This window comes from Bombina bombina, chromosome 4 (genome assembly GCF_027579735.1).
Source record: "Bombina bombina isolate aBomBom1 chromosome 4, aBomBom1.pri, whole genome shotgun sequence".
In the NCBI taxonomy this organism is placed as follows: domain Eukaryota; kingdom Metazoa; phylum Chordata; class Amphibia; order Anura; family Bombinatoridae; genus Bombina; species Bombina bombina.
This window is the reverse complement of record NC_069502.1, coordinates 115805473-115877561: the sequence shown is the minus strand read 5'-3', so window position 1 is coordinate 115877561 and position 72089 is coordinate 115805473. Positions and strand designations below refer to the sequence as shown.

Sequence of the window (72089 nt, the reverse complement as noted above, 5' to 3'; positions counted from 1 at the left end):
GTCAAAAATCCTTAGTCGCTTGTAAGTAGAACTTTAAAGCACGGACTACGTCTAAATGATGTAACAGACGTTCTTCTTAGAAGGATTAGGACCACAAGGAAGGAACAACAATCTCTTGATTAATATTCTTGTTAAAAACAACTTTAGGAATAAAACCAGGTCTTGTACGTAACACCACCTTATCCGAATGGAAAAATAAGGTAAGGAGAATCATATTGTATTCTACTCCTTGAGCAGAATAAAAAGCAACCAAAAATAAAACTTTCCAAGATAATAACTTAATATCAATGGAATGCATAGGTTCAAACAGAACCCCTTGAAGAACTCTAAGAACTAAATTTAAACTCCAAGGAGGAGCAACAGACCTGATTCTAGTCAGAGCCTGACAAAAGATTGCACATCTGGAACATCTACCAGACGCTTATGTAACAAAATAGACAAAGCAGAGATCTGTCCCTTTAAGGAACTTGCTGATAACCCTTTCTCCAATCCTTCTTGGACAAAAGACAAAATCCTGGGAATCCTAACCCTACTCCATGAGTAGCTCTTAGATTCACGCCAACAAAGATATTTACACCATATCTTATAGTAAATTTTCCTAGTGACAAACTTACGTGCTTGAATTAAAGTATCTATAACTGAATCAGAAAACTTTGCTTAGATAAAATTAAGCGTTCAATCTCCAAGCAGTCAGCTGCAGAGAAACTAGAATCGGGCGATGGAAGGGACCTTGAATGAGAAGGTCCTTCCTCAATGGAAGCTTCCACGGTGGCAGAGATGACATGTCCACAAGATCGGCATACCAAATCCTGCGAGTCCACGCAGGAGCAATGAGGATTACTGATGCCCTCTCCTGCTGAATTCGAGCAAGCACCTGGGGAAGGAAAGCAAACGGGGGGAATATATATGCTGGGCTCAAATACCAAGGAACTGTCGAAGCAGCTATCAGTTCGGCCTGGGGGTCCCTGGACCTGTATCTCGGAAGCTTGGCATTCTGACGAGACGCCACAAGATCCAACTCCGGCCGACCCCATATAAGAATCAGGTTGGAAAATATTTCCGGATGAAGTTCCCACTTTGCCGGATGAAAGGTCTGCCTGCTCAGAAAATCCGCTTCCCAGTTTTCCACCCCTGGAATGTGGATCGTCGACAGATGGCAAGAGCGAGGCTCCGCCCACTGAATTATTTTGGCTACCTCGGTCAACGCTAAATAACTCCTTGTTCCTCCCTGAGGAATGATGTAAGCCACTGTCGTTATGTTGTCCAATTAGAATCTGATGAAGAGGGCTGAGGACAACTGAGGCCAGGCTAGAAGCGCATGGAATCTCGCCCTCAGCTCTAGAATGTTGATGGGAAAGAGAGACTATGCCTGAGTCCATACACCCTGAGCCCTCAAAGAGCCCCAGACTGCCCCCCATCCCAAAAGGCTGATATCCGTTGTCACAATCACCCATGAAGGTCTGCGAAAGCATGTCCCCTGGGATAGATGATCCAGAGACAACCACCATAGAAGAGAATCCCTCCTCTCCTGATCTAGGGTTATTCAAGGAGATAAATCTGTATAATGTCCATTCCACTGCCTGAGCATGCTCAGTTGCAGAGGCCTGAGGAGAAACCGAGCAAACGGAATGATGTCCATTGCCGCTACCATCAATCCAATTACCTCCCAAAGTTCCCAAGAAGGGTACCCTTGACTGTGGGTTTAACAAACTCTTTTCCAAATTTACCTTCCACCCGTGAGTTCTCAGGAAGGATAGCACAATGTCGGTATGGGACATTGCCAGTTGATAAGATGACACCTGGATTAGAATATCGTCCAGATAAGGCGCCACTGCAATGCCCCGCGGTTGTAGAATCTCCAGCAAAGACCCCAGAACCTTTGTGAAAATTCTGAGTGTCGTGGACAAACTGAAAGGAAGAGCCACGAACAGAAAGCGTTTGTCCAGAAAGGCAAACCTTAGGAACTTGCGATGATTTCTGTGGATAGGAACATGAAGATATGCATCCTTTAAATCCACTGTAGTCATAAATTGACCCTCCAGACCAAAGGAAGAATGGTACGAATAGTCTCCCTCTTGCGATGGAACTATGAGAAACTTGTTTAGACTCTTAAGGTCTAATATAGGTCTGAAGGTTCCCTCCTCTCTTATTTTGGAAACCACAAACAGATTTGAATAAAAAACCCTGCTCCTGTTGCTGTACTGGAATGGGAACAATTACTCCCAGGGAGGAGAGGTCTCTTACACAATGCAAGAACGCCTCTCCTATGAACTGAACTGCAGATAATCCTGAAAAACAGAAACCTGCCTTTGGGAGAAAAACTCCTTGAATTCTGACTTGTTTCCCTGGGACACTATTGTCTATTGTCCAGGGTTCCTGAACATCTCGAACCAAAGCATGAGCGAAGACGGAATATTGCCCTCTACAAGATCCGGTCCCGGATCGGGGGCATGTCCTCCACACCGTGTCTGATTCAACAGCAGACCACTTTTTATTTTATTATAATATTGTAAATTCTTTTAACTCAAAAAGAATTAGTTTTGTCAAGCCAGAGCCCAACAAGGTCTTCCCCTTGCAAGGAATCGCTAAAAAGCTTAGACTTAGAGCCTACATCTGTAGAACAAGGCTCTAACCATAAGGCTTGATGAGCTGGAACAGAAAAACCTGAAACCTATAATTTCAGTTTGAAAAGTAGAAGGGAAAAATTCTAAATAAAGGAATTAGCCAACTCAAAGGCTTTTATCCTAACCTGGTTCTTTATCCAGGGAAGATTCCGATTTAGTAGTATCAGAAAACGCATCAGACCATACGCCGTCGCACTAGTGACGGTAGCAAAAAAACACAGCTGGTTGCCATTATAAACCCTGATGTATGATCCAGAGGACCTCCGAACCCAACTATCCTCTAAAGGAATCATAGCTCTCTTAGCTAGGCTGGAAACTACTCCTTCCACTAGAGAAAGTGAGCCCAGCCTCCTTAGCTAAATCGACCATGGAAAAACCTCCTTTTGATGAAAGGGAATGCGGTTCTACCATTCTTAAGAACTTACTGGACGCCCTAGATAACACCTGTAGTGTCGAAGTTGCCCAGGGTAGCTAAAACCTCCTAAGTAACAAATGGAGGTAAACAAGCTAAAAAACAAACTCAGGATCAAATAAAGAGATTATTCCATCTGAGCCTGAGAATTACCCTTGCCTGCCAACAAGGTCTTCCTCAGTATCAGAAAATCCCGAAGAATCTTCCTCTACGTCAACAGGGAAGAAATAGCAGGGATATCAACTATTAAATCAATTATCCTGATTGAAATTAACTCCTCTAGTAATGTTTTCTACCACGTAGGAAAAACTATGATGTATGAAATGTTAGAGGAAGCGCAGGGCACTGTATATGGGCCATAATTTTTGTGGGACACTATAGGAGAAATTTGTGGCATAGGTTGACCACAGTCAACAGACTCCCATAGTAGTAGAAGGTCAGAAAAGAAACATTTTTTTTTTTTTTTTAAATTAACACAAACATTACTGTCTCTTTAAAATTAAAAAGTAACTCATTTTTGTGTGATCTTATTCCATCCTAAGACATAAAGGATGGATTAAACAAACAAACAGTAAAATTCCTTTAATAAAGATTAACAGATAACTCTGTTACTGTCTCTTTAAATGTACAAATCAACCAATTTTCAGTGTACTTGATCCAATCTACAACCCAAAGGATGGATTAAACAAATAAACAGTGAAATCATGTCAAATAAAATAAACATAGAAAAACGTTATTGTCTCTTTAAATATTAAACAGTAACTTTTTATTCTTGTGTGCAGAAAGTGCTTAGACTGTGACACAAACGTATAGACACCGGCAGAAACCTCAGATAAAACAAGCTGAGGCGCCCTCCAGATACTTTGTATGCTTGTAACGTCATGTACCTATAACTACATGACAGATATCAAAATAACAGATTGTAAACCGATCCGGAGCGCAGCTGTAGTGCTATCCGGACCCCCTAGGACAAGACACAGAGAGTTAATCTAGCCCGGAATCAGCCTCAGAAACTGCTCTATGCGATACAACTGAAGAGCAAGTGCGGTCTAAGTCGGCCCCAAGCTCCGCCCTTCGTGAGCGTGACACTCCCATCTTAGAGACTGCATAGATATCGATGCAATATGCAGCTGAAAAGTAAGGCGCCAAAATGAAACCCCGCCCTTCGTGGGCAGAACATACAAACTCTCCCGGTCGCCATCATTATGATAAAGATAGGTTACCGGGAGATTGCACTGAAACCTTGAGTCTGGGACAAAATGTAATACCGGAGCAAGGTATAAAAAACGCATGACATATATATTCTTGGTTATAGAACAAAAATATAAAGACAATACACCAAAGGTTTTATCCCCCACTGTAATAGGGCATATCCCTCATGGAATCCAGCCCGATTCAAGTGTCCCCAAAAGCCAGTCTCCTTAGCCCCAGTAATAAAACTGCAATAAAACGTGTTGTCAGAGAATCCTCCTAATTCTTATATAGGATATATATGTCCCAACAAACAGAGCAATATGTCACAGTAGGAGCCCTTATCAATATTATAACCCCTAGTCGTGACTCTCTGCCACCGCATCTCCATAATCTGTGAATGTTATGTGAAAGCTGAGTGGTACATAGTAATGAGGGAAGCCCTGACAATAAAGGTCCATTACCCCACTATGAGATTAGGTAATATATACAGCCGTTTCTGAGGTAATAAATGTCCGAGAAAAATAAAGAGCTGCACATACCTCTATGCTGAGCGACAGCATGACCGGTCCCACAGGATCAAGAGGTCTTCTCCCTCCTGCAGTTCTGTGGAGACATACAGGGTCTTAGTTAATATCTGCTAAGACCATCATCTGAAGGGCAGCACTTAGTATGGGAGGCGCAGTGAGAATGTAATCCCACCCGTTCCCATTGCTTTAAAGCCACCTGTAGCTCTACTCTAGAGGCTGACAAGGAATACGGCTACACCCTATAACAAAATAGCACTCACTGGTACCATTTTAAAAACAACAAACTCTTGATTGAAGAATCTAAACTAGCACCTCACTTTACCTCTTCCTATCACTAACACAGGCAAAGAGAATGACTGGAGTGGGAGGGAAGGGATGAGCTATATATAGAGCTCATCTGTGGTGCTCTTTGCCTCCTCCTGTTGACCAGGAGGCGTAATCCCACAAATAAGGATGAAATCCATGGATCCATCGTGTCTTTAAAAAGAAATGGCAGAGGCTTTCTGACCTTTCCTGGAACCAGAAAAAATAACAAATAGACTAGAAGTCTTTCTAAAAATCATTAGAAGCCTCAACATAATATTTCAAAGCTCTTACCATATCCAAAGAATTTAAAGACCTTTCATGAGTATTCTTAGGATTAGGAAGGAACAACAATTTCCCTATTAATGTTGTTAGAATTCAGAACTTTAGGCACAAATAATAAACGAAGTCCGCAAAACAGCTTTATCTTGATGGAAAATCAGATAAGGAGACTCACAAGAGAGAGCAGATAATTCAGAAACTCTTCTAGCAGAAGTGATAGCCAAAAGAAATAACACTTTCCAATTTAATATCCAGAGAATGCATAGGCTCAAAAGGAGAAGCCTGTAAAATCTTCAATACCAAATTGAGACTCCAAGGAGGAGAAATAGATTTAATAACAGGTTTTATAAGAGTCAAAGCCTGAACAAAACAGTGAATATCAGAAGCTTAGCAATCTTTCTATGAAATAAGACCAAAAGTGCAGAGATTTGTCCTTTCAAAGTATTTACAGACAAACCTTTATCCAAACCATCCTGAAGAAACTGTAAAATCCTAGGAATTCTAAATGAATGTCAAGAATAATCATGAGTGGAACACCATGAAATATAGGTTTTCCAAACCCTATGATAAATCTTCCTTGAAACAGACTTACGAGCCTATATCATAGTGTTAATTACTGAGTCAGAGAAACCTCTATGACTAAGTACTAAGCGTTCAATTTCCATGGCTTTAAATTTAGAGATTTGAGATCCTGATAGAAAAACGGTCCTTGAGACAAAAGGTCTGGCCTTAAAGGAAGTGACAAAGGCTGGCAACTGGACATCCAGACAAGATCAGCATACCAAAACCTGTGAGGCCATGCACGTGCTATAAGAAACACATAAGATTGTTTCATTATGAACTTGGAGATCACCCATGGAAGAAGAACCAGAGGCGGAAAAATGTAAGCAGGTTGGTAAAACCAAGGAACTGCTAAAACTTCCATTATCACCGCCTGAGGATCCTTGGACCTGGAAAGGTATCTGGGAAGCTTCTTGTTTAGACGAGAGGCCATCAGATCTATTTCTGGAAGACCCCCACATCTGTACAAGATGAAAAAACACATCTAGGCGGAGAGACTACTCCCCCGGATGTAAAGTCTGATGGCTGAGATAATCCGCTTCCCAATTGTCTACACCTGGGATATGAATTGCAGAAATCTGACAAGAGTTGGATTCCGCCCAAGAAAGTATCCAAGATACTTCTTTCATTGCTGAAGGACTGCGAGTCCCTCCTTGATAATTGACATATGCCACTGTTGTGATATTGTCTGTCTGAAAACAAATGTAAAGTTCTCTCTTCAATAACGGCCAAGCCTGAAGAGCTCTGAAAATAGCACGGAGTTCTAAAATAATGATTGGTAACCTCACCTCTAGAGGATACCAAACCCCTTGTGCTATCAGAAACCCCCAGACAGCTCCCCAACCTGTAAGGCTTGCATCTGTTGAGATCACAGTCCAGGAAGGACGAACAAAGGAGGCCCCTTGAACAATAAGGTGATGGTCCAACCACCAAGTCAGAGAGAGTTGAGTATTGGGATTTAAGTATATCAGTTGTGATATCTGAGAATAATCCATGCACCATTGGTGCAAAATGCAAAGCTGTAGAGGCCTTATATGAAAATGAGCAAAGGGGATCGAGTCCAATGCTGCAGTCATGAGACCTAAAACTTCCATGCACAAAGCCACTGAAGGGAATGATAGAGACTGAAGGTTTAGACAAGCTAAACCCAACTTCATACGTCTCTTGTCTGTCAAAGAGTCATGGACACTGAATCTATCTGGAAACCTAAAATTGTGTCCCTTTTCTGAGGAATCAAGAAACTTTTGTAAATTGATCCTGCAACCATGTCTTTGAAGAAAACACACTAGTTGTTTCGTGTGAGATTCTGCTAAATGAAAAGATTGAGCTAGTACCAAGATATCGTCCAAATAAGGAAACACTGCAATACCCTGCTCTCTTTCAGATAGAAGGGCACCAAGAACCTTTGAGAAGATTATTGGAGCTGTTGCTAGGCCAAATGGAAGAGAGACAAATTGGTAATGCTTGTGTAGAAAAGAGAATCTCAGAAAATGATAGTGGTCTGGATGAATTGGAATGTGAAGATAAGCGTCCTGTAAGTCTATTGTTCACATGAAATGACCTTGCTGAACAAAAGGCAGAATAGTCCTTATAGTCACCATCTTGAAACACACTTCCGAAAAGCCTGAGCCTTCACAGGTTTTGTTGGAACATGAGAAATAAAGAATCTTCTCATGGGAGGTCTAATGCAGGAGGGTCTAATTGAATTTTAGTTGACTGTCCTGGTTTCTGACAAATATCACTATACAATAAAGCACTTATGATTACTCACCTTGAATTGCTGCTGTTTCCAGCCCAACATCCCCAGGCAAATTCCTTTCTCTCTGATACACTTCCTTTGCGCTTTCAGTTTTTGTTTGATCTGCTATGTTCTCCAGTGAAGCTGCAAAAGAAGTAAATGGTATCACAAATAAAAGTAAATCTCTTGGAAAACTGTTGGGGCTATGGCTGCAGGGCAATTAGATTTTAGTTGACTGTTATGCTAGATTTGATAGATCACCTTGAATTTCTGGTGTTTCTAGACCAATATCATCTGGCAAATTAATTTCTCTCTGGTACACTTCATATTTACTGTCCATTACTACTTGCTCTACTACGTATTCTGGTGAAGCAACAGAAATAAATGTCATCACAAATAACAGTCTACAGTAAATCACTTGGAAAACTGTTGGGGCTATGGCTGTAGGATGATATAATGAGATTTTAGTTGATTCTTATAGTAGCTGTGATTCCTAACCTTTGATTTCCTGGTGTTTCCAGAACGTCAACAGGCAAATTTATTTTTACTGTCAGTTTTTGCTTGATCTGGCTATGTACTCTTGGGAAGCTGTAAATGTCATCACAAATTTCTATACAGTAAATCACTTGGAAATTGATTATGGCGGTTGGAAGATCTAATGCTATTTTAGATGACTGTCATGGTTGCTGTGATAGCTCACCTTGAATTGCTGATTTTTCCAGACCAACATTATCTAGCAAATTAATTTCTCTCTGGTACATTTCCTCTAAGCTGCCCATGCTACTTGGTCTGCTACGTACACTGGTGACGCTGCAACAAAATAAATCATCACAAATAACAGTGTACAATAAATCACTTGGAAAAACTATTGGGGCTATGGCTGCAGAATGATCTAATAGAAATGTAGTTGACTGTCATGGTTTCTAACAAATATCACTGTACAATGAAGCACTTGTTAAAATGTTTGCGATATGACTGCAGGAGGCTCTATGAGAATTCCACTTGACTGTAATGGTTGCTGTGATTGCTAACCTTGAATTACTGTTGTTTCCAAACCAACATCCTCAGGGACATTTATTTCTCCTGGTACACTTCCTTTTTGCTGTCAGATTTTCCTTGATCTGTTATGTTCTCTGGTGAAGCTCGCAAAATAAATAAATGGTATCACAAATAAAAGTTTAAAGTAAATCACCTTAGAAAACTGTTGGGGCTATGGCTGCGGAACGATCTCTTAAGATTTGATTCTCATGGTAGCTGTGATTCCTACCTTCAATTTCTGATGTTTCCAAACCAAAAGTCAACAGGCAAATTAATTTCACTGTCAGATTTTGCTTGATCTGCTATGTACTCTGGTAAAGCTGCAACAGAAGTAAATGGCATCACAGATTTCTGTGCAGTAAATAATTTGGAAAACTGTTAGGCTTATAGCTGCAGATCATCTAGTAAGATTTTAAATGGCTCGTGCTGCACTAGCTCACCTTGAATTTCTGATGTTTCCAGACCAACATCATCTGGCAAACAAATTTCTCTCTGGTACACTTCCTCTGCATTGTCCATTGCTGCTTGATGTTCTATGTACTCTTGTGAAGCTGCAACAAAAGTAAATGCCATCACAAATAACAATATAAATTAAATTACTTGGAAAACTGTTTGGGCTATGGCTGCAGGGGGATCTAATAAGATTATTGTTGGTTCTCATGATATCTAACCTTGAGTTTCTGATGTTTCCAGACCAACATCATCTGGCAAATTAATTTCATTTTTGCATTCATCCTCTGTGATGTCCATCAATGATTTGTTTGTTATGTACTCTGGTGACGCTGCAACACAATAAATGGTATCACAAATATCCTTGTACAGTAAATCATTTGGAAAACTGTTGGGGTTATGGCTGCAGAACAATCTAATACGATTATAGTTGATTCTCATGACAGCTGTGATTTCTAACCTTGAATTTCAGATGTTTCCAGATAAAAGTCATCAGGCAAATTAATTTCACTGTCAGTTTTTGCTTGATCTGCAACATACTCTGAGGAAGCTGTAACACAAGTAAATGTCACAAATTTCTGTACAGTAAATAATTTGGATATTGGTTGAGGTTATGGTGGTAGGAAGGTCTAATGCAACTTTAGATGACGGTCATGATTGCTGTGATAGCTCACCTTGAATTTCTGATTTTCCCAGGCCAACATCATTTGGCAAATTAATTTCATTTTTGCATGCATCCTCTGTGATGTCTATCAATGATTTGTTTGTTATGTACTCTGGTGACGCTGCAACACAATAAATGGTATCACAAATATTCTTGTACAGTAAATCATTTGGAAAACTGTTGGGGCTATGGCTGCAGAACGATCTAATACAATTATAATTGATTCTCATGGTAGCTGTGATTGCTAACCTTGAATTTCTGATGTTTCCAGACCAACGTCATCAGGTAAATTAAATTCACTGTCAGTTTTTGATTGATCTGCAAAGTACTCTAGGGAAGATGTAACAGAAGTAAATGTTATCACAAATTTCTGTACAGTTAATCACTTGGAAATTGTTGGGGTTATGGTGGTAGGAAGATCTAATGCGATTTAGATGACTGTCATAGTTGCTGTGATAACTCACCTTGAATTTCTGATTTTTCCAGACCAACGTCATCAGGCAAATTAATTTCTCTCTGGTACAATTCCTCTACGCTGCCCATTGCTACTTGGTCCGCTATGTACTCTGGCAACAAAAATAAATAAAATATCACAAATAACAGTGTACAATAAAACGGCAGTTTAAGAAAGATTGTCTCGGGTTTGAGCTTCCGGTAGGCGGAGTTGCTTAGTGGAGACAAACGCATGGATTGTTTGCCGCAGCTCCACACAGAGTGGAACACTCAGGAACCCCCTGTAACTTCTTGGCAGCAAAATCATCTGGCAGACTACGAAAAGCCCAGCCGCTGCCTGAATTTAAAAACATGGGAAAGAGAGAGGTTATCATTCTTGCCCCGGAGGCAAAGTAATAATGAATGGCATGAAGTCCTGGTGCCGTTTTTCCTTGATAAACGGCCGACGGTGAAAGTGCTGCATACAAAGAATCAGCTGTAAGTCCGGTCAAAGGGAAAACAACTGATAGGGGAACGGTTTGTGAATAATTTTGGCCACAGGAGGCCACCGTATCTCAGTCTGGGTTGCAGCTAGTTCCTTAGTTGAGCTGGGATCGTACAGATCAGTGCTCTGGGCGGCTTGGGGTGACTGCGTGTCAGAAAGAGGCTCTGGTGCTTCGTGAAAGGAAGCAGGGCTCTGGAAATACAGAAACTGCAGATGTGAGGTAAAAAAGGCTACACTTAAATTTCTGAGGAGGGTGTGTGATAACCGAATGGACAGAACTTAATAATGTGAGTTGGGAACTTTATACCATACACTAGAGGTGAGAGCTCTGAATCCAGATCTAAAAAAAAAAAAAAAAAGACTCTTATAAAGTGTGCTGCTAGCTAATCATAAAAAACGGATGCCTTTCTGGACTACCTGCTGGGTTTGGGCACTAACAGCAAGTTGTGGGGAACATTGTGATATATACCCTTTCCTACACTTATGTGTTTTTTTCTGTGATAGGCCAAACAACAATTATATATATCTTTTAGACTGCTGGAGTACAAATTGCCTGCAAGATAAAAAGGAGTTCAGCCGGCTAAATCCATCTTACTTATGGTGCCTGAATGAAACAGGCAGATACTAATCTGTGGGATACTAGCTAACTGGACTACACAGTATTCTTTTCTTTCTGGAGATACTCGGTCTGGGGGACAAAAAAGAAGAGGAAAAACCCTATGTGCTTATCTGAGGTTGGGGACTGCTACACTTAAAGCAACAATAAAACATACTGTGGACCTATACTAGGGCTCAACTGAACCTATTCTTAAAATATTAACACCTAGATTACGAGTCCTGCGTTAGCCTTAAAAAGCAGCGTTGAGGGGTCCCAACGCTGCTTTTTAAACGCCCGCTGGTATTACGAGTCAGGCAGGAAAGGGTCTACCGCTCACTTTTTTCCGCAATTTTAGCTTACCGCAAATCCACTTACGTCAATTGCGTATCCTATCTTTTTAATGGGATTTGCCTAACGCCGGTATTACGATGGCCTGAAAAAGTGAGCGGTAGACCCTCTCCTGTCCAGACTCCTACCACATTTAACAGTCAGTAGTTAAGAGTTTCATGGGCTAACGCCGTAGCATAAAGCTCTTAACTAAAGTGCTAAAAAGTACACTAACACCCATAAACTACCTATTAACCCCTAAACCAAGCCCCCCCCACATCGCAAACACTATAATAAAATTATTTAAACCCCTAATCTGCCGACCGGACATCGCCGTCACTTTAATAAATGTATTAACCCCTAAACCGCCCGCACTCCCGCCTCGCAAACACTAGTTAAATTTTATTAACCCCTAATCTGCTGTCCCTAACATCGCCGACACCTACCTACATTTATTAACCCCTAATCTGCCGCCCCCAACGTCGCCGCTACTAAATTTATCAACCCCTAAATCTAAATCTAACCCTAACCCCCCCCGCTAACTTAAATATAATTTAATTAAAACGAAATTAAATTACTACTATTAAATAAATTAATCCTATTTAAAACTAAATACTTACCTATAAAATAAACCCTAAGCTAGCTACAATATAACTAATAGTTACATTGTAGCCATCTTAGGGTTTATTTTTATTTTACAGGCAACTTTGTATTTATTTTAACTAGGTACAATAGTTATTAAATAGTTATTAACTATTTAATAACTACCTAGCTAAAATAAGTACAAAAGTACCTGTAAAATAAACCCTAACCTAAGTTACAATTAGACCTAACACTACACTATAATTAAACTAATTACCTAAACTACCTACAATTAATTACAATTAATTGCGGTATCTTCTATCTTCATCCTTCCGGAGCGGGTCCATCTTCAAGACATCCGACGGCAGACGACTGAATGACCGGTCCTTTAAGTGACGTCATCCAAGATGGCATCCCTTGAATTCCGATTGGCTGATACAATCAGCCAATAGGATTCAAGTTCAATCTGATTGGCTGATCCCATCAGCCAATAGGATTCAGCTTGCATTCTATTGGCTGTTCCAATCAGCCAATAGAATGCGAGGTCAATCCTATTGGCTGATTGCATCAGCCAATAGGATTTTTCCTACCTTAATTCCGATTGGCTGATAGGATTATATCAGCCAATCAGAATTCAAGGGACGCCATCTTGGATGATGTCACTTAAAGGACCAGTCATTCAGTCGTCGGATGAAGAGGATGCTCCGCGTCGGATGACTTGAAGATGGACCCGCTCCGCTCCGCTCCGGAAGGATGAAGATAGAAGATGCCGCCTGGATGAAGCCTTCTGCCGGTCTGGATGTCCTCTTCTGGCCGGATAGGATGAAGACTTCGGACCCTCTGGAGGACCACTTGTGCCCGGCTGGGTGAAGACGGCTCAAGGTAGAGTGATCTTCAAGGGGGTAGTGTTAGGTTTTTTTTAAGGGGGGATTGGGTGGGTTTTAGAGTAGGGTTGGGTGTGTGGGTGGTGGGTTTTAATGTTGGGGGGGGGTATTGTATTTTTTTTACAGGTAAAAGAGCTGATTACTTTGGGGCAATGCCCCGTAAAAGGCCCTTTTAAGGGCTATTTATAATTTAGTATAGGGTAGGGAATTTTATTATTTTGGGGGGCTTTTTTATTTTATTAGGGGGATTAGATTACGTGTAATTAGTTTAATATTCTTGTAATTCTTTTTTTATTTTCTGTAATTTAGTGTTTGTTTTTTTTCGTAATTTAGTTTAATTTAATTGCAATTAATTGTAGGTAGTTTAATTATAGTGTAGTGTTAGGTGTAATTGTAACTTAGGTTAAGGTTTATTTTACAGGTACTTTTGTACTTATTTTATAGTTTTAATAACCATTTAATAACTATTCTACCTAGTTAAAATAAATACAAAGTTGCCTGTCAAATAAAAATAAAACCTAAGCTAGATACAATGTAACTATTAGTTATATTGTAGCTAGCTTAGGGTTTATTTTATAGGTAAGTATTTCATTTTAAATAGGAATTATTGATTTAATTGTAGTAAATTTATTTAGATGTATTTAAATTATATTTAAGTTAGGGGGGGGGGGTTAGGGTTTAGACTTAGGTTTAGGGGTTAATAAATTTATTATAGTGGCGGCGGCAGATTAAGGGTTAATAAATTTAATATAGTTGCGGCAACGGGGGGGGCAGATTAGGGGTTAATAACTATAATGTAGGTGTCGGCGATGTTCGGGGCAGTAGATTATGGGTTCATAAGTATAATGTAGGTGGTGGCGGTGTCCGGAGCGGCAGATTAGGGGTTAATAATTATAATGTAGGTGTCAGCAATAGCGGTGGAGGCAGATTAGGGGTTAATAAGTGTAAGATTAGGGGTGTTTAGACTCGGGGTTCATGCTAGGGTGTTAGGTGCAGACATAAAAGGAAATTTATGCTTACCTGATAAATTGATTTCTTTTACGATATGCCGAGTCCACGGGTTTCATCCTTACTTGTGGGATTTATCCTCCTGCTAACAGGAAGTGTTAAAGAGCACCACAGCAGAGCTGTTACATAGCTCCTCCCCTAACTGCTCCCCCCAGTCATTCGACCGAAGGTATAGGAATAGAAAGTTAAAGCTAAAAGGTGCAGAGGTGACTGAAGTTTTAAAAAATAAAATAAATCCTGTCTTAAAATGACAGGGCGGGCCGTGGACTCGGCATATTGTAAAAGAAATCAATTTATCAAGTAAGCATAAATGTCCTTTTCTTTTACAAGATATGCTGAGTCCATGGGTTTCATCCTTACTTGTGGGATACCAATACCAAAGCTTTAGGACACGGATGAAAGGGAGGGACAAGAGAAGAACCTAAACGGAAGGCACCAATGCTTGAAGAACCTTTCTCCCAAAAATAGCCTCAGAAGAAGCAAAAGTATCAAATTTTTAAAATTTGGAAAAAGTATGAAGGGAGGACCAAGTCGCAGCCTTACAAAACTGTTCAACAGAAGCATCGTTTTTGAAAGCCCATGTGGAAGCCACAGCTCTAGTGGAATGAGCCGTAATTTTTTCAGGAGGCTGCTGTCCAGCAGTCTCAAATGCCAGGCGGATGATGCTTTTCAGCCCCTACGCTTTCCAGAATAAACAACAAAAAGAGAGGATGTTTGTCTGAAATCCTTGGTCGCTTGTAAGTAAAACTTCAAAGCACGGACCACATCCAAGTTATGTAATAGACGTTTCTTCTTAGAAGAAGGATTAGGACACAAGGAAGGAACAACAATTTCCTGATTAATATTCTTATTTGAAACAACCTTAGGAAGGAATCCAGGTTTAGTACGCAAAAACACCTTATCAGAATGGAATATAAGATAAGGCGAATCACATTGCAAAGCAGAAAGCTCAGAAACTCTTCGAGCAGAAGAGATAGCAACTAAAAATAAAATCTTCCAAGATAACAGCTTAATATCTATGGAATGCATGGGTTCAAACGGAACCCCTTGTAGAACATTAAGAACTAAATTCAGACTCCATGGTGGAGCAACAGGTTTAAACACAGGCTTGATTCTGATTAAAGCCTGACAAAAAGACTGAACGTCTGGGACATCCGCCAGACGCTTGTGTAATAAAATTGACAAAGCAGAAATTTGTCCTTTTAAAGAACTAGCAGATAATCCCTTCTCCAATCCTTCTTGGAGAAAGGACAAGATCCTAGGAATCCTAATCTTACTCCATGAGTAACCCTTGGATTCACACCAATAAAGATATTTACACCATATCTTATGGTAAATCTTTCTAGTGACAGGCTTGCGAGCCTGAATCAGAGTATCAATGACCGACTCAGAGAATCCCCGCTTAGATAAGATCAAGCATTCAATCTCCAGGCAGTCAGCTGCAGAGAATTTAGATTTGGATGTTGGAACGGACCTTGAATGAGAAAGTCCTGTCTCAAATGCAGTTTCCACGGTGGCAGAGACAACATGTCTACTAGATCCGCATACCTAGTCCTGCGTGGCCACGCAGGTGCTATTAGAATTACTGAAACTCTCTCCTGTTTGATTCTTGCAATCACACGAGGCAGGAGAGGAAATGGTGGAAACACATAAGCCAGGTTGAATGACCAAGGTACTGCTAGAGCATCTATCAGTACAGCCTGGGGATCCCTTGACCTGGACCCGTAGCGTGGAAGTTTGGCATTCTGTCAAGATGCCATCAGATCCAATTCCGGTGTGCCCCATTGATGAATTAACGATGCAAACACCTCCGGATGGAGTTCCCACTCCCCCGGATGAAAAGTCTGACGACTTAGAAAATCCGCCTCCCAGTTCTCTACTCCTGGGATATAGATTGCTGATAGATGGCAAGAGTGAATCTCTGCCCATTGGATTATCTTTGATACCTCTATCATCGCAAGAGAACTTCTTGTTCCCCCCTGATGATTGATATATGCTACAGTCGTGACATTGTCTGACTGGAATCTTATGAACTTGGTCAGTGCCAACTGAGGCCACGCCTGAAGCGCATTGAATATTGCTCTCAGTTCCAGAATATTGATTGGCAACTGAGACTCCGTCGGAGTCCAAGTTCCCTGAGCCTTCAGGGAATTCCAGAGTGCACCCCAGCCCCAAGAGGCTGGCGTCCGTTGTCACTATAACCCATGATGGTCTGCGGAAGCACATTCCCTGGGACAGATGATCCTGTGACAACCACCAAAGAAGAGAGTCTCTGGTCTCTTGATCCAGATTTATCTGAGGAGATAAATTTGCATAATCCCCATTCCACTCTCTGAGCATGCACAGTTGCAGTGGCCTGAGATGAAAGCGAGCAAACGGAACGATGTCCATCGCTGCTACCATTAATCCAATGACCTCCATACACAGCGCCACTGATGGCCGAGGAATGAACTGAAGAGCTCGGCAAGTATTTGATTTCCTGACCTTCGCCAGAAATATTTTCATGTCTACCGAGTCTATCAGAGTTCCCAAGAATGGAACTCTTGTTTGTGGAACAAGTGAACTCTTTTCTATATTCACTTTCTAACCGTGAGTTCTTAGAAATGACAACACGATGTCTATGTGAGATTTGGTCAGATGATAAGTTGACGCCTGAACCAAAATATCGTCCAGAGAACCGCTAGAAGGGACCCTAGCACCTTTGTGAAGATTCTGGGAGTTGTGGCCAACCCGAAGGGAAGGGCCACAAACTGATAATGCTTGTCCAGAAGGCAAACCTTAGAAAATGATGATGATCCTTGTGGATAGGAATGTGAAGGTACGCATCCTTTAGGTCCACGGTGGTCATGTATTGACCCTCCTGGATCATTGGTAAGATTGTTCGTATAGTCTCCATCTTGAACGATGGGACCCTGAGAAATTTGTTTAGACACTTTAAATCCAAAATAGGTCTGAAAGTTCCCTCTTTTTTGGGAACCACGAAAAGGTTTGAGTAAAACCCCTGTCCCTGTTTTGGAACTGGACAAATTACTCTCATGGAATAGAGGTCTTTTACACAGTGTAAGAATGCCTCTCTTTTTGTCTGGTCTACAGACAAACGTGAAAGATGAAATCTCCCTCTTGGGGGAAATTTTTTGAATTCCAGTTGATACCCCTAGGTCACAATTTCTAATGCCCAGGGATACTGCACATCCCTTGCCCAAGCCTGAGCAAAGAGAGAAAGTCTGCCGCCTACTAGATCCGGTCCCGGATTGGGGGCTGCCCCTTCATGCTGTATTGGTAGCAGCAGCGGTCTTTTTGGCTTGTTTACCCTTATTCCAGGTCTGATTAGGTCTCCAGACATACTTGGATTGAGCAAAATTTCCTTCCTGCTTATTGGTGGAAGGGGGAAGCAGAGGGTACTCCTCTGAAATTTCGAAAGGAACGAAAATTATTTTGTTTACCCCCTCATCCTAAGAGGTTTGTCTTGAGGTAGGGCGTGGCCTTTACCTCGAGTAATGTCAGCAATGATTTCCTTCAATTCAGGGCTGAACAGGGTCTTACTCTTGAAAGGAATAGTTAACAGTTTAGACTTTGATGATACATCAGCAGACCACGATTTTTACCATAGTGCTCTGCGCGCCAATATGGCATTTTTTGCTGCTAATTTAGTAATCTGAAAAACAGCATCTGTGATAAAAGAATTAGCTAGTTTTAGAGCTTTAATTCTGTCCAAAATGTCGTCTAGGGGGCGTCTCTACTTTCAGAGACTCCTCAAGGGCGTCAAACCAGAAAGCCGCCGCTGTAGTTACTGGAACAATGCAGGCAGCAGGTTGTAACAAGAAACCCTGGTGAATAAATAATTTCTTTAGAAGACCCTCTAATTTTTTATCCATAGGGTCTTTGAAAGCACAACTGTCCTCAATAGGTATAGTTGTACGCTTAGCTAGAGTAGATATTGCTCCCTCCACCTTAGGGACCGTTTGCCAAGAGTCCTTAATGGAGTCCGATATGGGAAACATTTTCTTAAAATTAGAAGGGGAGAGAACGGTATGCCTGGTGTATCCAATTCCTTTCTAACAATTTCCGAAATTCTTTTTTGGAACCAGAAAAACATCAGTGTAAGTAGGAACTTACAGATATTTATCTATCTTACATAATTTTTCTGGAGGAATTGTAATAGGTTCACAATCATCCAGAGTCGCTAGGACCTCCCTGAGTAACAGGCGAAGGTGTTCAAGTTTATATTTAAAGGACGCTAAGTCCGTATCTGAGGTAACATATTCCCTGAATCTGAAATTTCTCCCTCAGACAATAATTCCCTAACCCCCAATTCAGAGCATTGTGAGGGTACATCGGAAATGGCTACTAAAGCATCAGAGAGTATAGCAGAAATAGCAGGGATATCAACTATTAAATCAATTATCCTGATTAAAATTAACTCCTCTAGTAATGTTTTCTACCACGTAGGAAAAACTATGATGTATGAAATGTTAGAGGAAGCGCAGGGCACTGTATGTGGGCCACAATTTTTGTGGGACACTATAGGAGAAATTTGTGTCTCTTTAAAATTAAAAAGTAACTCATTTTTGTGTGATCTTATTCCATCCTAAGACATAAAGGATGGATTAAACAAACAATAAACAGTAAAATTCCTTTAATAAAGATTAACAGATAACTCTGTTACTGTCTCTTTAAATGTACAAATCAACTAATTTTCAGTGTACTTGATCCAATCTACAACCCAAAGGATGGATTAAACAAATAAACAGTGAAATCATGTCAAATAAAATAAACAGAGAAAAACGTTATTGTCTCTTTAAATATTAAACAGTAACTTTTTATTCTTGTGTGCAGAAAGTGCTTAGACTGTGACACAAACGTATAGACACCGGCAGAAACCTCAGATAAAACTTGCTGAGGCGCCCTCCAGATACTTTGTATGCTTAAAACGTCATGTACCTATAATGACATGACAGATATCAAAACAACAGATTGTAAACCGATCCGGAGCGCAGCTATAGTGCTATCCGGACCCCCTAGGACAAGACACAGAGTTAATCTAGCCCGGAATCAGCCTCAGAAACTGCTCTATGCGATACAACCGAAGAGCAAGTGCGGTCTAAGTCGGCCCCAAGCTCCGCCCTTCGTGAGCATGACACTCCCATCTTAGAGACTGCATAGATATTGATGCAATATGCAGCTGAAAAGAAAGGCGCCAAAATGAAACCCCGCCATTCGTGGGCAGAACATACAAACTCTCCCGGTCGCCATCATTATGATAAAGATAGGTTACCGGGAGATTGCACTAAAACCTTCTTGAGTCTGGGACAAAATGTAATACCGGAGCAAGGTATAAAAAACGCATGACATATATATTCTTGGTTATAGAACAAAAATATAAAGACAATACACCAAAGGTTTTATCCCCCACTGTAATAGGGCATATCCCTCATGGAATGCAGCCCGGTTCAAGTGTCCCCAAAAGCCAGTCTCCTTAGCCCCAGTAATAAAACTGCAATAAAACGTGTTGTCAGAGAATCCTCCTAATTCTTATATAGGATATATATGTCCCAACAAACAGAGCAATATGTCACAGTAGGAGCCCTTATCAATATTATAACCCCTAGTCGTGACTCTCTGCCACCGCATCTCCATAATCTGTGAATGTTATGTGAAAGCGGAGTGGTACATAGTAATGAGGGAAGCCCTGACAATAAAGGTCCATTACCCCACTATGAGATAGGTAATATATACAGCCGTTTCTGAGGTAATAAATGTCCGAGAAAAATAAAGAGCTGCACATACCTCTATGCTGAGGGACAGCATGACCGGTCCCACAGGATCAAGAGGTCTTCTCCCTCCTGCAGTTCTGTGGAGACATACAGGGTCTTAGTTAATATCTGCTAAGACCATCATCTGAAGGGCAGCACTTAGTATGGGAGGCGCAGTGAGAATGTAATCCCACCCGTTCCCATTGCTTTAAAGCCACCTGTAGCTCTACTCTAGAGGCTGACAAGGAATACGGCTACACCCTATAACAAAATAGCACTCACTGGTACCATTTTAAAAACAACAAACTCTTGATTGAAGAATCTAAACTAGCACCTCACTTTACCTCTTCCTATCACTAACACAGGCAAAGAGAATGACTGGAGTGGGAGGGAAGGGAGGAGCTATATATAGAGCTCAGCTGTGGTGCTCTTTGCCTCCTCCTGTTGACCAGGAGGCGTAATCCCACAAATAAGGATGAAATCCGTGGATTCATTGTGTCTTTAAAAAGAAATGGCAGAGGCTTTCTGACCTTTCCTGGAACCAGAAAAAATAACAAATAGACTAGAAGTCTTTCTAAAAATCATTAGAAGCCTCAAGATAATATTTCAAAGCTCTTACCATATCCAAAGAATTTAAAGACCTTTCATGAGTATTCTTAGGATTAGGAAGGAACAACAATTTCCCTATTAATGTTGAGAATTCACAACTTTAGGCACAAATAATAAACGAAGTCCGCAAAACAGCTTTATCTTGATGGAAAATCAGATAAGGAGACTCACAAGAGAGCAGATAATTCAGAAACTCTTCTAGCAGAAGTGATAGCCAAAAGAAAACATAATTTATGCTTACCTGATAAATTCCTTTCTCCTGTAGTGTAGTCAGTCCACGGGTCATCCATTACTTATGGGATATTAACTCCTCCCTAACAGGAAGTGCAAGAGGATCACCCAAGCAGAGCTGCTATATAGCTCCTCCCCTCTACGTCATACCCAGTCATTCGACCGAAAACCAAACGAGAAAGGAGAAACTATAGGGTGCAGTGGTGACTGGAGTATAATTTAAAATTTAGACCTGCCATAAAAAACAGGGCGGGCCGTGGACTGACTACACTACAGGAGAAAGGAATTTATCAGGTAAGCATAAATTATGTTTTCTCCTGTTAAGTGTAGTCAGTCCACGGGTCATCCATTACTTATGGGATACCAATACCAAAGCTAAAAGTACACGGATGGCGGGAGGGACAGGCAGGCTCTTTACACGGAAGGAACCACTGCCTGAAGAACCTTTCTCCCAAAAACAGCCTCCGAAGAAGCAAAAGTGTCAAATTTGTAAAATTTGGAAAAAGTGTGAAGTGAAGACCAAGTTGCAGCCTTGCAAATCTGTTCAACAGAGGCCTCATTCTTAAAGGCCCAAGTGGAAGCCACAGCTCTAGTAGAATGAGCTGTAATTCTTTCAGGAGGCTGCTGTCCAGCAGTCTCATAGGCTAAATGTATTATGCTACGAAGCCAAAAAGAAAGAGAGGTGGCCGAAGCCTTTTGATCTCTCCTCTGTCCAGAATACACGACAAATAGGGAAGAAGTTTTCAAAAATCTTTAGTTGCCTGTAAATAAAATTTCAGAGCACGGACAACGTCCAGATTGTGCAGAAGTCGTTCCTTCTTTGAAGAAGGGTTAGGACACAATGATGGAACAACAATCTCTTGATTGATATTCCTGTTGGTAACTACCTTAGGTAAGAACCCAGGTTTAGTACGCAGAACTACCTTGTCTGAATGGAAAATCAGATAAGGGGAATCACAATGTAAGGCCGATAACTCAGAGACTCTTCGAGATGAGGAAATAGCCATTAAAAACAGAACTTTCCAAGATAACAGCTTGATATCAATGGAATGAAGGGGTTCAAACGGAACACCCTGTAAAACGTTAAGAACTAAGTTTAAGCTCCATGGTGGAGCAACAGTTTTAAACACAGGCTTAATCCTGGCCAAAGCCTGACAAAAAGCCTGAACGTCTGGAACTTCTGACAGAAGTTTGTGTAAAAGGATGGACAAAGCTGAGATCTGTCCCTTTAACGAACTAGCGGATAAACCCTTTTCTAAACCTTCTTGTAGAAAAGACAATATCCTAGGAATCCTAACCTTACTCCATGAGTAACTCTTGGATTCGCACCAATGCAAGTATTTGCGCCATATTTTATGGTAAATTTTCCTGGTAACAGGCTTCCTAGCCTGTATTAAAGTATCAATCACTGATTCCGAGAATCCACGCTTTGATAGAATCAAGCGTTCAATCTCCAAGCAGTCAGCTTCAGAGAAATTAGATTTGGATGTTTGAAAGGACCCTGCACCAGAAGGTCCTGTCTCAGAGGTAGAGACCATGGTGGACAGGACGACATGTCCACTAGGTCTGCATACCAGGTCCTGCGTGGCCACGCAGGTGCTATTAGAATCACTGATACTCTCTCCTGTTTGATCCTGGCAATCAATCGAGGAAGCAACGGGAAGGGTGGAAACACATAAGCCATGTTGAAGGCCCAAGGTGCTGTCAGAGCATCTATCAGAACCGCTCCCGGGTCTCTGGACCTGGATCCGTAACAAGGAAGTTTGGCGTTCTGGCGAGACGCCATGAGGTCCAGATCTGGTTTGCCCCAACGCTGAAGTATTTGGGCAAAAACCTCCGGATGAAGTTCCCACTCCCCCGGATGAAAAGTCTGACGACTTAGAAAATCCGCTTCCCAGTTCTCCACGCCTGGGATGTGGATCGCTGAAAGGTGGCAAGAGTGAGACTCTGCCCAGTGAATTATCTTTGAGACTTCCATCATCGCTAGGGAACTCCTTGTCCCTCCCTGATGGTTGATGTAAGCCACAGTCGTGATGTTGTCCGACTGAAACCTGATGAACCTCAGAGTTGCTAACTGAGGCCAAGCCAGAAGAGCATTGAAAACTGCTCTTAATTCCAGAATGTTTATGGGAAGGAGACTCTCCTCCTGAGACCATGATCCCTGAGTCTTCAGGGAGTTCCAGACAGCGCCCCAACCTATCAGGCTGGCGTCTGTTGTTACAATCGTCCAATCTGGCCTGCTGAAGGGCATCCCCTTGGACAGATGTGGCCGAGAAAGCCACCATAGAAGAGAATTTCTTGTCTCCTGATCCAAATTCAGCAGAGGGGACAAATCTGAGTAATCCCCATTCCACTGACTTAGCATGCACAATTGTAGTGGTCTGAGATGCAGGCGTGCAAAGGGTACTATGTCCATTGCCGCTACCATTAAGCCTATTACCTCCATGCATTGAGCCACTGACGGGTGTGGAATGGAATGAAGGACACGGCAAGCATTTAGAAGTTTTGTTAACCTGTCTTCTGTCAGGTAAATTTTCATTTCTACAGAATCTATAAGAGTCCCTAAGAAGGGAACTCTTGTGAGTGGCAATAGAGAACTCTTTCCTTCGTTCACTTTCCACCCATGTGACCTTAGAAATGCCAGTACAAACTCTGTATGAGACTTGGCAGTTTGGAGACTTGACGCTTGTATCAGAATGTCGTCTAGGTACGGAGCTACCGATATTCCTCGCGGTCTTAGAACCGCCAGAAGAGAACCCAGAACCTTTGTAAAGATTCTTGGAGCAGTAGCCAACCCGAAGGGAAGAGCTACAAACTGGTAATGCCTGTCTAGGAAGGCAAATCTTAGGTACCGGTAATGATCTTTGTGAATCGGTATGTGCAGGTAGGCATCCTTTAAATCCACTGTGGTCATGTACTGACCCTTTTGGATCATGGGTAAGATTGTCCGAATAGTTTCCATTTTGAACGATGGAACTCTTAGGAATTTGTTTAGGATCTTTAAATCCAAGATTGGTCTGAAGGTTCCTTCCTTCTTGGGAACCACAAACAGATTTGAGTAAAACCCTTGTCCGTGCTCCGACCGCGGAACCGGGTGGATCACTCCCATTAGTAAAAGATCTTGTACACAGCATAGAAACGCCTCTATCTTTATCTGGTTTGTTGACAACCTTGAAAGATGAAATCTCCCTTTTGGAGGAGAAGCTTTGAAGTCCAGAAGATATCCCTGAGATATGATCTCTAACGCCCAGGGATCCTGGACATCTCTTGCCCAAGCCTGGGCGAAGAGAGAAAGTCTGCCCCCTACTAGATCCGTTTCCGGATTGGGGGCCCTCACTTCATGCTGTCTTAGGGGCAGCAGCAGGTTTTCTGGCCTGCTTGCCCTTGTTCCAGGTCTGGTTAGGTTTCCAGCCCTGTCTGAATCTAGCAACAGATCCTTCCTGTTTTGGAGCGGAGGAAGTTGATGCTGCTCCTGCCTTGAAGTTACGAAAGGCACGAAAATTAGACTGTCTAGCCCTTGGTTTGGCTCTGTCTTGAGGCAGGGCATGGCCCTTACCTCCAGTAATGTCAGCGATAATTTCTTTCAAACCGGGCCCGAATAATGTCTGCCCTTTGAAAGGTATGTTAAGCAATTTAGATTTAGAAGTCACATCGGCTGACCAGGATTTTAGCCACAGCGCTCTACGCGCCTGAATGGCGAATCCGGAATTCTTAGCCGTAAGCTTAGTTAGATGTACTACGGCATCAGAAATAAATGAATTAGCTAGCTTAAGGGCTTTAAGCTTGTTTGTAATCTCATCCATTGGAGCTGTTTCAAGGGTCTCTTCCAGAGACTCAAACCAGAATGCCGCCGCAGCCGTGACAGGCGCAATGCATGCGAGTGGTTGCAATATAAAACCTTGTTGAGTAAACATTTTCTTAAGGTAACCCTCTAACTTTTTATCCATTGGATCTGAAAAGGCACAGCTATCCTCTACCGGGATAGTGGTACGCTTAGCCAGAGTAGAAACTGCTCCCTCCACCTTAGGGACCGTTTGCCATAAGTCCCGTGTGGTGGCGTCTATTGGAAACATTTTTCTAAATATAGGAGGGGGGGAAAAGGGTACACCGGGCCTATCCCACTCCTTGGTAATAATCTCTGTAAGCCTCTTAGGTATAGGGAAGACGTCAGTACACGCCGGTACCGCATAGTATCTATCCAGCCTACATAATTTCTCTGGGATTGCAACCGTGTTACAATCATTCAGAGCCGCTAATACCTCCCCTAATAGTACACAGAGGTTCTCAAGCTTAAATTTAAAATTTGAAATGTCTGAATCCAGTCTATTTGGATCAGATCCGTCACCTACAGAATGAAGCTCTCCGTCTTCATGCTCTGCCACTTGTGACGCAGTATCAGACATGGCTCTAACATTATCAGCGTACTCTGTTCTCACCCCAGAGTGGTCGCGTTTACCTCTAAGTTCTGGCAATTTAGATAAAACTTCAGTCATAACATTAGCCATGTCTTGTAAAGTGATTTGTAATGGCCGCCCTGATGTACTTGGCGCCACAATATCACGCACCTCCCGAGCGGGAGATGCAGGTACTGACACGTGAGAAGAGTTAGTCGGCATAACTTTCCCCTCGATGTCTGGTGAAATTTTCTTGACATGTACAGATTGGCTTTTATTTAAAGTAGCATCAATGCAATTAGTACACAAATTTCTATTGGGCTCCACATTGGTCTTAGAACATATTGCACAAAGAGATTCCTCTGTGTCAGACATGTTTAAACAAACTAGCAATTAGACTAGCAAGCTTGGAAAATACTTTTCAAACAATTTTCAAGTAATATAAAAAACGTTACTGTGCCTTTAAGAAGCACACAAAAACTGTCACAGTTGAAATAACAATTAACCGGATTAGTTATAGAAACCAATTTTTTACAGTAAATGCATTGATTTAGCAAAGGAATGCACCCACTAGCAAATGGATGATTAACCCCTTAATACCGGAAAAACGTATAACAATAAAATATAAACGTTTTTATCACAGTCAAAACACAGTCTCACAGGTCTGCTGTGAGTGATTACCTGCCTCAAAACTAGTTTTGGAGACCCCTGAGCTCTGTAGAGACGTCCTGGATCATGCAGGGAGAATAAGGAAGACTTGTGACTGAATTTCTACTGCGTAGAAAAGCGCCAAAATAGGCCCCTCCCACTCATAATACAGCAGTGGGGAAGCTCAATAAACTGACTTTATTTAAAACAAACGACAGCCAATTGGAAATTAATGCCCATAAAATTTTTCACCAAGTACCTCAAAGCTAAAACGATTAACATGCCAGTAAACGTTTTAAATATAAATACATGAAGTTATAAAATAGCCTGTTGCTAGTTGCTTTTACTGCAGAAGGCTATAAGATATATGTATACAGTATTTTCTTAGTGAAGTGCCATTCCCCAGAAATACTTCAGTGCCAACATACATACATAACAGCCTGATACCAGTTGCAACTACTGCATTTAAGGCTGTACTTACATTTTAACGGTATTAACAGTATTTTCTCAGTCAATTCCATTCCTTAGAAAATAATATACTGCAACATACCTCTTTGCAGGTGAACCCTGCCCGCTGTCCCCTGTTCTGAAGTTATTCCGCTCCTCAGAAGGCCGAGAACAGCAAATGGATCTTAGTTACGTCCGCTAAGATCATACACAAACTCAGGCAGATTCTTCTTCTAATGCTGCCTGAGAAAAAACAACACACTCCGGTGCCGTTTAAAATAACAAACTTTTGATTGAAGAAATAAAAACTAAGTTTTAATAACTGTCCTCTCACACATCCTATCGATTAGTTAGGTGCAAGAGAATGACTGGGTATGACGTAGAGGGGAGGAGCTATATAGCAGCTCTGCTTGGGTGATCCTCTTGCACTTCCTGTTAGGGAGGAGTTAATATCCCATAAGTAATGGATGACCCGTGGACTGACTACACTTAACAGGAGAAATAACACTTTCCAATTTAATATCCAGAGAATGCATAGGCTCAAAAGGAGAAGCCTGTAAAATCTTCAATACCAAATTGAGACTCCAAGGAGGAGAAATAGATTTAATAACAGGTTTTATAAGAGTCAAAGCCTGAACAAAACAGTGAATATCAGAAGCTTAGCAATCTTTCTATGAAATAAGACCGAAAGAGCAGAGATTTGTCCTTTCAAAGTATTTACAGACAAACCTTTATCCAAACCATCCTGAAGAAACTGTAAAATCCTAGGAATTCTAAATGAATGTCAAGAATAATCATGAGTGGAACACCATGAAATATAGGTTTTCCAAACCCTATGATAAAGCTTCCTTGAAACAGACTTACGAGCCTATATCATAGTGTTAATTACTGAGTCAGAGAAACCTCTATGACTAAGTACTAAGCGTTCAATTTCCATGCCTTTAAATTTAGAGATTTGAGATCCTGATAGAAAAACGGTCCTTGAGACAAAAGGTCTGGCCTTAAAGGAAGTGACCAAGGCTGGCAACTGGACATCCACACAAGATCAGCATACCAGAACCTGTGTGGCCATGCACGTGCTATAAGAAACAGATAAGATTGTTTCATTATGAACTTGGAGATCACCCATGGAAGAAGAACCAGAGGCGGAAAAATGTAAGCAGGTTGGTAAAACCAAGGAACTGCTAAAGCATCCATTGTAACCGCCTGAGGATCCTTGGAGCTGGAAAGGTATCTGGGAAGCTTCTTGTTTAGACGAGAGGCCATCAGATCTATTTCTGGAAGACCCCCACATCTGTACAAGATGAAAAAACACATCTAGGCGGAGAGACTACTCCCCCGGATGTAAAGTCTGATGGCTGAGATAATCCGCTTCCCAATTGTCTACACCTGGGATATGAATCGCAGAAATCTGACAAGAGTTGGATTCCGCCCAAAAAAGTATCCAAGATACTTCTTTCATTGCTGAAGGACTGCGAGTCCCTCCTTGATAATTGACATATGCCACTGATGTGATATTGTCTGTCTGAAAACGAATGTAAAGTTCTCTCTTCAATAGCGGCCAAGCCTGAAGAGCTCTGAAAATAGCACGGAGTTCTAAAATATTGATTGGTAACCTCACCTCTAGAGGATACCAAACCCCTTGTGCTATCAGAGACCCCCAGACAGCTCCCCAACCTGTAAGGCTTGCATCTGTTGAGATCACAGTCCAGGAAGGACGAACAAAGGAGGCCCCTTGAACAATAAGGTGATGGTCCAACCACCAAGTCAGAGAGAGTTGAGTATTGGGATTTAAGTATATCAGTTGTGATATCTGAGAATAATCCATGCACCATTGGTGCAACATGCAAAGCTGTAGAGGCCTTATAGGAAAACGAGCAAAGGGGATCGAGTCCAATGCTGCAGTCATAAGACCTAAAACTTCCATGCACAAAGCCACTGAAGGGAATGATAGAGACTGAAGGTTTAGACAAGCTAAACCCAACTTCATACGTCTCTTGTCTGTCAGAGGAAGAGTCATGGACACTGAATCTATCTGGAAACCTAAAATTGTGTCCCTTTTCTGAGGAATCAAGAAACTTTTGTAAATTGATCCTGTAACCATGTCTTTGAAGAAAACACACTAGTTGTTTCGTGTGAGATTCTGCTAAATGAAAAGATTGAGCTAGTACCAAGATATCGTCCAAATAAGGAAACACCGCAATACCCTGCTCTCTTACAGATAGAAGGGCACCAAGAACCTTTGAGAAGATTATTGGAGCTGTTGCTAGGCCAAATGGAAGAGAGACAAATTGGTAATGCTTGTGTAGAAAAGAGAATCTCAGAAAATGATAGTGGTCTGGATGAATTGGAATGTGAAGATAAGCGTCCTGTAAGTCTATTGTTCACATGAAATGACCTTGCTGAACAAAAGGCAGAATAGTCCTTATAGTCACCATCTTGAAAGTTGGCACTCTTACAAAACGATTTAAAATTTTCAGATCCAGAATTGTTCTGAACGAATCTTCTTTCTTTGGGACAATGAACATATTTGAATAAAAACTCAAACCCTGTTCCTGCTGAGAAACTTGAACAATAACCCCTGAAAGCTCTAGGTCTGAAACACACTTCCGAAAAGGCTGAGCCTTCACAGGGTTTGTTGGAACATGAGAAATAAAGAATCTTCTCATGGGAGGGCTAATGCAGGAGGGTCTAATTGAATTTTAGTTGACTGTCCTGGTTTCTGACAAATATCACTATACAATAAAGCACTTATGATTACTCACCTTGAATTGCTGCTGTTTCCAGCCCAACATCCCCAGGAAAATTCCTTTCCCTCTGATACACTTCCTTTGCACTTTCAGTTTTTGTTTGATCTGCTATGTTCTCCAGTGAAGCTGCAAAAGAAGTAAATGGTATCACAAATAAAAGTAAATCTCTTGGAAAAATGTTGGGGCTATGGCTGCAGGGCAATTAGATTTTAGTTGACTGTTATGCTAGATTTTATAGATCACCTTGAATTTCTGATGTTTCTAGACCAATATCATCTGGCAAATTAATTTCTCTCTGGTACACTTCATATTTACTGTCCATTACTACTTGCTCTACTACGTATTCTGGTGAAGCTGCAACAGAAATAAATGTCACCACAAATAACAGTCTACAATAAATCACTTGGAAAACTGTTGGGGCTATGGCTGTAGGATGATATAATGAGATTTTAGTTGATTCTTATAGTAGCTGTGATTCCTAACCTTTGATTTCTGGTGTTTCCAGAACGTCATCAGGCAAATTCATTTTACTGTCAGTTTTTGCTTGATCTGCTATGTACTCTTGGGAACCTGTAAATGTCATCACAAATTTCTGTACAGTAAATCACTTGGAAATTGATTATGGTGGTTGGAAGATCTAATGCTATTTTAGATGACTGTCATGGTTGCTGTGATAGCTCACCTTGAATTGCTGATTTTTCCAGACCAACATTATCTAGCAAATTAATTTCTCTCTGGCACATTTCCTCTAAGCTGTCCATTGCTACTTGGTCTGCTACGTACACTGGTGACGCTGCAACAAAAATAAATCATCACAAATAACAGTGTACAATAAATCACTTGGAAAACTATTGGGGCTATGGCTGCAGAATGATCTAATAGAAATGTAGTTGACTGTCATGGTTTCTAACAAATATCACTGTACAATGAAGCACTTGTTAAAATGTTGGCGATATGACTGCAGGAGGCTCTATGAGGATTCCACTTGACTGTCATGGTTGCTGTGATTGCTAACCTTGAATTACTGTTGTTTCCAAACCAACATCCTCAGGGACATTTATTTCCCCCTGGTACACTTCCTTTTTGCTGTCAGTTTTTCCTTGATCTGTTATGTTCTCTGGTGAAGCTGCAAAATAAATAAATGGTATCACAAATAAAAGTTTAAAGTAAATCACTTAGAAAACTGTTGGGGCTATGGCTGCGGAACGATCTCTTAAGATTTGATTCTCATGGTAGCTGTGATTCCTAACCTTCAATTTCTGATGTTTCCAAACCAAAGTCAACAGGCAAATTAATTTCACTGTCAGATTTTGCTTGATCTGCTATGTACTCTGGTAAAGCTGCAACAGAGGTAAATGGAATCACAGATTTCTGTGCAGTAAATAATTTGGAAAACTGTTAGGCTTATAGCTGCAGATCATCTAGTAAGATTTTAAATGGCTCGTGCTGCACTAGCTCACCTTGAATTTCTGATGTTTCCAGACCAACATCATCTGGCAAACGAATTTCTCTCTGGTACACTTCCTCTGCATTGTCCATTGCTGCTTGATGTTCTATGTACTCTTGTGAAGCTGCAACAAAAGTAAATGCCATCACAAATAAAAATATAAATTAAATTACTTGGAAAACTGTTGGGGCTATGGCTGCAGGGGGATCTAATAAGATTATTGTTGGTTCTCATGATATCTAACCTTGGGTTTCTGATGTTTTCATGCTAACATCATCTGGCAAATTAATTTCATTTTTGCATACATCCTCTGTGATGTCCATCAATGATTTGTTTGTTATGTACTCTGGTGACGCTGCAACACAATAAATGGTATCACAAATATCCTTGTACAGTAAATCATTTGGAAAACTGTTGGGGCTATGGCTGCAGAACAATCTAATATGATTATAGTTGATTCTCATGACAGCTGTGATTTCTAACCTTGAATTTCAGATGTTTCCAGATCAAAGTCATCAGGCATATTAATTTCACTGTCAGTTTTTGCTTGATCTGCAACATACTCTGAGGAAGCTGTAACACAAGTAAATGTCACAAATTTCTGTACAGTAAATAATTTGGATATTGGTTGAGGTTAAGGTGGTAGGAAGGTCTAATGCAACTTTAGATGACGGTCATGATTGCTGTGATAGCTCACCTTGAATTTCTGATTTTCCCAGGCCAACATCATTTGGCAAATTAATTTCATTTTTGCATGCATCCTCTGTGATGTCTATCAATGATTTGTTTGTTATGTACTCTGGTGACGCTGCAACACAATAAATGGTATCACAAATATTCTTGTACAGTAAATCATTTGGAAAACTGTTGGGGCTATGGCTGCAGAACGATCTAATACAATTATAGTTGATTCTCATGGTAGCTGTGATTGCTAACCTTGAATTTCTGATGTTTCCAGACCAACGTCATCAGGTAAATTAAATTCACTGTCAGTTTTTGATTGATCTGCAAAGTACTCTAGGGAAGATGTAACAGAAGTAAATGTTATCACAAATTTCTGTACAGTTAATCACTTGGAAATTGTTGGGGTTATGGTGGTAGGAAGATCTAATGCGATTTAGATGACTGTCATAGTTGCTGTGATAACTCACCTTGAATTTCTGATTTTTCCTGACCAACGTCATCAGGCAAATTAATTTCTCTCTGGTACAATTCCTCTACGCTGCCCATTGCTACTTGGTCCGCTATGTACTCTGGCAACAAAAATAAATAAAATGTCACAAATAACAGTGTACAATAAAACGGCAGTTTAAGAAAGATTGTCTCGGGTTTGAGCTTCCGGTAGGCGGAGTTGCTTAGTGGAGACAGATGCATGGATTGTTTGCCGCAGCTCCACACAGAGTGGAACACTCAGGAACCCCCTGTAACTTCTTGGCAGCAAAATCATCTGGCAGACTACGAAAAGCCCAGCCGCTGCCTGAATTTAAAAACATGGGAAAGAGAGAGGTTATCATTCTTGCCCCGGAGGCAAAGTAATAATGAATGGCATGAAGTCCTGGTGCCGTTTTTCCTTGATAAACGGCCGACGGTGAAGTGCTGCATACAAAGAATCAGCTGTAAGTCTGTCAAAGGGAAAACAACTGATAGGGGAACGTTTGTGAATAATTTTGGCCACAGGAGGCCACCGTATCTCAGTCTGGGTTGCAGCTAGTTCCTAAGTTGAGCTGGGATCGTACAGATCAGTGCTCTGGGCGGCTTGGGGTGACTGCGTGTCAGAAAGAGGCTCTGGTGCTTCGTGAAAGGAAGCAGGGCTCTGGAAATACAGAAACTGCAGATGTGAGGTAAAAAAGGCTACACTTAAATTTCTGAGGAGGGTGTGTAATAACCGAATGGACAGAACTTAATAATGTGAGTTGGGAACTTTATACCATACACTAGAGGTGAGAGCTCTGAATCCAGATCTAAATCTAAAAAAAAAAAAAGACTCTTATAAAGTGTGCTGCTAGCTAATCATAAAAAACGGATGCCTTTCTGGACTAAATGCTGGGTTTGGGCACTAACAGCAAGTTGTGGGGAACATTGTGATATATACCCTTTCCTACACTTATGTGTTTTTTTCTGTGATAGGCCAAACAACAATTATATATATCTTTTAGACTGCTGGAGTACAAATTGCCTGCAAGACAAAAAGGAGTTCAGCCGGTTAAATCTATCTTACTTATGGTGCCTGAATGAAACAGGCAGATACTAATCTGTGGGATAGTAGCTAACTGGACTCCACAGTATTCTTTTCTTTCTGGAGATACTCGGTCTGGGGGACAAAAAAAAAAAGAGGAAAAACCCTATGTGCTTGTCTGAGGTTGGGGACTGCTACACTTAAAGCAACATAAAAACATACTGTGGACCTATACTAGGGCTCAACTGAACCTATTCCTAAAATATTAACACCTAGATTACGAGTCCTGCGTTAGCCTTAAAAAGCAGCGTTGAGGGGTCCCAACGCTGCTTTTTAACGCCCGCTGGTATTAAGAGTCAGGCAGGAAAGGGTCTACCGCTCACTTTTTTCCACAATTTTAGCTTACCGCAAATCCACTTACGTCAATTGCGTATCCTATCTTTTTAATGGGATTTGCCTAACGCCGGTATTACGATCGCCTGAAAAAGTGAGCGGTAGACCCTCTCCTGTACAGACTCCTACCACATTTAAAAGTCAGTAGTTAAGAGTTTCATGGGCTAACGCCGTAGCATAAAGCTCTTAACTAAAGTGCTAAAAAGTACACTAACACCCATAAACTACCTATTAACCCCTAAACCGAGCCCCCCCACATCGCAAACACTATAATAAAATTATTTAACCCCTAATCTGCCGACCGGACATCGCCGTCACTTTAATAAATGTATTAACCCCTAAACCGCCGCACTCCCGCCTCGCAAACACTAGTTAAATTTTATTAACCCCTAATCTGCTGTCCCTAACATCGCCGACACCTACCTACATTTATTAACCCCTAATCTGCCGCCCCCAACGTCGCCGCTACTATATTAAATTTATCAACCCCTAAATCTAAATCTAACCCTAACCCCCGCTAACTTAAATATAATTTAATTAAAACGAAATTAAATTACTACTATTAAATAAATTAATCCTATTTAAAACTAAATACCTATAAAATAAACCCTAAGCTAGCTACAATATAACTAATAGTTACATTGTAGCCATCTTAGGGTTTATTTATATTTTACAGGCAACTTTGTATTTATTTTAACTAGGTACAATAGTTATTAAATAGTTATTAACTATTTAATAACTACCTAGCTAAAATAAGTACAAAAGTACCTGTAAAATAAACCCTAACCTAAGTTACAATTAGACCTAACACTACACTATAATTAAACTAATTACCTAAACTACCTACAATTAATTACAATTGCGGTATCTTCTATCTTCATCCTTCCGGAGCGGGTCCATCTTCAAGACATCCGACGCGGAGCATTCTCTTCATCCGACGGCAGACGACTGAATGACTGGTCCTTTAAGTGACGTCATCCAAGATGGCATCCCTTGAATTCCGATTGGCTGATACAATGAGCCAATAGGATTAAAGTTCAATCCGATTGGCTGATCCCATCAGCCAATAGGATTCAGTTTGCATTCTATTGGCTGTTCCAATCAGCCAATAGAATGCGAGGTCAATCCTATTGGCTGATTGCATCAGCCAATAGGATTTTTCCTACCTTAATTCCGATTGGCTGATAGGATTATATCAGCCAATCAGAATTCAAGGGACGCCATCTTGGATGACGTCACTTAAAGGACCAGTCATTCAGTCGTCGGATGAAGAGGATGCTCCGCGTCGGATGACTTGAAGATGGACCCGCTCCGCAAGGATGAAGATAGAAGATGCCGCCTGGATGAAGCCTTCTGCCGGTCTGGATGTCCTCTTCTGGCCGGATAGGATGAAGACTTCGGACCCTCTGGAGGACCACTTGTGCCCGGCTGGGTGAAGACGGCTCAAGGTAGGGTGATCTTCAAGGGGGTAGTGTTAGGTTTTTTTAAGGGGGGATTGGGTGGGTTTTAGAGTAGGGTTGGGTGTGTGGGTGGTGGGTTTTAATGTTGGGGGGGGGGGTATTGTATTTTTTTTACAGGTAAAAGAGCTGATTACTTTGGGGCAATGCCCCGTAAAAGGCCCTTTTAAGGGCTACTTATAATTTAGTATAGGGTAGGGAATTTTATTATTTTGGGGGGCTTTTTTATTTTATTAGGGGGATTAGATTACGTGTAATTAGTTTAATATTCTTGTAATTCTTTTTTATTTTCTGTAATTTAGTGTTTGTTTTTTTCGTAATTTAGTTTATTTAATTTAATTGCAATTAATTGTAGGTAGTTTAATTATAGTGTAGTGTTAGGTGTAATTGTAACTTAGGTTAGGGTTTATTTTACAGGTACTTTTGTACTTATTTTAACTAGGAAGTTATTAAATAGTTAATAACTATTTAATAACTATTCTACCTAGTTAAAATAAATACAAAGTTGCCTGTCAAATAAAAATAAAACCTAAGCTAGATACAATGTAACTATTAGTTATATTGTAGCTAGCTTACGGTTTATTTTATAGGTAAGTATTTAGTTTTAAATAGGAATTATTGATTTAATTGTAGTAAATTTATTTAGATGTATTTAAATTATATTTAAGTTAGGGGGGGGTAGGGTTAGACTTAGGTTTAGGGGTTAATAAATGTATTATAGTGGCGGCGACATTGGCGGCGGCAGATTAGGGGTTAATAACTATAATGTAGGTGTCGGCGATGTTGGGGGCAGTAGATTAGGGGTTCATAAGTATATTGTAGGTGGCGGCGGTGTCCGGAGCGGCAGATTAGGGGTTAATAATTATAATGTAGGTGTCAGCAATAGCGGTGGAGGCAGATTAGGGGTTAATAAGTGTAAGATTAGGGGTGTTTAGACTCGGGGTTCATGCTAGGGTGTTAGGTGCAGACATAAATGGAAATTTATGCTTACCTGATAAATTGATTTCTTTTACGATATGCCGAGTCCACGGGTTTCATCCTTACTTGTGGGATTTATCCTCATGCTAACAGGAAGTGTTAAAGAGCACCACAGCAGAGCTGTTACATAGCTCCTCCCCTAACTGCTCCCCCCAGTCATTCGACCGAAGGTATAGGAATAGAAAGTTAAAGCTAAAAGGTGCAGAGGTGACTGAAGTTTTAAAAAATAAAATAAATCCTGTCTTAAAATGACAGGGCGGGCCGTGGACTCGGCATATTGTAAAAGAAATCAATTTATCAAGTAAGCATAAATGTCCTTTTCTTTTACAAAATATGCTGAGTCCATGGGTTTCATCCTTACTTGTGGGATACCAATACCAAAGCTTTAGGACACGGATGAAAGGGAGGGACAAGAGAAGAACCTAAACGGAAGGCACCAATGCTTGAAGAACCTTTCTCCCAAAAATAGCCTCAGAAGAAGCAAAAGTATCAAATTTTTAAAATTTGGAAAAAGTATGAAGGGAGGACCAAGTCGCAGCCTTACAAAACTGTTCAACAGAAGCATCGTTTTTGAAAGCCCATGTGGAAGCCACAGCTCTAGTGGAATGAGCCGTAATTTTTTCAGGAGGCTGCTGTCCAGCAGTTTCATATGCCAGGCGGATGATGCTTTTCAGCCCCTACGCTTTCCAGAATAAACAACAAAAAGAGAGGATGTTTGTCTGAAATCCTTGGTCGCTTGTAAGTAAAACTTCAAAGCACGGACCACATCCAAGTTATGTAATAGACGTTTCTTCTTAGAAGAAGGATTAGGACACAAGGAAGGAACAACAATTTCCTGATTAATATTCTTATTTGAAACAACCTTAGGAAGGAATCCAGGTTTAGTACGCAAAACCACCTTATCAGAATGGAATATAAGATAAGGCGAATCACATTGTAAAGAAGAAAGCTCAGAAACTCTTCGAGCAGAAGAGATAGCAACTAAAAATAAAATCTTCCAAGATAACAGCTTAATATCTATGGAATGCATGGGTTCAAACGGAACCCCTTGTAGAACATTAAGAACTAAATTCAGACTCCATGGTGGAGCAACAGGTTTAAACACAGGCTTGATTCTAATTAAAGCCTGACAAAAAGACTGAACGTCTGGGACATCCGCCAGACGCTTGTGTAATAAAATTGACAAAGCAGAAATTTGTCCTTTTAAAGAACTAGCAGATAATCCCTTCTCCAATCCTTCTTGGAGAAAGGACAAGATCCTAGGAATCCTAATCTTACTCCATGAGTAACCCTTGGATTCACACCAATAAAGATATTTACACCATATCTTATGGTAAATCTTTCTAGTGACAGGCTTGCGAGCCTGAATCAGAGTATCAATGACCGACTCAGAGAATCCCCGCTTAGATAAGATCAAGCGTTCAATCTCCAGGCAGTCAGCTGCAGAGAATTTAGATTTGGATGTTGGAACGGACCTTGAATGAGAAAGTCCTGTCTCAAATGCAGTTTCCACGGTGGCAGAGACAACATGTCTACTAGATCCGCATACCTAGTCCTGCGTGGCCATGCAGGCGCTATTAGAATTACTGAAACTCTCTCCTGTTTGATTCTTGCAATCACACGAGGCAGGAGAGGAAATGGTGGAAACACATAAGCCAGGTTGAACGACCAAGGTACTGCTAGAGCATCTATCAGTACAACCTGGGGATCCCTTGACCTGGACCCGTAGCGTGGAAGTTTGGCATTCTGTCAAGATGCCATCAGATCCAATTCCGGTGTGCCCCATTGATGAATTAACGATGCAAACACCTCCGGATGGAGTTCCCACTACCCCGGATGAAAAGTCTGACGACTTAGAAAATCCTTCTCCCAGTTCTCTACTCCTGGGATATAGATTGCTGATAGATGGCAAGAGTGAATCTCTGCCCATTGGATTATCTTTGATACCTCTATCATCGCAAGAGAACTTCTTGTTCCCCCCTGATGATTGATATATGCTACAGTCGTGACATTGTCCGACTGGAATCTTATGAACTTGGTCAGTGCCAACTGAGGCCACGCCTGAAGTGCATTGAATATTGCTCTCAGTTCCAGAATATTGATTGGCAACTGAGACTCCGTCGGAGTCCAAGTTCCCTGAGCCTTCAGGGAATTCCAGAGTGCACCCCAGCCCAAGAGGCTGGCGTCCGTTGTCACTATAACCCATGATGGTCTGCGGAAGCACATTCCCTGGGACAGATGATCCAGTGACAACCACCAAAGAAGAGAGTCTCTGGTCTCTTGATCCAGATTTATCTGAGGAGATAAATTTGCATAATCCCCATTCCACTCTCTGAGCATGCACAGTTGCAGTGGCCTGAGATGAAAGCGAGCAAACGGAACGATGTCCATCGCTGCTACCATTAATCCAATGACCTCCATACACAGCGCCACTGAACTGAAGAGCTCGGCAAGTATTTGATTTCCTGACCTTCGCCAGAAATATTTTCATGTCTACCGAGTCTATCAGAGTTCCCAAGAATGGAACTCTTGTTTGTGGAACAAGTGAACTCTTTTCTATATTCACTTTCCTACCGTGAGTTCTTAGAAATGACAACACGATGTCCATGTGAGATTTGGTCAGATGATAAGTTGACTCCTGAACCAAAATATCGTCCAGATAGGGTGCCACTGCTATGCCCCGCGGCCTGAGAACCGCTAGAAGGGACCCTAGCACCTTTGTGAAGATTCTGGGAGTTGTGGCCAACCCGAAGGGAAGGGCCACGAACTGATAATGCTTGTCCAGAAGGCAAACCTTAGAAAATGATGATGATCCTTGTGGATAGGAATGTGAAGGTATGCATCCTTTAGGTCCACGGTGGTCATGTATTGACCCTCCTGGATCATTGGTAAGATTGTTCGTATAGTCTCCATCTTGAACGATGGGACCCTGAGAAATTTGTTTAGACACTTTAAATCCAAAATAGGTCTGAAAGTTCCCTCTTTTTTGGGAACCACGAAAAGGTTTGAGTAAAACCCCTGTCCCTGTTTTGGAACTGGACAAATTACTCCCATGGAATAGAGGTCTTTTACACAGTGTAAGAATGCCTCTCTTTTTGTCTGGTCTACAGACAAACGTGAAAGATGAAATCTCCCTCTTGGGGGAAAATTTTTGAATTCCAGTTGATACCCCTAGGTCACAATTTCTAATGCCCAGGGATCCTGCACATCCCTTGCCCAAGCCTGAGCAAAGAGAGAAAGTCTGCCCCCTACTAGATCCGGTCCCGGATTGGGGGCTGCCCCTTCATGCTGTCTTGGTAGCAGCAGCGGGCTTTTTGGCTTGTTTACCCTTATTCCAGGTCTGATTAGGTCTCCAGACATACTTGGATTGAGCAAAATTTCCTTCCTGCTTATTGGTGGAAGGGGAAGCAGAGGGTACTCCTCTGAAATTTCGAAAGGAACGAAAATTATTTTGTTTACCCCTCATCCTAAGAGGTTTGTCTTGAAGTAGGGCGTGGCCTTTACCTCCAGTAATGTCAGCAATGATTTCCTTCAATTCAGGGCCGAACAGGGTCTTACCCTTGAAAGGAATAGTTAACAGTTTAGACTTTGATGATACATCAGCAGACCACGATTTTAACCATAGTGCTCTGCGCGCCAATATGGCAAAGCCTGCATTTTTTGCTGCTAATTTAGTAATCTGAAAAACAGCATCTGTGATAAAAGAATTAGCTAGTTTTAGAGCTTTAATTCTGTCGTCTAGGGGGCATCTCTACTATCAGAGACTCCTCAAGGGCGTCAAACCAGAAAGCCGCCGCTGTAGTTACTGGAACAATGCAGGCAGCAGGTTGTAACAAGAAACCCTGGTGAATAAATAATTTCTTTAGAAGACCCTCTAATTTTTTATCCATAGGGTCTTTGAAAGCACTCCTCAATAGGTATAGTTGTACGCTTAGCTAGAGTAGATATTGCTCCCTCCACCTTAGGGACCGTTTGCCAAGAGTCCTTAATGGAGTCCGATATGGGAAACATTTTCTTAAAATTAGAAGGGGAGAGAACGGTATGCCTGTTGTATCCAATTCCTTTCTAACAATTTCCGAAATTCTTTTGGGAACCAGAAAAACATCAGTGTAAGTAGGAACTTACAGATATTTATCTATCGAGGAATTGTAATAGGTTCACAATCATCCAGAGTCGCTAGGACCTCCCTGAGTAACAGGCGAAGGTGTTCAAGTTTATATTTAAAGGACGCTAAGTCCGTATCTGAGGTAACATATTCCCTGAATCTGAAATTTCTCCCTCAGACAATAATTCCCTAACCCCCAATTCAGAGCATTGTGAGGGTACATCGGAAATGGCTACTAAAGCATCAGAGGGTTCAGTATTTACGTTAATACCTGGCCTACTGCGTTTACCCTTTAAACCTGACAGTTTAGATAATACCTCAGTGAGAGTAGTTGACATAACTGCAGCCATATCTTACAAAGTAAAAGAATTAGACGCACTAGATGTACTAGGTGTCACTTGTGTGGGTGTTAAAGGTTAGGACACTTGAGGAAAATTACATGGCATATCCTGATTCTCTTCAGACTGAGAATCATCCTTAGACATATTTTCATTTCCTTACAGTGAAAGGCTCTATCAGTACAAGAGTACAAGAGGTACACAATGTAAGAGGGGGTTCCATAATGGCTTCTAAACACATAGAGCAATGAGTTTCCTCAATGTCAGACATGTTAAACAAATTAGTAATAACCACAACAGTTGGTGAATACTTTATTTATTGAAAAAAATTAATTTTGTAAAAAAACGGGTACTGCGCCTTTAAGAAATAAAAGCGCACAATTTTTTCCAAGCACACTAAGAAGTCTATAAACATTCAAAAAAACTATGATTATAAATGCAGAGTTGCCAAAAATTATTGCATGCCAAATGCAATAGCAGAATTTTACACTTTAGAGGAACATTTAAGCAAAAAAATTACACTTTGCTAAATAAAGACCCCTGCACCTCGCAACAACTCTGCTGTGGCGCCTACCTGCCCCAGAACACTGCCAAATGAATCGACACCAATTCGGATAGTACAGAACACAGATAGGGCCCAACCGGAGTAAATGTCTGCTGTCTCCTTCAGTGTAAACTGCGCATCTGAGGCGCGGAAATAGGCCCCGCCCACAATGGACGGCGCACTGAAATTTAAACTACCTTATGTAAAACGGTTTTAAACTGCCATGTGGTCCCCAAAACACAATAAAAGCCATCCTTTTGTTTAGATATATAATAAAAAAATTGTAATATACCCCAGTGTCTTAATTATATGCTGCCTTTGAGTTGCATAAGTATTAGAAAACAAACACCCAGGAGTACAGTAACACCCTTTTGCATATAGGACTACTGCTTACCCTGTTCCCACTATGAGGAACCCAATCAGCCAGTTCTGATATATTAAATCTCCTTAGAAGTAAAAAGGCTGAAACATACCTCAAATGCTGCTTGCTGCATGAGACTGTTCCCCACACTGAAGAATTTTCCCATATTACCTTCAGATCTGTGGGAACCATAATTGATCTTAGTAACTGCTGCTAAAATCACCAAATTCAGGGGGAAATCTTCTTCCATATCCCCCCTGAACCAAATAGTACTCACCGGTACCATTTAAAATAAAAAACATCTTGATTGAAGAAAATAAAACTATCATTTTATCACCACTATCACTTTACCCTTCCTATTACTAGCATAGGCAAAGAGAATGACTGGGGGGAGGAGTTAGGGGAGTAGCTATGTAACAGCTCTGCTGTGGTGCTCTTTGCCACTTCCTGTTAGCAGGAGGATAAATCCCACAAGTAAGGATGAAACCTGTGGACTCGGCATATCTTGTAAAAGAAATTTAATTTACCCATAGGAAACAATGGGGCTGCATTAGGAGCTGAACGCTGCTTTTTTGCAGGTGTTAGGTTTTTTTTCAGCCAACTCAGCCCCACTGTTTTTTATGGGTAAATTGTGCATGAGCACGTTTTGCCAGCTTACCGCTACCGTAAGCAGCGCTGGTATTACACGGAGATGTGGAGCTAAATTTTGCTCAACGCTCACTTTTCAGAGGCTAACGCCGGCTTGAAGAAAACCTGTAATACCAGCATTGGCTTAAGTGAGCGGTAAGAAAAAAAAAAGGCTTGTTAGCCCCGCACAGCCTTACCGACAAAAACTCGTAATCTAGGCATAAGTTTCCACTGATACATAACCTTGAATGCGCTAGATCCTGACTGATAATATAAGGTTCAGGCCTGGTTAACTCATGGACTGACTATCTTAAGGGAGAAAAAAAAAAAAAGAATAATAATAAAAAAATAAAAAAAAGTGTAAATTGTAATAAGTTTTTCACTTATCATAGAAGCTTACAAACACATACAGTATTTAATATATTACAGTCTTGCAGCACCATCTAGTGGACCAATACTGCAACTAAAACTGGAAACTCGCTACTATATTTTTTTCAGCTCATTAAACCTTGTTCTTATATGAAGCTGGATAAATATTTTAAACCTATTTCAAAGATCCCGGAAAGAAAAATATCTGCAAAAAATAAGCAAGCAGATTGAAGGCAACGGCACACAATAGAGGTTCAAGTAGAACACCCTCCCTCTCCTAGGATCATTAACTCTCCTACACAAGATCCTATAAATCGACTACAAGAACTCAAAAAAAAATTTGCACCAAAAATGGAACGTTACAAATGGGCATGGATACCCTAACTAACGAGGTTCGCCAGTTTTCAACAAGGCTTGATGAAGCAGAACAAAGAATATCTGACATAGAAGATCAACAAACTATCATAACAGCCTCACTTAAACAACTACAGCATCAAAATCAAGCATTTCAGAACAAAGTAGAAGACCTTGAAAACAGAAGCAGGCGCAACAACTTGCGCATAGTTGGAGATCCAGAAACTACAAAAAACAAAGATCTAATAGAGTTCACAGCATCAACGCTCCCTAAGCTTCTAGGCATAAACTCAGATTATTTGCCTCTAAACATAGAGCAAGCGCACCGAATTGGTCCGGATAAAGGACTGGAAACCACCACCTCACACCGACCTCGCCAGGTCATATTCAAATGTCTCAACTATCAAGACAAAATGACACTATTAAGAGCTTATAGAATACAAAAATCAAATATCCTATTCAAAGGAAAGACTTAGCTCCAGTTTGCTTAAAGCTATATGAAGAGGGCAGACAAGTGGCGCTTCTATATCCTGCCAAACTTGATGCGTATATTATGTTAGTGGGTAACTTGAAACTGACACATAAGGGTAGTTTGAAACTCATGATTGTCTGTAAATACAGCAAGCAGCCCCCACAACTTCCTTTACCATGTTTCTCAGATAGACGTATATGGGCATTTTCTGTTACTTCCTCTAACTGCATTTCCTCCATTTCCTGTAGCCTCATGTGATGTGAGACTGCTATACTGCTATATAACTGCTGTGAACACTCAAAATAAACAGAACTAGTGAGAAACACTCTCTGTGCCTGTGTGTTTTTTTCTGGTCCCCAGAGCTCTGGAGAATCGTGTGGTGGACCCTTATCAGCCAGGGCTAAGGAGGAAAGGTGTAAACCAACTAGCTGGTGTCAGAAAGTGGGATGGGACAGGCGACCCCGTAAGGCGAGTTGAACAGAGTCTATTATTCTGACCTTTTCTCTTACCCCGGGATCCCTAAAGCCCCATCCACATAAGAATAGTTGGGAAATATATATGTGAATCTCTGGTAGATTCTAATTTATGCAGTATTTGGTAGACTAAAAGGGAATAATAGATTTCTTTGGTAGAAATCAGGTTACATAGGTTAAAAGCCTGGCTGAGGGGTAAAACTACTGATTCTCACACTGCTTGCTTTTTAAATAAGCTGTATGGCAAAATGTTGCTTACTGTATAAAGTGTTAAGAAAGTAAACTGCTGCTAATATGTATTGCTGTTAGGTTTCTGAACGTTGCAAGACGCCCAATCTCTCTGGCTAGGGGAAACCCGTTGACCCAGAGAAGGTGAACGCAAGTGGCAACTGAAGGAAACAGAATAGGGATATTGTATCTTGTTGCAAACTTAAAGGGACACTGTACTCAAAAAAATTCTTTCGTGATTCACATAGAGCATGCATTTTTAAGCAACTTTCTAATTTACTCCTATTATCAAATTTTCTTCATTCTCTTGGTATGTTTATTTGAAAAGCAAGAATGTAAGTTTAGATGCCGGCCCATTTTTGATGAACAACCTGGGTTGTCCTTGCTGATTGGTCAGCACCAATAAACAAGTGCTGTCCATGGTCCTGAAGCAAACATTTGCTGGCTCCTTAGCTGAGATGCCTTCTTTTTCAAATAAAGATAGCAAGAAAACAAATTAAAATTGATAATATAAGTAAATTAGAAAATTGCTTAAAATTGCATGCTCTATCTGAATCATGAAAGAAAAAATTTGGGTTCAGTGTCCCTTTAAGCATTCAAGCACAATAACTGGTTGCGGATTGTCGGAGCCCTTCGGTTCAGTACAGCCGTTCCAGTTAGTTTGGTTTTTGCAAGAGATACAATAACTAATTGCTCTTAAAGGTACAGTATTGTATTGTTTTGTAAAATTTTTAAAGGATAAGTTAGGCGTTGAGAATGGGCAAATCCCAGTCTAAACAATTTCCACCACCTAGACCGGGAGAGACATGTAAAGATTATGTGGGGAGGGTATCGCCCGAGGGATACATGTATGTTGTCCCCTGCGTTGATAATATAGCGGGATGGACGGAAACCATGAGAAGCTTCGATCCATTCCCCAGAGAAGGGGATAATGATAAATTTCACATGAATATGGTAAAAGGGTTGTGTCTAGGTGATGAAGAAGCATTTCCATGGTATAAGGGTGACCCAGGGTGGGATATGGACTATATGAGAAAGGGTGGGGAAAATTGGCTGATAGTTGCTCCACACTGGCAATATATCGATGTGGACGGAAATAAAAAGAAGGGTAAAAGTAGGAAGCAGAAACAGACAACATATTCAGCACCCCCTGCCCCACATAATATCCCCCACCCACCTCTGCCATCATATAACAAAATATATCCTAGCCTTCCATCCCCTAGTGATATTGATTTAGAGAGCATTGCTATTGCCTCTACTTGGGTACCCCAGGGATGGACCATGCCGGAACCTTCTGTAACTCCCCGATACCAGGTCACCAAACCCCCAATTATGCCCAAGTCCCCGATTAAGGTCGAACCAGTAACACCTTCCTGCCCCCGACCTTGATCCCGCAATATAGAAGGAAAAATGAATGGGTAGAAGGGGAGGAGGCGGCTGAACCAGAAACTAGTATGCCATTTCTCACTGTGGGAGACCAATTAATTATAAAACCTTTGTCCTCGAGTGAACTAAGGGAAATTACCAAGGGAGCCCCAAACCCCCGTCAACATCCATCAGCTTCTATTATGTATTTAAAAAGAATGTTACAGGAACATATACAATGGACCACAGACATGACTAAATCCTACATAGCTCTAAAGACTAGCATTATTAGTGCCCCTGCTTTAGGACTACCTGATTATTGTAAACCATTTCACTTGTATGCGAGAGACAATTGTAAAACCATGAAGGCAATATGCGTCCCGTAGCTTTTTTTTCAAAAGTAGTTCCAATACCAGTACAAGGGATGCCGGCGTGTCTTGCGCATTGGCGGCTTGCGCCATGGCTGTAGAAATGGTTGAAACAATCACACTAGGCCACCCGATAGTACTACACACTAGTAACCAAGTCTTACATCTTGTAAAAAATATCACCACTCAACACATAACATCTCAGAGACTTTCTGGTTATGAATGTATATTACTGAATAATACAAATCTGACTATTAAATATAGTAGTGTATCCTCAGGGCCAGCCCCAATACTTAGTGCCTTACTCACAGGCTCACCAGACGTTCCTACAGACCATGCCTGTATAGAGGTAATACACCACATTACCACCCCAAGAACCGACTTGATGGACAAACCTTTTGACCATGCGGATAATGTGTTTGTTGATGGCTCTTATTCCCGGCCCAGTGACGGTATTTATAAGACAGGCTATGCCGTTGTGCAACTACCAGACATTGTGCTAGATGCAGGCCCCATTCCGTATCCTTCTGCGCAAGCTGCAGAACTAATAGCACTCACAAAAGCATGTAAATTGTTTAAGGATAAATCTGTTAATATTTATACTGACTCTCGTTATGCCTTTGGGGTTGTGCATGATTTTGGGATGATATGGAAACAACGTGGTTTTGTTTCAGCAGATGGTAAGACCATCTCTCATACAGACCTGATCAATGACCTTTAAGAGGTCATACAACTCCCAAAGGACATAGTGATCATACAATGCTGTGCACACACACACAAAATCTAACCCTATTTCCCTTGGTAATGCACTTGCAGACAGAATTGCTAAAGATGCAGCATACACTCAGAATAATTGTAAAACACAAGCACATATGTACGCTGTTTTAGCCCCACCTTCATGTCCTATTGACCATATGCTTCTTGAACTCCAGGGGCATGCCACTCCTAGTGACATATATTTCTGGACATATAACGGGTTAACTTTAGATGAGATTGGGGTTTTTTTTTTCCAAAGAGGGGAAGGTGGGCAAACCAGAAAGCAGCGCACCACTCTTTATAGCACAAGCCCATGGTGTTGGACACCTAGGTATAAAACCGACAACTAACTTGCTGAAACAATCCTTCTACATTAGAGGAATAGGTGATCATTGCAAGGCATATATTAACAGATGTGTATATTGCTTACAGACCAATGCAGCCATCCCCAATAAAGCCCAGCATGGCCACTTACCCCCACCTACAGCCCCATTCACACACCTACAAACTGATGTTACACATATTCCAAAGACTGGCACTAAACAATTATATTTGCTTGTAATAGTTGACCAATTTTATAAGTGGCCAGAAGCCTTTGTTACCCAGAGGGAAAATGCAAAAACAGTGAAATAATCCCCAGATTTGGTTGTCCACTTCAGATTAATTCCGATAACGGTCCAGCGTTTATTAGTAAAATCACACACTAGTTAGTACAATGGTTACAGATTAATTGGAACTTTCATATTCCATACCACCCTCAAAGCTCAGGGATTGTAGAAAGAATGAATCATACTATTAAGAATAAGCTTTTAAAGGCAACAGCAGGTACATGGGTTAAATAGCAAAACTATTTATCTGCGATTTCAGCAGAAATCCGAATGACCCCAAATCGGACAACCAGGTTGTCTCCATTTGAGGTCCTAATGGGTAGACCATTCCCGATTCCATGGGTAAAAGGCCCGCTTATCATTAAAAATGGTGATTTAGATTGTATTAAGGAACAATATGTAAAGGAATTGATTGATAAATTGAATGGCATCTATGGTGATGTGTCTTCCCGTTTACCTCTTCCCTCACAGGAACCAACCCATCCTTTCAAGCCTGGAGATCTTGTCTGCATCCGCCAGCTGAATAAAGCAAAGAAAGGAGGTTTCCCGTTCAGCAAGCCCGTCACTGTGATCGCTGTGACCAGGACTGCAGTATTAACTGACGACAAGGATATCTGGATACATGTTTCACAAGTGAAACTCTGTCGAAAAATGGGAGAAGTGGGTGACACGGTATCGGTCAACCCTCACAAAGGAGAAGTGGGTGATAAGGTATCGATCACCCCTCACAAAGACCAGGATGGTGATCTCAATCATGGATCTAAAACATTCCTGCAAGATCTTCCATTTCCTGATGGGGTTATTGATCTTTGTATACGTACCAATATTATTAATAACGGCATGTTATTACTCACCTGAAGACATTAGACATTTTACACTTGTTTGTGAACTATTTAACACAAATAATAACTCTATTCCTTAGGAAAGGCCAAATAGATCCATACCGTTACATAAGACCCCCCGTGTACCTGTAAAATTTTATAATTTGTTTGCTTGGTACCGTCATACCTCACATAATTATATCATAAACCTAAAAGGTAGGGATTCAAAATGGTGTAATATCAAAACAAGATGTGAGGTATTCATTTTGGAATCTACATATAAAGATCTACAGTATGTTACAATAACATTTCAAATATATTAACATTAACCCCACACAATGATACACAAAACACTGTAGCATGCAAGTTATTTCTTATACCAATTATACAAGCTACCTCTTGTCAGACCTTCCCCCCCCCCCGTTTTGTGGGAATGCCGAATGATTTTACAATAAAACTGAGTAAACCAAATTCAAATGATACAACAAAATACAATAACATAAATCTTTTCTATCTTTTCTTAAACATAATCTATTAACGCCTAACAACATGGTGGAAAACAAACTGCAGTGATTACATGGCCTCAGAATACATACTTTGTATATAAGAGTACAAAGTATATGAGTGGGTATACAATTGTGCTTGGTGGTTTTGTACAATTCTGTAATCCACACACAACACCTAGTATTACACAGTTACATACAATAGCCCTCGCCAACACTTGTGTAAATACTACAAAATTCTCCCATATGGTACACATTTCCCTGAATATTTCTACCCAAGATGTCTCTTTATGTCGCCCTTCACGCAGGCGACGTGAGTGGTATGATACTTTATTAGGGGGAACTGGTGTAACCTTAGGTGTTCTTAATGGTATTGATAGTGAAATTATACGTAACAAACTATCAGCCGCTGGTGCAGATACTGGCTCAGCATTACATTTGATATGTCAATGGGCCCCTACTATATATGAACCTCAAAGAAAGGGTCGACAACTTGACTCTAGTATGTATAAATATTTGAATAACATTACAATGGCCGTGGAGAATTTAGTCTCAGATAGTAGTAGTTGGAGCCTCTGTGGGTTACGTTATGTATATATGAGTCAACAACATTTAGATTTAGAAAATATTCTTATGCTCCCTAAGAGTGATAAACTATGCACCTTCTTAAAATTACACACCCCTAAAAATTATGTATGGTTGAATATTGATATAAGTGCATTGAATGGTAACATAATGGTAATGTTTCAAAAAAATAATTTATGCTTACCTGATAAATGTATTTCTCTTGTGGTGTATCCAGTCTACGGATCATCCATTACTTGTGGGATATTCTCCTTCCCAACAGGAAGTTGCAAGAGGATCACCCACAGCAGAGCTGCTATATAGCTCCTCCCCTAACTGCCATATCCAGTCATTCGACCGAAAACAAGCAGAGAAAGGAGAAACCATAGGGTGCAGTGGTGAATGTAATTTAAAATTAAAAAATACCTGCCTTAAAATGACAGGGCGGGCCGTGGACTGGATACACCACAAGAGAAATAAATTTATCAGGTAAGCATAAATTATGTTTTCTCTTGTAAGGTGTATCCAGTCCACGGATCATCCATTACTTGTGGGATACCAATACCAAAGCTAAAGTACACAGATGAAGGGAGGGACAAGGCAGGTACTTAAACGGAAGGTACCACTGCCTGTAAAACCTTTCTCCCAAAAAACAGAATTTATGCTTACCTGATAAATTACTTTCTCTTGCGGTGTATCCAGTCCACGGATTCATCCTTTACTTGTGGGATATTCTCATTCCCTACAGGAAGTAGCAAAGAGAGCACACAGCAAAGCTGTCCATATAGCTCCCCCTCTAGCTCCACCCCCCAGTCATTCGACCAAAGGTTAGGAAGAAAAAGGCGAAACCATAGGGTGCAGTGGTGACTGTAGTTTAAACAAAATTTTTTTTACCTGACTTAAATGACAGGGTGGGCCGTGGACTGGATACACCGCAAGAGAAAGTAATTTATCAGGTAAGCATAAATTCTGTTTTCTCTTGCAAGGTGTATCCAGTCCACGGATTCATCCTTTACTTGTGGGATACCAATACCAAAGCTTTAGGACACGGATGAAGGGAGGGAACAAGACAGGTACCTTAAACGGAAGGCACCACTGCTTGCAAAACCTTTCTCCCAAAAATAGCCCCCAAAGAAGCAAAAGTATCGAATTTGTAAAATTTGGCAAAAGTATGCAGTGAAGACCAAGTCGCTGCCTTACAAATCTGTTCAACAGAAGCCTCATTTTTGAAAGCCCATGTGGAAGCCACTGCTCTGGTAGAATGAGCAGTAATTCTTTCAGGAGGCTGCTGGACAGTAGTCTCATAGGCCAAACGGATGATGCTTTTCAGCCAAAAGGAAAGAGAGGTAGCAGTCGCTTTCTGACCTCTCCTCTTACCAGAATAGATAACAAACAAGGAAGATGTTTGTCTGAAATCCTTAGTTGCTTGTAAATAGAACTTTAAAGCACAAACTACATCAAGATTGTGTAATAGACGTTCCTTCTTCAAAGATGGATTAGGACACAGAGAAGGAACAACTATTTCCTGGTTAATATTCTTGTTAGAAACAACTTTAGGAAGAAAACCAGGCTTGGTACGCAAAACTACCTTATCTGCGTGGAACACCAGGTAAGGTGAATCACACTGTAAGGCAGATAATTCTGAAACTCTTCGAGCAGAAGAGATAGCTATCAAAAACAAAACTTTCCAAGATAACAACTTAATGTCTATGGAATGTAAAGGTTCAAACGGAACCCCTTGAAGAACTGAAAGAACTAGATTCAAACTCCATGGCGGAGCCACAGGTTTACAGACAGGCTTGATTCTGACTAAAGCCTGAGCAAACGCTTGAACGTCTGGTACCTCTGCCAGACGCTTGTGTAACAGGATAGACAAAGTAGATATTTGTCCTTTTAAGGAACTAGCTGACAATCCTTTCTCCAGTCCTTCTTGGAGAAAGGACAATATCCTGGGAATCCTAATCTTACTCCATGAGTAACCCTTGGATTCACACCAACAAAGATATTTCCGCCATATCTTATGGTAGATTTTCCTGGTGACAGGCTTTCTAGCCTGAATCAGAGTATCTATTAACTGACTCAGAGAACCCCCGCTTTGATAGAATTAAGCATTCAATCTCCAAGCAGTCAGACGTAGAGAAACTAAATTTGGATGCTTGAACGGACCCTGTATCAGAAGATTCTGCCTCATTGGCAGTGTCCATGGTGGGACAGATGACATGTCCACTAGGTCTGCATACCAAGTCCTGCGTGGCCACGCAGGCGCTATCAGAATCACCGAAGCCTTCTCCTGCTTGATTCTGGCAACCAGACGCGGGACGAGAGGAAACGGTGGAAAAACATAAGCCAGATTGAAGGACCAAGGCGCTGCTAGAGCATCTATCAATAACGCCTTGAGATCCCGGGACCTGGACCCGTAGAGAGGAAGTTTGGTGTTCTGACGGGACGCCATCAGATCCAACTCTGGGGTGCCCCATAGCTGAGTCAGCTGGGCAAATACCTCTGGGTGGAGTTCCCACTCCCCCGGGTGAAAATTCTGACGACTTAGAAAATCCGCCTCCCAGTTGTCTACTCCTGGGATGTGAATTGCTGAGAGATGGCAGGAGTGATCCTCCGCCCACCTGATTATTTTGGTTACTTCCGTCATCGCTAGGGAACTCTTTGTTCCCCCCTGATGATTGACGTAAGCTACAGTCGTGATGTTGTCCGACTGAAATCTGATGAATTTGGGCGCCGCTAGTTGAGGCCATGCCTGAAGAGCCCGGAATATCGCCCTCAGTTCCAGAATGTTTATCGGGAGAAGAGTTTCTTCCCGAGACCATAAGCCCTGAGCTTTCAGGGAGACCCAGACCGCACCCCAGCCTAACAGACTGGTGTCGGTCGTTAAGATGATCCACTCTGGCCTGCGGAAACATATTCCTTGAGACAGGTGATACTGAGACAACCACCAGAGAAGAGAATCTCTGGTCTCCTGGTCCAACTGAATTTGAGGAGACAAATCTGCATAATCCCCATTCCACTGTTTGAGCATGCATAGTTGCAGTGGTCTGAGGTGTATCCGAGCAAAAGGGACTATGTCCATTGCCGCAACCATTAGTCCGATTGTCTCCATGCACTGAGCCACAGATGGCCGAGGAATGGAATAAAGAGCTCGGCAAGTAGTTAAGAGTTTTAGCTTTCTGACCTCCGTCAGAAATATTTTAATTTCTACAGAGTCAATGGAATGGAACTCTTGTGAGGGGGGAGAGAGAACTCTTTTTGATGTTCACCTTCCACCCGTGAGACCTCAGAAAGGCCAATACAATCTCCGTGTGAGACTTGGTTCTTTGGAAAGTTGACGCCTGAATTAAGATGTTGTCTAGGTAAGGCGCCACTGCTATGCCCCGCGGTCTTAGAACCGCCAGGAGGGACCCTAGCACCTTTGTGAAAATTCTGGGAGCAGTGGCCAACCCGAAAGGAAGAGCCACAAACTGAAAATGCTTGTCCAGAAAGGCGAACCTGAGAAACTGGTGATGATCTTTGTGGATAGGAATGTGCAGATACGCATCCTTTAGATCCACGTTAGTCATATATTGACCCTCCAGGATCATTGGTAAGATTGTCCGAATGGTCTCCATCTTGAATGATGGGACTCTGAGGAATTTGTTTAGAATTTTGAGATCCAGGATTGGTCTGAAAGTTCCTTCTTTTTTTGGGAACCACAAACAGGTTTGAGTAAAACACCAGTCCTTGTTCTGCAATTGGAACTGGGTGGATCACTCCCATTGTTTGTAAATCTTCTACACAGCGTAAAAACGCCTCTTTCTTTGTCTGATCTGTAGACAGACGAGAAATGTGGAACCTTCCCCTTGGAGGAGAGTCCTTGAATTCTAGAAGGTATCCCTGGGCTACAATCTCTAATGCCCAAGGATCGTGTACATCTCTTGCCCAGGCCTGAGCGAAGAGAGAGAGTCTGCCCCCTACTAGATCCGGTCCCGGATCGGGGGCTACCCCTTCATGCTGTCTTGGTGGCAGCTGCAGGCTTTTTGGCCTGTTTACCCTTATTCCAGCCCTGGTAAGGTTTCCAGTTTGCCTTGGGCTGTGAAGCGTTACCCTCTTGCTTTGCAGCCGGAGAGGATGAAGCGGGGCCGTTCCTGAAATTGCAAAAGGAACGAAAATTAGCTTTGTTCTTTGTTTTAAAGGCTTTGTCCTGAGGGAGAGCATAGCCATAGCGCCCTGCGCGCCAAAATGGCGAAACCTGAATTTTTCGCTGCTAACTTAGCTATTTGGAAAGCGGCGTCAGTGATAAAAGAATTAGCTAGCTTTAGAGCCTTAATTCTATCCATAATTTCCTCATATGAGGTCTCCGTCTGGAGCGAGTCTTCCAGCGCCTCAAACCAGAAAGCAGCTGCAGTAGTTACAGGAATAATGCAGGCAATAGGTTGGAGAAGAAAACCTTGTTGAACAAAAATTTTCTTAAAGGGACAGTCAAGTCCAAAAAAAACTTTCATGTCTCGAATAGGGCATGTAATTTTAAACAACTTTCCAATTTACTTTTATTACCAATTTTGCTTTGTTCTCTCTGTATTCTTAGTTGAAAGCTAAACCTAGGAAGGCTCATATGATAATTTCTAAGCCCTTGAAGGCCGCCTCTAATCACATGCTTTTGTATTTGCTTTTCACAACAGGGGAGAGCTAGTTCCTGTTAACCATATAGATAACATTGTGAGCACGCCTGTGAATTGTGGCAGACACTGCACTAATTGGCTAAAATAAAAGTCAATAGATAATAAATAAAATGTCATGTGATCAGGGGGCTGTCAAAAGATGCTTAGATACAAGGTAATCAAAAGGTAAAAAGTATATTAATATAACTGTGGTGGCTGTGCAAAACTGGGGAATGGGTAATAAAAGGATTATCTATCTTTTAAAACAAAAATTCTGGTGTTGACTGTCCCTTTAAGTAAACCCTCTAATTTTTTATCCATAGGGTCTTTAAAAGCACAACTGTCTTCAATTGGTGTGGTTGTGCGTTTAGCTAGTGTAGAAACAGCCCCCTCCACCTTAGGGACCGTCTGCCACGAGTCCCGCATGGGGTCAGATATGGGGAACATTTTCTTAAAAACAGGAGGGGGGGACAAAAGGGAAACCTGGCCTATCCCACTCCCTAGTAACGATATCCGCAATCCTCTTAGGGACCGGAAACGCATCCGTGTAAACAGGGACCTCTAGGTCCATTTTACACAATTTCTCTGGGATCACCAAAGGGTCACAGTCATCCAGAGTAGCTAATACCTCCCTAAGTAAAACACGGAGCTGTTCTAGTTTAAATTTAAAAGCCAATGTATCTGAATCTGTCTGGGGAGGAACCCTTCCTGAATCAGAGACTTCTCCCTCAGACATCAAATCCCTCGCTCCCACTTCAGAGCGTTGTGAGGGTATATCGGATACGGCTACCAAAGCGTCAGAATGCTCATAATCTGTTCTTAAAACGGAGCTATCACGCTTTGCAGGTAGCACGGGCAGTTTAGATAAGAAGGCTGTAAGAGAATTATCCATGACTGCCGCTAAGTCTTGTAATGTAAAAGGGTTAGACGCACTAGAGGTACTAGGCGTCGCTTGCGCGGGAGTAACTGGTTGTGACACTTGGGGAGAGGCAGACGGGCTACCCTCGTTACCTTCAGTCTGAGAATCATCTTGGGCCACATTCTTAAGTGCAACAATATGATCTTTAAAGTGTATATCAGTACAAGTGGGACACATTCTGAGAGGGGGTTCCACCATGGCTTCTAAACACATTGAACAAGGATTTTCCTTAGTGTCAGACATGTTTAACAGACTAGTAGAGTACACAAACAGGCTTGGAATCACTTTAATAAAATAAAAAACACAATTTGAAAAAAACGTTACTGTGCCTTTAAGAGATAAAAAGAGCACACAATTTTACAAAACGGTGAAAAATGCAGCAATCTTTCTGAAATTTTCACAGTATGTAGCTAAAGCCTTAATAAGATTGCACTCCAAGTTTCAAAACAATTAACCCCTTAATGCCCAAACCGGAGCAAACCGGAGCAGCCTAAAGCCAACACCTGGTTAAATCACTACAGCACCTTGCCACAGCCTTGCTGTGGCCCTACCTTCCCTTAGGGACCAGATTTGGGGGAATATAGCTTCTTTTAGGCCCTCAAACATCAGCAGGACCCTCCATGTGAAACAGCATGAACTTATCTGCAATTCTAAGTGCGCATCTGAGGCAATTAGGCCCCTCCCACTCTACTCCGGAGCTGTGAGGCCTAGTAAATCACTCCTAAGTGACTAAAAAACAGCCATGTGGTAATAACCCCAGAAAAAACCCAAAAGGGCTTTCAAAGTTTCTTGCAAAACGATTTTTCCTTAGCCAAACAATCGATTGCCCTGAATAAGTGTCAACCAGTATATTAGCCCTATTATATAAGCATTCAATTCCTTACTAAGTCTGTGAACGTAGCTTACCCTCCCCTCATGGGGATATTGTCAGTCTCTTCTAGCATTATCTCAGTCTTGTCTAGAAATAAATGACTGAACATACCTTATTGCAGATCACCCTGCAAACTGTTCCCCCCAACTGAAGTTTTCTGGTACTCCTCAGTCCTGTGTGGGAACAGCAGTGGATTTTAGTTACAACATGCTAAAATCATTTTCCTCTCAGCAGAAATCTTCATCACTTTTCTGCTAGAGAGTAAATAGTACAAACCGGTACCATTTAAAATAACAAACTTTTGACTGAAGATAATAAAACTACAATTCTAACACCACATTCACTTTACACTCCCGAGAGAGGCCCTAGTGCTTAGAGCCAGCAAAGAGAATGACTGGGGGGTGGAGCTAGAGGGGGAGCTATATGGACAGCTTTGCTGTGTGCTCTCTTTGCTACTTCCTGTAGGGAATGAGAATATCCCACAAGTAAAGGATGAATCCGTGGACTGGATACACCTTGCAAGAGAAATAGCCTCCGAAGAAGCAAAAGTATCAAATTTGTAGAATTTTGAAAAAGTATGAAGCGAAGACCAAGTCGCCGCCTTGCAAATCTGTTCAACAGAAGCCTCATTTTTAAAGGCCCATGTGGAAGCCACAGCTCTAGTAGAATGAGCTGTAATCCTTTCTGGAGGCTGCTGGCCAGCAGTCTCATAGGCTAAGCGGATTATGCTTCTTAGCCAAAAAGAAAGAGAGGTTGCTGAAGCCTTTTGACCTCTCCTCTGTCCAGAGTAGACAACAAACAAAGCAGATGCTTGACGAAAATCTTTAGTAGCTTGTAAGTAAAACTTTAAAGCACGAACCACGTCCAGATTGTGTAATAGACGTTCCATCTTTGAAGAAGGACTAGGACACAAAGACGGAACAACAATCTCTTGATTGATATTCTTATTAGATACCACCTTAGGTAAAAACCCAGGTTTGGTACGCAGAACTACCTTATCTGCATGGAAGATTAGATAAGGAGAATCGCATTGTAAGGCAGATAACTCGGAAACTCTACGAGCCGAGGAAATAGCTACCAAAAAAATAACTTTCCAAGATAAAAGTTTGATATCTATGGAATGAAGAGGTTCAAACGGAACCCCCTGAAGAACTTTAAGAACCAAATTTAAGCTCCAAGGTGGAGCAACAGGTTTAAACACAGGCTTGATTCTAACTAAAGCCTGACAAAATGCCTGAACGTCTGGGACATCCGCCAGACGCTTTTGCAAAAGAATAGATAGTGCAGAAATCTGTCCCTTTAAGGAACTAGCTGACAATCCTTTCTCCAATCCTTCTTGGAGAAAAGATAATATTCTGGGAATCCTGACCTTACTCCATGAGTAGCCCTTGGATTCACACCAATAAAGATATTTACGCCATATCTTATGATAGATCTTCCTGGTGACAGTCTTTCGTGCCTGAATTAAGGTATCAATGACTGACTCGGAGAAGCCACGCTTTGATAAAATCAAGCGTTCAATCTCCAGGCAGTCAGCCTCAGAGAAATTAGATTTGGATGCTTGAAAGGACCTTGAAGTAGAAGGTCCTGTCTCAGCGGCAGAGTCCATGGTGGAAAGGATGACATGTCCACCAGATCTGCATGCCAAGTCCTGCGTGGCCACGCAGGCGCTATTAAGATCACTGATGCTCTCTCCTGCTTGATTTTGGCAATCAGACGAGGGAGCAGAGGAAACGATGGAAACACATAAGCCAGGTTGAAGGACCAAGGCACTGCTAGAGCATCTATCAGCGATGCCTTGGGGTCCCTGGACCTGGATCCGTAACAAGGAAGCTTGGCGTTCTGGCGGGACGCCATGAGATCCAGTTCTGGTTTGCCCCAACGATGAATCAATTGTGCAAACACCTCCGGATGGAGTTCCCACTCCCCCGGATGAAAAGTCTGACGACTTAGAATATCCGCCTCCCAGTTCTCTACACCTGGGATATGGATAGCTGATAGGTGGCAAGAGTGAATCTCTGCCCAGCGAATTATCTTTGAGACTTCTAACATCGCTAGGGAATTCCTTGTTCCCCCTTGATGGTTGATGTAAGCCACAGTCATGATGTTGTCCGACTGAAATCTGATGAACCTCAGAGTTGCTAACTGAGGCCAAGCCTGAAGAGCATTGAATATCGCTCTCAGTTCCAGAATATTTATTGGAAGGAGCGACTCCTCCTGAGTCCACGATCCCTGAGCCTTCAGGTAATTCCAGACTGCACCCCAACCTAGAAGGCTGGCATCTGTCGTTACAATTGTCCAATCTGGCCTGCGAAAGGTCATACCTTTGGACAGATGGACCCGAGATAGCCCCCAGAGAAGAGAATCCCTGGTCTCTTGATCCAGATTTAGTAGAGGGGACAAATTTGTGTAATCCCCATTCCACTGACTGAGCATGCAGAGTTGCAGCGGTCTGAGATGTAGGCGTGCAAACGGCACTATGTCCATTGCCGCTACCATTAAGCCGATTACTTCCATGCACTGAGCCACCGAAGGGCGAGGAATGGAATAAAGAACACGGCAGGAATTTAGAAGTTTTGATAACCTGGACTCCGTCAGGTAAATTTTCATTTCTACAGAATCTATCAGAGTCCCTAGGAAGGAAACTCTTGTGAGGGGGGATAGAGAACTCTTTTCCTCGTTCACCTTACACCCATGCGACCTCAGAAATGCCAACACTATGTCCGTATGAGACTTGGCAATTTGGAAGTTTGACGCCTGAATCAGGATGTCGTCTAAATAAGGGGCCACTGCTATGCCCCGCGACCTTAGGACCGGCAGAAGTGACCCCAGAACCTTCGTAAAAATTCTTGGGGCTGTAGCTAACCCAAAGGGAAGAGCTACAAACTGGTAATGTCTGTCTAGGAAGGCAAACCTTTCAAACCGATGATGATCTTTGTGTATCGGAATGTGAAGATAAGCATCCTTTAAATCCACTGTAGTCATGTATTGACCCTCCTGGATCATAGGTAGGATGGTACGAATAGTCTCCATCTTGAATGATGGAACTCTGAGGAATTTGTTTAAGATCTTTAGATCCAAAATTGGTCTGAAGGTTCCCTCTTTTTTGGGAACCACAAACAGATTTGAGTAAAATCCCTGTCCCTGTTCCTCCTTTGGAACTGGATGGATCACTCCCATAACTAGGAGGTCTTGTACACAGTGTAAGAATGCCTCTCTCTTTATCTGGTTTGCAGATAATTGTGAAAGGTGAAATCTCCCTTTTGGGGGGGAAGCCTTGAAGTCCAGAAGATATCCCTGGGATATAATTTCCAACGCACAGGGATCCTGGACATCTCTTGCCCACGCCTGGGCGAAGAGCGAAAATATGCCCCCTACTAGATCCGTTACCGGATAGGGGGCGGTTTCTTCATGCTGTCTTAGAGGCAGCAGCAGGCTTTTTGGCCTGCTTACCTTTGTTCCAGGCCTGGTTAGGTCTCCAGACCTTCTTGGACTGAGCAAAAGTTCCCTCTTGATTTGCATTAGAGGAAGCTGATGCCGCACTTGCCTTGAAGTTTCGAAAGGCACGAAAATTAGACTGTTTGGCCCTTGATTTGGACCTATCCTGAGGAAGGGCATGACCTTTTCCTCCAGTGATATCAGCAATAATCTCCTTCAAACCAGGCCCGAATAGGGTCTGCCCCTTGAAGGGAATGTTAAGCAGCTTAGACTTTGAAGTAACGTCAGCTGACCATGATTTAAGCCATAGCGCTCTGCGTGCCTGGATAGCAAAACCAGAATTCTTAGCCGTTAGTTTAGTCAAATGAACAATGGCATCACAAACAAAAGAATTGGCTAGCTTAAGTGCTCTAAGCTTGTCAAGTATGTCATCCAATGGAGTCACTACCTGTAAAGCCTCTTCCAGAGACTCAAACCAGAACGCCGCAGCAGCAGTGACAGGAGCAATGCATGCAAGGGGCTATAGGATAAAACCTTGTTGAATAAACATTTTCTTAAGGTAACCCTCTAACTTTTTATCCATTGGATCTAAGAAAGCACAACTGTCCTCGACAGGGATAGTAGTACGCTTTGCTAGAGTAGAAACTGCTCCCTCCACCTTAGGAACTGTCTGCCATAAGTCCCGTGTGGTGGCGTCTATTGGAAACCTTTTTCTAAAAATAGGAGGGGGAGAGAACGGCACACCTGGTCTATCCCATTCCTTAGTAATAATTTCTGTAAACCTTTTAGGTATTGGAAAAACATCAGTGCACACCGGCACTGCATAGTATTTATCCAGTCTACACAATTTCTCTGGCACTGCAATTGTATCACAGTCATTCAGAGCAGCTAAAACCTCCCTGAGTAACACGCGGAGGTGTTCAAGCTTAAATTTAAATGTAGAGATATCAGAATCAGGTTGCATCATCTTCCCTGAGTCAGAAACATCACCCACAGAAAGAAGCTCTCCTTCTTCAGCTTCTGCATATTGTGAGGCAGTATCAGACATAGCTCTTAAAGCGTCAGTATGCTCTGTATTTCGTCTAACTCCAGAGCTATCTCGCTTTCCTCTAAATTCAGGTAGTCTGGCTAATACCGCTGACAGTGTATTATCCATGACTGCCGCCATGTCTTGTAAAGTAAACGCTATGGGCGCCCTGGATGTACTTGGCGCCATTTGAGCGTGAGTCCCTTGAGCGGGAGTCAAAGGATCTGACACGTGGGGAGAGTTAGTCGGCATAACTTCCCCCTCGTCAGATTCCTCTGGTGATAATTTTTTTAAAGACAGAATATGATCTTTATTGCTTAAAGTGAAATCAGTACATTTGGTACACATTCTAAGAGGGGGTTCCACCATGGCTTTTAAACATAATGAACAAGGAGTTTCCTCTATGTCAGACATGTTTGTACAGACTAGCAATGAGACTAGCAAGCTTGGAAAACACTTTAAATCAAGTTAACAAGCAAATATAAGAAACGGTACTGTGCCTTTAAGAGAAACAAATTTTGTCAGAATTTGAAAAACAGTGAAAAAAGGCAGTAAATCAAACAAAATTTTTACAGTGTGTATAATAAGCTAACAGAGCATTGCACCCACTTGCAAATGGATGATTAACCCCTTAGTTAAAAAAACAAATAAAAAAAACGATATAAACGTTTTTTAACAGTCACACCAACTGCCACAGCCTTGCTGTGGGCCTACCTTCCCCAACAAACGATTTTGGAAAGCCTAAGAGCCCTTTAGAGATGTCCTATAGCATTCAGGGGACTCCTGGGGGAAGCTGGATGTCTCAGTCTGTAAAAGTTACTACGCAAAAAAGCGCTAAATTAGGCCCCTCCCACTCATAGTAACACAGTGGAAAGCCTCAGGAAACTGTTTCTAGGCAAATTTAAGCCAGCCATGTGGAAAAAACTAGGCCCCAATAGTATATATAAAAACGTTTAAACATGCCAGCAAACGTTTTATATTGTAAATATAAAAGAGAATTACCTCAGAAAATAAGCATGATACCAGTCGCTATTAAATCACTGTATTCAGGCTTACCTTACATAAATTTGGTATCAGCAGCATTTTCTAGCATTCACATCTTCTAGAAAAAATCTTAACTGCACATACCTCATAGCAGGATAACCTGCACGCCATTCCCCCGCTGAAGTTACCTCTCTCTTCAGTCATGTGTGAGAACAGCAATGGATCTTAGTTACAACCTGCTAAGATCATAGAAATCACAGGCAGATTCTTCTATTTTTCTGCCTGGGACAAAATAGTACAACTCCGGTACCATTTAAAAATAACAAACTTTTGATTGAAGCAAGATAACAGCTACATTTCACCACTTTCCTCTTACTACCTCCATGCTTGTTGAGAGGTGCAAGAGAATGACTGGATATGGCAGTTAGGGGAGGAGCTATATAAACACTATACTATTTTAACACTATACTAGTGGTGGTAGATCTTTTTTCAAAAATGGCCCATTTCTTGCCGCATAGAGGTCTGCCAACAGCTTCTGAAACTGCTAACCTGTTTATAGATCATATTGTTAAACTTCATGGTTTGCCGAACTCCATTACTACAGACAGAGGATCACAGTTTACCTCCAGATTCTGGAATAATTTATGTCAATCTCTCAACATCACGAGGAGGCTAAGTTCTGCCTATCACCCTCAGACCAATGGGCAGACTGAGAGAACAAATCAAGCTCTGGAACAGTATCTCCGTTGCTATTGTTCTCTAGAACAAGACAACTGGCATTCCCTTCTGTCTACCGCTGAATTTGCTCACAATAACATGCTTAATTCATCCACTAAGTCAACTCCATTTTTTGTTAACTATGGTTTCCATCCTTCTTTTAATACAGATAGTTCCAATAACTCACCGATACCCATTGTTAATGACAAGGTGAACACTTTGTCTAAAGGCTTCGCCACTGTAAGACAGGTACTACAAGATGCTCAAGCTACACAAAAACGTCATTATGATCTATGACGTTCTAAACCTCCTGATTACAAGGTGGGCGACAAGGTTTGGTTGAGTACTAAGAATCTAAGGTTACAAGTACCATCCAAGAAACTTGCTTCTCTCTATTTGGGACCTTACGAGCTCAAGAAAGTTGTAAATGTTAATGCCGTCAGGCTATTGCTGCCCCCTTCCATGAGGATACACCCCACATTTCATGTCTCACTCCTGAAACCCTATGGCAAACTTAGGGGTACTCCTGGAAGTGATACATCTCAGTCTCATGTGGCAGATGATATGGAGTATGAGATTGAGTCCATCCAAGATTCACGTTATTTCTGTAACCACCTCCAGTATTTGGTCAGTTGGAAAGGATATGGTCCTGAAGAGGATTCTTGGGAGCCTGCTACTAATGTCACTGCTCCACGTCTCTTGTCCTTATTTCATCTGAGAAATCCTCACCGTCCGGGTCCTTGATCCGCTGAGCGGCTCCTTGAAGGGGGTGTCCTGTCAGGGAATATGTGTAATTGTACTGTTTCTTTAAATCCTAAATCTACTCAGCCTATTTAAGGCTCCTCCTCACTCTATTCCCTGCTTGGTAATTTGTCTCAGTAGTTCATGTAACTCCTATCAAAGAGACCTAGCCGTATCCTTCTGCCCAAGTTGGATTTACCTACCCGTTGTTCTCTAGCTCTGCTGTTACACTGCTGCATCCCAGCTTCTTGTCTCCCTGCAAACGGACGGCTCCTACCGCAGCTACACCGGAACCAAGTATCCGGTCACAGTTTCTCCCTCTCTGCAACACCTGGTGCGTGTGACGTCACACCCGGCTACTCACCGCACTCTCAGTGTGTGTTCCGCTTGCTCTTAGCTTTCTGCTCCAACAAGCCCTGCAACAGGTCAGACGCAGGCACTCTGCAATTCTCCATATACCGGTCTGTATACATTAATTAACCTTGCTGGATATTCTTGTGTTACTTCAACTCCATTGATGTTAGCATCCATTGCATTAATAGACTGTTTGGCTACCATCTGAAATATATATTGACTGTCTTGCTCAGCATCTGATATATTGCTTGACTGTCACCATATAATTCAAGCTCCATTATCCTGCATTATTCTATTATATGTCCTGCATTGTCCAGCTGAGATTGTCTCAGAATCTCAGCTGCTGCCTACACCTGCTATTCATATACATACAGCTACAGCACAAGTCTGTTACTGTGAGTTAATTAACTCATTCATTGGCATTTCCTCAGTATATATACATTCTCCTAAACAACACTCAATATTGTTAAAACCATTACTAGTGTGTTACCCATATTGCTCTAGTATCTGAAACCTTAGCCTTTCTGCTACACTTATTAAGGCTGGTTGTGTATGTGAGTGTGAGTGTTAATTGTATATATTTTATCTGTCTGGTGTGCCTGTGTATTACCTTAGCTCTAAACACTAACTACTCTTGTATACTAATTGCTATTCAGCTTACGCTGCTCTTTCTCTCAAATTATATAATTACCTTGTTGCGTGACGTCTCCGTTTCACTCTGTACCCTACAGTAGTGACCCTCAGTACAATGAGCATAACTGGATTCCTGTAAGTTAAATCTGTGTGAATCCAAGGTTTGGTGTGAGGCTGAGTGGTCCTACGTTAGAGGATACTAGGTACCCAGAACAATTCCATCTTTGTTCTGACATACAGTACATTTCATCACACTATCTGTCCAGAATTAGATCGTTTTTCAAAAAAGAATTTGGCAGAATACAAGAAAAATGCCAAGTATTTTAAAAGATTTTGTAGTAAATTTGGTCTGATTGATATTTGGCGTATCCAGAACCCTTTAGTTAGAGCAGGGGTGTCCAAACTTTGCTCTCCAGAGGTTTTGGAACTACATTTCCGATGATGCTCAGCCAGCATTTTATCTAGCTGAGCATCATGGGAAATGTAGTTCCAAAACCTCTGGAGAGCAAAGTTTGGACACCCCTGAGTTAGAGCTTTTACATGCGAATCTAAGGCTCATAGGACCTTTTCCAGGATCGATCTTTTCCTAATTTCAGAGTCATTAGCTGTGTGTCAATCTAAAGCGGGAATTGGTGAATTTATGATATCTGATCATTCTATCATTTCCTTGTTCTTTGTTAGAGCCCACGCGATTAAGTCACCTGGTCCTGTTTTTTGTTTCCCCCGTTTTTTATATGCTAATGCAAGATTTACATCTTGGATTATAAATATGTGGCATGAGTATGCAACATTCAATTGGGATTATAGACATAAGGTGGAGATTTCTGGGAGGCTGCCAAAGCGGTGGTACGTGGAGAAATTATCGCATACATGAGTACTCGGTCTAAAAAGATTAAAGGGACACTGTACCCAAAAATTTTCTTTTGTAATTCAGAAAGAACATGCAATTTTAAGCAACTTTCTAATTTACTCCTATTATCAATTTTTCTTCGTTCTCTTGCTATCTTTATTTGAAAAAGAAGGCATCTAAGCTTGTTTTGGGTTCAGTACTCTGGACAGCACTTTTTTTATTGGTGAATGAATTTATCCACCAATCAGCAAGGACAACCCAGGTTGTTCACCAAAAATGGGCCGGCATCTAAACTTACATTTTTACATTTCAAATAAAGATACCAAGAGAATGAAGAAAATTTGATAAAAGGAGTAAATTAGAAAGTTGATTAAATTGTCATGCTCAATTTGAATTACGAAAGAAAAAATTTGGTTACAGTGTCCCTTTAAGGAACAGGGGAGTCTATTTGCTAATAAAGTTAGGGTGGCCTATAGAATGTTCATCTTGATCCCTCTCCAATGAATTGGTCAGTATATCTCGAGGCTAGAAAGGAAAGAGAGATATTTATATAAACAAAAATCTCAGGAGGAAGAGGTAAGATTGAACCTAAAGTATAAGAGTTTTCACGGGTGTTCCGCAAAATATTTGGCACGCTTTACCAAGAATCGAAAAAAGAAGAATTTTATTGCAGTCATTAAAAAGGGGGAGGACAGGTTTTTCAAACCGGTGGAAATTTCTCAGGTATTTCATAGCTATTATCAGCTACTGTATTCTGCGATCAGTATTGATCAAGAAAAACAGAATTTATGCTTACCTGATAAATTACTTTCTCCAACGGTGTGTCCGGTCCACGGCGTCATCCATAACTTGTGGGAATATTCTCTTCCCCAACAGGAAATGGCAAAGAGCACAGCAAAAGCTGTCCATATAGTCCCTCCTAGGCTCCGCCCACCCCAGTCATTCGACCGACGGACAGGAGAAAAAACAGGAGAAACCATAAGGTGCCATGGTGACTGTAGTTAAAGAAAGAAATTCATCAAACCTGATTAAAAAACCAGGGCGGGCCGTGGACCGGACACACCGTTGGAGAAAGTAATTTATCAGGTAAGCATAAATTCTGTTTTCTCCAACATTGGTGTGTCCGGTCCACGGCGTCATCCATAACTTGTGGGAACCAATACCAAAGCTTTAGGACACGGATGAAGGGAGGGAGCCTATCAGGTTACCTAAACAGAAGGCACCACGGCTTGCAAAACCTTTCTCCCAAAAATAGCCTCCGAGGAAGCAAAAGTATAAAATTTGTAGAATTTGGCAAAAGTGTGCAGGGAAGACCAAGTCGCTGCCTTACATATCTGATCAACAGAAGCCTCGTTCTTGAAGGCCCATGTGGAAGCCACAGCCCTAGTAGAGTGAGCTGTGATGCGTTCAGGAGGCTGCCGTCCGGCAGTCTCGTAAGCCAATCGGATGATGCTTTTCAGCCAAAAGGAAAGAGAGGTAGCAGTAGCTTTTTGACCTCTCCTCTTGCCAGAATAAACGACAAACAGAGAAGACGTTTGTCTGAAATCCTTTGTTGCTTCTAAATAAAACTTTAAAGCACGAACTACATCTAAATTGTGTAACAAACGTTAATTCTTTGAAACTGGATTCGGACACAAAGAAGGCACAACTATTTCCTGGTTAATATTCTTGTTGGAAACAACCTTTGGAAGGAAAACAGAATTTATGTTTACCTGATAAATTTCTTTCTCCAACGGTGTGTCCGGTCCACGGCGTCATCCTTACTTGTGGGATATTCTCTTCCCCAACAGGAAATGGCAAAGAGCCCAGCAAAGCTGGTCACATGATCCCTCCTAGGCTCCGCCTACCCCAGTCATTCGACCGACGTTAAGGAGGAATATTTGCATAGGAGAAACCATATGGTACCGTGGTGACTGTAGTTAAAGAAAATAAATTATCAGACCTGATTAAAAAACCAGGGCGGGCCGTGGACCGGACACACCGTTGGAGAAAGAAATTTATCAGGTAAACATAAATTCTGTTTTCTCCAACATAGGTGTGTCCGGTCCACGGCGTCATCCTTACTTGTGGGAACCAATACCAAAGCTTTAGGACACGGATGAAGGGAGGGAGCAAATCAGGTCACCTAAATGGAAGGCACCACGGCTTGCAAAACCTTTCTCCCAAAAATAGCCTCAGAAGAAGCAAAAGTATCAAACTTGTAAAATTTGGTAAAAGTGTGCAGTGAAGACCAAGTCGCTGCCCTACATATCTGATCAACAGAAGCCTCGTTCTTGAAGGCCCATGTGGAAGCCACAGCCCTAGTGGAATGAGCTGTGATTCTTTCGGGAGGCTGCCGTCCGGCAGTCTCGTAAGCCAATCTGATGATGCTTTTAATCCAAAAAGAGAGAGAGGTAGAAGTTGCTTTTTGACCTCTCCTTTTACCTGAATAAACAACAAACAAGGAAGATGTTTGTCTAAAATCCTTTGTAGCATCTAAATAGAATTTTAGAGCGCGAACAACATCCAAATTGTGCAACAAACGTTCCTTCTTTGAAACTGGTTTTGGACACAGAGAAGGTACGATAATCTCCTGGTTAATGTTTTTGTTAGAAACAACTTTTGGAAGAAAACCAGGTTTAGTACATAAAACCACCTTATCTGCATGGAACACCAGATAAGGAGGAGAACACTGCAGAGCAGATAATTCTGAGACTCTTCTAGCAGAAGAAATCGCAACTAAAAATAAAACTTTCCAAGATAATAACTTAATATCAACGGAATGTAAGGGTTCAAACGGAACCCCCTGAAGAACTGAAAGAACTAAATTGAGACTCCAAGGAGGAGTCAAAGGTTTGTAAACAGGCTTGATTCTAACCAGAGCCTGAACAAAGGCTTGAACATCTGGCACAGCTGCCAGCTTTTTGTGAAGTAATACCGACAAGGCAGAAATCTGTCCCTTCAGGGAACTTGCAGATAATCCTTTTTCCAATCCTTCTTGAAGGAAGGATAGAATCCTAGGAATCTTAACCTTGTCCCAAGGGAATCCTTTAGATTCACACCAACAGATATATTTTTTCCAAATTTTGTGGTAAATCTTTCTAGTTACAGGCTTTCTGGCCTGAACAAGAGTATCGATAACAGAATCTGAGAATCCTCGCTTCGATAAAATCAAGCGTTCAATCTCCAAGCAGTCAGCTGGAGTGAAACCAGATTCGGATGTTCGAACGGACCCTGAACAAGAAGGTCTCGTCTCAAAGGTAGCTTCCAAGGTGGAGCCGATGACATATTCACCAGATCTGCATACCAAGTCCTGCGTGGCCACGCAGGAGCTATCAAGATCACCGACGCCCTCTCCTGATTGATCCTGGCTACCAGCCTGGGGATGAGAGGAAATGGCGGGAACACATAAGCTAGTTTGAAGGTCCAAGGTGCTACTAGTGCATCCACTAGAGCCGCCTTGGGATCCCTGGATCTGGCCCCGTAGCAAGGAACTTTGAAGTTCTGACGAGAGGCCATCAGATCCATGTCTGGAATGCCCCACAGGTGAGTGACTTGGGCAAAGATTTCCGGATGGAGTTCCCACTCCCCCGGATGCAATGTCTGACGACTCAGAAAATCCGCTTCCCAATTTTCCACTCCTGGGATGTGGATAGCAGACAGGTGGCAGGAGTGAGACTCCGCCCATAGAATGATTTTGGTCACTTCTTCCATCGCTAGGGAACTCCTTGTTCCCCCCTGATGGTTGATGTACGCAACAGTTGTCATGTTGTCTGATTGAAACCGTATGAACTTGGTCCTCGCTAGCCGAGGCCAGGCCTTGAGAGCATTGAATATCGCTCTCAGTTCCAGAATATTTATCGGTAGAAGAGATTCTTCCCGAGACCAAAGACCCTGAGCTTTCAGGGATCCCCAGACCGCGCCCCAGCCCATCAGACTGGCGTCGGTCGTGACAATGACCCACTCTGGTCTGCGGAACGTCATCCCTTGAGACAGATTGTCCAGGGACAGCAACCAACGGAGTGAGTCTCTGGTCCTCTGATTTACTTGTATCTTCGGAGACAAGTCTGTATAGTCCCCATTCCACTGACTGAGCATGCACAGTTGTAATGGTCTTAGATGAATGCGCGCAAAAGGAACTATGTCCATTGCCGCCACCATCAACCCGATCACTTCCATGCACTGAGCTATGGAAGGAAGAGGAACGGAATGAAGTATCCGACAAGAGTCTAGAAGTTTTGTTTTTCTGGCCTCTGTTAGAAAGATCCTCATTTCTAAGGAGTCTATAATTGTTCCCAAGAAGGGAACCCTTGTTGACGGGGATAGAGAACTCTTTTCCACGTTCACTTTCCAGCCGTGAGATCTGAGAAAGGCCAGGACAATGTCCGTGTGAGCCTTTGCTTGAGGAAGGGACGACGCTTGAATCAGAATGTCGTCCAGGTAAGGTACTACTGCAATGCCCCTTGGTCTTAGCACCGCTAGAAGGGACCCTAGTACCTTTGTGAAAATCCTTGGAGCAGTGGCTAATCCGAAAGGAAGCGCCACGAACTGGTAATGTTTGTCCAGGAATGCGAACCTTAGGAACCGATGATGTTCCTTGTGGATAGGAATATGTAGATACGCATCCTTTAAATCCACCGTGGTCATGAATTGACCTTCCTGGATGGAAGGAAGAATAGTTCGAATGGTTTCCATCTTGAACGATGGAACCTTGAGAAACTTGTTTAAGATCTTGAGATCTAAGATTGGTCTGAACGTTCCCTCTTTTTTGGGAACTATGAACAGATTGGAGTAGAACCCCATCCCTTGTTCTCTTAGTGGAACAGGATGAATCACTCCCATTTTTAACAGGTCTTCTACACAATGTAAGAACGCCTGTCTTTTTATGTGGTCTGAAGACAACTGAGACCTGTGGAACCTCCCCCTTGGGGGAAGTCCCTTGAATTCCAGAAGATAACCCTGGGAGACTATTTCTAGCGCCCAAGGATCCAGAACATCTCTTGCCCAAGCCTGAGCGAAGAGAGAGAGTCTGCCCCCCACCAGATCCGGTCCCGGATCGGGGGCCAATATTTCATGCTGTCTTGGTAGCAGTGGCAGGTTTCTTGGCCTGCTTTCCCTTGTTCCAGCCTTGCATTGGTCTCCAAGCTGGCTTGGCTTGAGAAGTATTACCCTCTTGCTTAGAGGACGTAGCACTTTGGGCTGGTCCGTTTTTACGAAAGGGACGAAAATTAGGTCTATTTTTCGCCTTGAAAGGCCGATCCTGAGGAAGGGCGTGGCCCTTACCCCCAGTGATATCCGAGATAATCTCTTTCAAGTCAGGGCCAAACAGCGTTTTCCCCTTGAAAGGAATGTTTAGTAGCTTGTTCTTGGAAGACGCATCAGCCGACCAAGATTTCAACCAAAGCGCTCTGCGCGCCACAATAGCAAACCCAGAATTCTTAGCCGCTAACCTAGCCAATTGCAAAGTGGCGTCTAGAGTGAAAGAATTAGCCAATTTGAGAGCATTGATTCTGTCCATAATCTCCTCATAAGGAGGAGAATCACTATCGAGCGCCTTTATCAGCTCATCAAACCAGAAACATGCGGCTGTAGTGACAGGGACAATGCATGAAATTGGTTGTAGAAGGTAACCCTGCTGAACAAACATCTTTTTAAGCAAACCTTCTAATTTTTTATCCATAGGATCTTTGAAAGCGCAACTATCCTCTATGGGTATAGTGGTGCGTTTGTTTAAAGTAGAAACCGCTCCCTCGACCTTGGGGACTGTCTGCCATAAGTCCTTTCTGGGGTCGACCATAGGAAACAATTTTTTAAATATGGGGGGAGGGACGAAAGGAATACCGGGCCTTTCCCATTCTTTATTAACAATGTCCGCCACCCGCTTGGGTATAGGAAAAGCTTCTGGGAGCTCCGGCACCTCTAGGAACTTGTCCATTTTACATAGTTTCTCTGGGATGACCAACTTTTCACAATCATCCAGAGTGGATAATACCTCCTTAAGCAGAATGCGGAGATGTTCCAACTTAAATTTAAATGCAATTACATCAGGTTCAGCCTGTTGAGAAATGTTCCCTGAATCAGTAATTTCTCCCTCAGACAAAACCTCCCTGGCCCCCTCAGATTGAGTTAGGGGCCCTTCAGAGATATTAATATCAGCGTCGTCATGCTCTTCAGTAACTAAAACAGAGCAGCCACGCTTACGCTGACAAGGGTTCATTTTGGCTAAAATGTTTTTGACAGAATTATCCATTACAGCCGTTAATTGTTGCATAGTAAGGAGTATTGGCGCGCTAGATGTACTAGGGGCCTCCTGAGTGGGCAAGACTCGTGTAGACGAAGGAGGGAATGATGCAGTACCATGCTTACTCCCCTCACTTGAGGAATCATCTTGGGCATCATTGTCATTATCACATAAATCACATTTATTTAAATGAACAGGAATTCTGGCTTCCCCACATTCAGAACACAGTCTATCTGGTAGTTCAGACATGTTAAACAGGCATAAACTTGATAATAAAGTACAAAAAACGTTTTAAAATAAAACCGTTACTGTCACTTTAAATTTTAAACTGAACACACTTTATTACTGCAATTGCGAAAAAACATGAAGGAATTGTACAAAATTGACCAAATTTTCACCACAGTGTCTTAAAGCCTTAAAAGTATTGCACACCAAATTTGGAAGCTTTAACCCTTAAAATAACGGAACCGGAGCCGTTTTAACACTTTAACCCCTTTACAGTCCCTGGTATCTGCTTTGCTGAGACCCAACCAAACCCAAAGGGGAATACGATACCAAATGACGCCTTCAGAAAGTCTTTTCTAAGTATCAGAGCTCCTCTCACATGCGACTGCATGCCATGCCTCTCAAAAACAAGTGCGCCACACCGGCGCGAAAATGAGGCTCTGCTTATGCTTTGGGAAAGCCCCAGAGAAATAAGGTGTCTAATACAGTGCCTGCCGATATTTATAATATCAATATACCCAGATAAAATGATTCCTCAAAGCTAAATATGTTTTAAAACTGAATCGATTTAGCCCAGAAAAGTCTACAATCTTAATAAGCCCTTGTGAAGCCCTTATTTACCATCGTAATAAACATGGCTTACCGGATCCCATAGGGAAAAATGACAGCTTCCAGCATTACATCGTCTTGTTAGAATGTGTCATACCTCAAGCAGCAAGAGACTGCACACTGTTCCCCCAACTGAAGTTAATTGCTCTCAACAGTCCTGTGTGGAACAGCCATGGATTTTAGTTACGGTGCTAAAATCATTTTCCTCATACAAACAGAAATCTTCATCTCTTTTCTGTTTCTGAGTAAATAGTACATACCAGCACTATTTTAAAATAACAAACTCTTGATTGAATAATAAAAACTACAGTTAAACACTAAAAAACTCTAAGCCATCTCCGTGGAGATGTTGCCTGTACAACGGCAAAGAGAATGACTGGGGTAGGCGGAGCCTAGGAGGGATCATGTGACCAGCTTTGCTGGACTCTTTGCCATTTCCTGTTGGGGAAGAGAATATCCCACAAGTAAGGATGACGCCGTGGACCGGACACACCTATGTTGGAGAAACCAGGTTTAGTACGCAAAACAACCTTATCTGAATGGAACACCAGATAGGGCGGATTACACCGCAAAGCAGATAACTCAGAAACTCTTCTAGCAGAAGAAATAGCAACCAAAAACAGAACCTTCCAAGATAACATCTTGATATCTATGGAATGTAGAGGTTCAAACGGAACCCCTTGAAGAACTGAAAGAACTAAATTCAGACTCCAGGGAGGAGTCAAAGGTCTGTAAACAGGCTTGATCCTGACCAAAGCCTGAACAAAAGCTTGAACATCAGGCACAGCTGCCAGTCGTTTGTGTAATAAGACAGATAAAGCAGAAATCTGTCCCTTTAGAGAACTCGCTGATAATCCCTTATCCAAACCTTCTTGGAGAAAGGAAAGGATCCTAGGAATTTTGATCTTACTCCATGAGAATCCCTTGGATTCACACCAACAGATATATCTTTTCCATATTTTATGGTAAATTTTTCTGGTTACAGGTTTTCTGGCTTGTACCAGAGTATCTATTATAGAATCCGAAAACCCACGCTTAGATAAAATCAAGCGTTCAATTTCCAAGCCGTTAGCTGGAGGGAAACTAGATTTGGATCTTCGAATGGACCTTGTACTAGAAGATCCTGTCTCAAAGGTAGCTTCCATGGTGGAGCCGATGACATATTCACCAGGTCTGCATACCAAGTCCTGCGCGGCCACGCAGGAGCTATCAAGATCACCGAGGCCCTCTCCTGCTTGATCCTGGCTACCAGCCTGGGAATGAGAGGAAACGGTGGAAACACATAAGCTAGGTTGAAGGTCCAAGGCGCTACTAATGCATCCACTAGAGTCGCCTTGGGATCCCTGGATCTGGACCCGTAGCAGGGAACCTTGAAGTTCTGACGAGACGCCATTAGATCCATGTCTGGAATGCCCCATAATTGAGTCAACTGGGCAAATATCTCTGGGTAGAGTTCCCACTCCCCCGGATGGAATGTCTGACGACTCAGATAATCCGCCTCCCAGTTTTCCACTCCTGGGATGTGGATCGCAGATAGGTGGCAGGAGTAATCCTCCGCCCATTTTATGATTTTGGTCACTTCTCTCA

The 72089-nt window shown here is 41.9% G+C and overlaps 1 long non-coding RNA gene across 1 annotated transcript; it reads right to left on the bottom strand.

Annotated features, from left to right (window-relative positions):
* Positions 1-29987: 29987 nt before the first annotated feature.
* Positions 29988-30463, bottom strand: LOC128655269 (uncharacterized). Its single transcript, XR_008401746.1, has 3 exons — positions 30422-30463; positions 30212-30301; positions 29988-30087 (listed from the first exon to the last, which is right to left on the bottom strand). It is a non-coding gene; the product is annotated as an uncharacterized LOC128655269 (long non-coding RNA).
* Between the last annotated feature and the right edge of the window lie 41626 nt (positions 30464-72089).